Source organism: Miscanthus floridulus, chromosome 2, assembly GCF_019320115.1.
Source record: "Miscanthus floridulus cultivar M001 chromosome 2, ASM1932011v1, whole genome shotgun sequence".
Classification (NCBI taxonomy): Eukaryota; Viridiplantae; Streptophyta; class Magnoliopsida; order Poales; family Poaceae; genus Miscanthus; species Miscanthus floridulus.
In genome coordinates, this window is record NC_089581.1 from 15,030,847 (window position 1) to 15,102,766 (window position 71,920).

Below are 71,920 nucleotides of genomic sequence, written 5' to 3' on the forward strand. Positions count from 1 at the left end.
TGGCAAGCTCATCAGGTGATGCTCTAGCCAGCTAGGAGCCAAGCTCCAAGAGTAACAAACACAACCACCTGGCTAAAATATGAACCAAGTGCTCTTTAGAGTTTGGAATCAATGGATATGCTCTCTTATTAAGTTTTGGACCCTTATCCCTCAAGGATTGATGGGGAAATCAATAGATTTGCTTAGGGGCTTGAGGTCAACAATGGAGTGAGAGAGAGAGAGCTTCCTGCTCTATTTTGAGTGTGCTAAAGTGAGGAAGAAGGGAGCAGGATGGCTCGTTGCTATTGGGAAAGAAAGGGAGAGGTATATATACCCCAGGCCCCAACAGGTCACTTAAATTGTAGATAGCCATTGGGGAGAAAAATAAAAGGTATATATACCCCTAGCCCCAACGGACATTGCACCTAAGAGGTCGGGCGAGACGAAGATCTGTGGCCTTGAGGTCGGGCAAGACGAGGCTACCACCAATGGGTCGGGTGAGCTGGAGCCCACGACTAAAGGGTTAGGAGAGCTAGGAGCCCATGACCTTAGGGTCGGGCGAGACAAAGCTCGCGACCTAAAGGGTCGGGTGAGCTAGTGCCTGCGACCTTAGGGTCAGGCAAGACAGAGCCCGTGACCTTGGGGTCAAGCGAGACAGAGCCCATGACCAAAGGGTCAGGTGAGATGGAGCCCATGACCTTGGGGTCGGGCAAGATGGAGCCCGCGACCAAAGGGTCAGGCAAACCAGAACCCGTACCCAAGGGGTCAGACGAACCGAAGCCCGCATGTATTGGGTTGGGTGAGTCAGAGCTCGCACCCCGTAAGATAGTAAGGATAATAGTGAAGTGTAGACTATCTTGGCTATGAATATGAGGATACATATGGTTGTTTGAGCACTTGGTAGCACAGATTAGCTTAAGCATTGTGCCCTTTATAGTATGGCTTTTCCTATACTCAAATTCAATATATAAAAGAATTTAAACCTCCTTTGATTTTGAAGCCTATCTATATTTGTAGTTAGGGGCTCCTCCATTTTGTGTAGTATCCTTGAATATAAATTCCCTACTTGTCATTTTGATAAATCTTATTAGTTCTCTAATTGCGAGGTCATTATCACCAAAACCCACAACTAAGACATGACTGCACTTTTAATCTCCCCTTTTTGGTGATTGATGGCAACCCAATTAGAGCTTATAAAAGATATGAAATAAATACTAAGACTTTTTGAGCCATGGGTGTAGAGTCTCCCCCTAAATATGTGAATAGAGAATTGAATTCTCAAATTGACATAAGAAGCCAAGATTCACATTTTAGTGAAAGTGATGGGGCTCCCCCTACATCTAAGCTCCTATGGGGTGCTACATACTGTGTTAGGTATGTAAAACGTGATGCAAATGACAGTTTATGCACACATGTGCTTGCTGCTGTGCGGCAGAGCCGCACCTGACTGTACGAGCAAGACAGAGTCAAGCACCACACAGCTAGCTCAGACAAAAGGATATGCAACCTAGCACAATAAGATGACTTCTAATCTACACAACGATACATGTCCATATCTGATAAACAAAGAGTCAAATAGTAGCATTAATTCACAATTTAAAGTTTTGAGCAACTCTCAAACTTTCCACCTAGTGAAGACTAATGTAACACCCCAGGTGTTTAGCTTTCACATTTGCACTGCATTTCATGAATATGAGCATCATTCATTCATTCACAAGCTTATATCACATGAAACATGTCTTTGAAACATTGCAACGTATCGTTATGTTTCTTGTGTGTTGTTTCCTTTATGAAATGTAAAGTGTGCAACACTTAAGTGCAACATGTGCCACTCACTTAGTGAAACAAAGTTAGTTAGTACTATGCAACAAGATTAGGAAACAAGTGAAACATGACTATGAAACTAGTTGTAACATTTCATGTGTTTTTCATTGTTTCAGTACATACCTTGCTTGACTCTTGTATGACCAATGTATGGTGTGGCTAAAAACTCTTGTAAGTGACTTAGTTACACATAGAATGTCTTTTGGAACATTGTTCATGTTGATCACTTTGACTAATTAGGTTCCCAAGTCATGGTTTGACCAAATTTGACCCCTGAACCCTTTGGTTTGACTATTTAAAAAGTGTAGCTTAGGATGTTTGCATGTCTGAGCAACCTAAAACAAAGTTGTAGTAAATTTTATAAGGAACAAACTTTGTTTAGAAGACAAGTCATGAAAATGTGCAAAACATGTTCAAAAAGGACCCACAAGTCAGAATTGAAAGCTGATTCAACACTTGAAAATTTTGCTAAGTCCTAAATGCAATTTCAGTTTGAATGGGCCAACTTTGGCTTGATATAACTCTTGATCCATGGAGAACTGGCTGTTGATTTCTAAACCAAAGTTGTAGCCCTACTATAACTCTACAACTTTCATGTACATTGTTTCCACTGATTCGCCACAAATTGAGGAATCAAACGCTATCAATCTTCGCTGTCAGGTGTCGAATGTTAACTGAATCAGAGTTTTAGGCGTGCTACAGTGACTGTCTGATTTCAGAAAATCACTGCCACGTGGCGCCACCCATCGCCGGTCGCCTGAGCGCGCTGCCACGTGCCGCGGGCGTCCTGGCATGGCCGACCACGATGTGCACACCCCCGCACACCTGCCTGACCTGCTCACCATCCCATTTTTCATTTCTCTGCTCCCCACAGCAAGCGCAGCCAGCAAGCAGCCGCTTCGCCATTGCCGCTCCTGCTTTGCCGTCGCCTAGCTCACGCACCACCGCAAAAACGTGTCGGCCAGCTCGTTTGTGGCTCCGCCGTGTTCGCCTCTCCATTCTCCACCACTTAGCCGAGCTGTTTGAGCGTTGGTAAGAGCGCATTCACCATTCCAGCCACCACCACCATGAGTGTGCCCTCGTCGGAGTTGAGGCCACCGTGGTCTGGGTAGCTAGGAACCCTCCCCTCCTCTTCTCTTTGCTGGGATAGCACCATGGCGACCTCCTGTAGCTCATGTCGTGCTCGGTTGAGCCAGCCATGGCTTGTCGTCACCGGCAGCTCGCGCCGGAGCTTTGCCGTGCCGCCATCACCAGCGGCAAGCTCCCTTGCTAGGTCGTAGCTCTAGCTAGTAGCACCAATCGGTTCCTCTCCTCGCGTAGATCATGTAGGTAGTCGTGGTGTCGCCGGAGTCCTCGCCATCGGCGAGCAAGACCACCGCCGCGCCATCAAACGCCGCCTCCTCTGTTTCGTCTCGCTGACCGGTGGGTCCGGCTGACAACCGGGTCCCCCACGTCAGTGACTGAGTTCGAGAAGATAGTTCAAAAATTCTAGTTTTTAGTGCTGTTTTGTAAATTTTGTAACTCCAAATTGGTAGATCCAAATTGAGTACTTCCAATTTTGTTAGACTCACAGTTAGGTCTAGTATTTAAGAAAAATATGTCTTGAGCACTTTATGTAGAAGTTTTGGATGAATTAAATAGGAACTTAAAAAGTGTTTTTGAATGCATGCAAACTTGTTTAAATCATAACTTGAGTTTCTATGATCCAAAAATTGTGAAATTTTGTGGGTAAGCTAGTATTGCTTAGTAGAAGCTCTGGTTAAAATTTGAGAGAAATTGTGAAATTCAGTTTGGCACGATTATATTGTTCCTCTCCAATGTGCTGACATCATCAATAATTACTAGTTGCGCATTGTGCAGATGCCTCATACTCGTTCCACCGGTGCGTGTGATGATGATGATCTTCCACCGCCACCACCACCCACACCCACGGAATTGATAGCAATGCTTGTGGAAGGACAGCGCACTATGGCTGAGGCCCTCCGTATGATTGTGAATCGTGATGGCCGTGGTCCCCGCTAAGGGCCGGAACCAAATCAATACAGTGATTTCAAGGATTTCCTTGACACGAAACCCCCGCATCTTCAAGGAGGCTGAGGAGCCTCTACAAGCTGATGAGTGGTTGAATACTCTCGAGCAGAAGTTCCGTCTGCTCTGCTTGACTGAAGTGCTAAAAACTAAGTACGCATCACACCAACTGCATGGGCCAGCTGGCATTTGGTGGAGTCATCATCGGTGCACTATGCCCGCTAATGCCCAAATCACTTGGGATCAGTTCAAGTCTGCTTTCAGGGGAAATTACATTCCTCCTAGTCTCATGGCGATCAAGCATACCTAATTCATGAAGCTGACTCAGGGGAACAAGAGCCTGAATGAATACCTGCAAGCTTTCAACAACCTTGCAAGGTATGCTACCGAGTTTGTGGACACTGATGCCAAGAAGATTGCTAGCTTCAAGCGGGGACTTAGCCCCAAACTGATGAAGACCATGGGAAATTGCAAGTGTGCTCATTTTAATGAGTTTGTGAGTGACGCCTTATCGCAAGAGAACAACAATACTGCATATGCGGCTTTAAAAAGTCGTAAGAGGGCCTATGAGGCGGGCACCTCACAATCTAAGGCTCCCATCGCACAGAGGGCTCCATTCCGTCCTCCAGCGTTAGCTGCCAAGTTTCGCCCACCGTAGAAGAAGAATCCCGCCAAGACTGGGTTTCGCAAGGCATTTACAGTTGCTCTTCCCAAGGGCACTACTAGTTAAGGCAGTTCCAGTATGCCACCAAGCAACATGCCATGCTGGAATTGCAACAAGCTAGGCCACTGGTCGAGAAAGTGTCCTTACCCTAAGAAGAACAACTACCAAGGTGGCCGTCAGGGACAAGTGAACCACACTAACATTACTGAGATTCCTTCGGGGGAGGTAGTGACTACCGGTAAATTTTTGATTGACCAACACCCCGCAGTTGTACTATTTGATTAAGGTGCTTCGCATTCCTTCATTAGTCCAGCATTTGCATCCAAGTTTATGCAGAAAACATATACTATTGAGGGTGAGGGTTATTGTATTAGGGCTGCCAGTGGTATTATCCCAACTAAGCTAGTAGTTGGGGATGTACAATTTGAGATAGAGGGGCGAAGTTATCAGGTTGATCTGGTAATTTTACCGGGGCTAGGTATTGATGTGATATTGGGAATGAACTGGATGAGCCGTCATGGAGTGCTTATCGATACATCGACTAGGGTAGTTATGCTCAGAGATCCTAGCAATCAGGAGGGTTTTCTAGTACAATTACCCAGGGATATCAATCTTTCTTACACGACCAATGCGGTGCAAGCAAAGTCTCTGGTAGATATCCTTGTCGTGTGTGACTTTCCAGATGTTTTCCCCGATGATTTGCCTAGATTGCCCCTGGATTGAGAAGTAGAATTCAAGATAGAGTTGCTTCCTGGTACAGCTCCCATCTCTAGAAGGCTGTATAGAATGCCTCCTAATGAACTAGCCAAACTTAAGACCCAGTTGAATGAACTGCTAAAGAAAGGCCTTATCCACCCTAGTTCATCTCCGTGGGGGTGCCTAGCTATCTTTGTGAAGAAGAAGGATCAATCTCTATGCATGTGTGTAGATTATAGATCCTTGAATGCAGTTACAATCAAGAATAAGTACCCTCTGCCACGCATAGATATCGTGTTTGATCAGTTGTCTAAAGCAAAAGTCTTTTCCAAGATTGATTTGAGATCTAGGTATCATCAAATCAAAATTCAGCCTAAGGATGTCCCAAAAACCGCATTCTCTATAAGATATGGTCTATATGAGTACCTGGTTATGTCTTTTGGATTGACCAATGCCTCCGCACATTTTATGTATCTGATGAATTCAATGTTTATGCCCGAGTTGGACAAATTTGTGGTGGTATTTATAAATGATATCCTGGTCTATTCTGAGAATGAAGAAGATCATGTGGAACATTTATGGGTGGTTCTAACTAGATTGCAGGAGCACCAGCTGTATGCAAAGTTCAGCAAATGTGAATTTTGGCTTCGTGAGGTACCTTTTCTTGGACACGTGTTGTCCGATGGTGGAATTATGGTCGATCCCACCAAGGTGCAAGAAGTATTGAACTGGAAAGCTCCAATCTCGGTGCATGAGGTTTGGAGTTTTCTGGGGTTGGCTGGCTATTATCGTCGCTTCATCCTGGATTTCTCTAAAATAGCCAAGCCTATGACTCGGTTGCTGGAAAAAGACATGAAGTTTGTCGGGACTCCTGAGTGTGATGTGGCTTTCCATACCCTGCGAACTCTTCTAACATCGGCTCCGGTTTTGGCACAACCGGATATCGAGAAACCTTTTGATGTGTTTTGTGATGCATCAGGTATTGGGTTAGGAGGTGTTCTTATCCAAGAGGGTAGAGTCATTGCTTATACCTCTCACCAACTTTAGAAGCATGAAGTGAATTATCCAACGCATGACTTGGAACTCGCTGCAGTTGTTCATGCTTTGAAGGCCTGGAGACATTATCTACTTGGCAATGTGTGCAACATCTACACTGATCATAAAAGTCTCAAGTACATCTTCACTCAACCAGAGTTAAATATGCGTCAGAGAAGATGGCTTGAGTTGATCAAGGATTATAACCTCTAAGTGCACTATCACCCTGGCAAGGCAAACATCGTCGCGGATGCCTTAAGCAGAAAGTCTCATTGCCACTCATTGATTGAGAGTGATGTCCATTTGTCAAAGCTCCTTCATCCTGCAGTCCTTCACAACATCACTGTTAGTTGTACTCTACAGAGTTGAATTATCAAGCTACAGAAGACAGATGCTGGTGTGTTTCACATCAAGCGCAAGATGAAAGAGCAAGAAACCAAACATTTTCAAGTAGATGAGGAAGGCGTGTTATGGTTCAAGGATAGGCTAGTAGTTCCGAAGGATAGAGAGCTTAGAAATCAAATCATATCCGAAGCTCATTCCTCTAAACTATCTATTCATCTTGGTAGTAGTAAAATGTATCATGATTTAAAGCCTCATTTTGGTGGACCAAAATGAAGAAAGAGATAGCCGCTTATGTGGCTAGGTGTGACACTTGTTGTCGGGTCAAGGCTGTGCACATGAAAGCTGGATTACTTCAGCCACTCTCTATTCTAGGTTGGAAATGGGAAGAGATAAGTATGGATTTTATAGTTGGACTCCCTACTACTCAGAGGAATTTTAACTCCATTTGGGTGATTGTGGACCGACTGACCAAGTTAGCACACTTTATTCATGTCCGCATAGACTTTCGTCCAACCGACTATGCGGAGTTGTACTTCAATCAGATAGTTCGACTACATGGGATCCCTCGTACTATTGTCTCGGATAGAGGACCACAGTTCAGTACTCACTTTTGGGAGCATTTGCACGGATTATTAGGAACTAAGCTAGTAAGAAGTTCTGCCTATCATCCGCAAACCAATGGGCAAACTGAACGAGTAAATCAGATCTTAGAAGATATGTTGAGAGTATGTGTCATCTCGGCTAAGGGCTCATGGGAAAAATGGTTACCCCTAGCTGAATTCTCGTACAATAATAGTTATCAAGAGAGCATAAAGATGGCACCGTTTGAAGCTTTGTATGGCCGGAAGTGTAGATCCTCGTTGAACTGGGTAGAAGCCGGTGAAAGGAGATATTATGGAATTGATTTTGTTCAAGAAGCCGAGGAACAAGTCCGTACTATCCAAACCCACATGGCCGTAGCTCAAGCTAGGTAGAAAAGTTATGCTGATCGACATAGAAAACCTATTGAGTTCAAAGTTGGAGACTTCATTTATCTAAAAGTCTCACCTATGAAAAGTGTCCAACGCTTTGGTGTGAAGCGAAAGCTTGCGCCGAGATATGTTGGTCCGTTTGAAATCATTTGACAAAGTGGTAAAGTGGCGTACAAGGTTCAATTACCTCCTGAGATGAGTGCTATCTTCAATGTCTTTCATGTATCCCAATTGAAGAAATATCTTCGCGTCCCTGAAGAGAGAGTTCCATTGGGGGATATCGAGTTAAAATCTTATTTGACCTTTGAAGAAAAGCCAGTTCGAGTGATTGACACTCGTGAGCGAGTGACTCGGAGTCGGGTGGTCAAGTTCTACAAAGTCATATGGAGTAATCAGGGTAGTGAACGCGATGCAACGTGGGAAAGGGAAGATTATTTGAGGGATGGTTATAAGGAATTCTATCAACAATGGTACGCTTTTCAAATCTCAGGACGAGATTTTTATAAGGGGGAGGGTTGTAACACCCCAGGTGTTTAGCTTTCACATTTGCACTGCATTTCATGAACATGAGCATCATTCATTCATTCACAAGCTTATATCACATGAAACATGTCTTTGAAACATTGCAACGTATCGTTATGTTTCTTGTGTGTTGTTTCCTTTATGAAATGTAAAGTGTGCAACACTTAAGTGCAACATGTGCCACTCACTTAGTGAAACAAAGTTAGTTAGTACTATGCAACAAGATTAGGAAACAAGTGAAACATGACTATGAAACAGTTGTAACATTTCATGTGTTTTTCATTGTTTCAGTACATACCTTGCTTGACTCTTGTATGACTAATGTATGGTGTGGCTAAAAACTCTTGTAAGTGACTTAGTTACACATAGAATGTCTTTTGGAACATTGTTCATGTTGATCACTTTGACTAATTAGGTTCCCAAGTCATGGTTTGACCAAATTTGACCCCTAAACCCTTTGGTTTGACTATTTAAAAAGTGTAGCTTAGGATGTTTGCATGTCTGAGCAACCTAAAACAAAGTTGTAGCAAATTTTATAAGGAACAAACTTTGTTTAGAAGCCAAGTCATGAAAATATGCACAACATGTTCAAAAAGGACCCACAAGTCAGAATTGAAAGCTGATTCAACACTTGAAAATTTTGCTAAGTCCTAAATGCAATTTCAGTTTAAATGGGCCAACTTTGGCTTGATATAACTCTTGATCCATGGAGAATTGGCTATTGATTTCTAAACCAAAGTTGTAGCCCTACTATAACTCTACAACTTTTATGTATATTATTTCCACTGATTCGCCACAAATTGAGAAATCAAACGCTACCAATCTTCGCTGTCAGGCGTCGAACATTAACTGAATCAGAGTTTCAGGTGTGCTACAGTGACTGTTCGATTTCAGAAAATCACTACCGTGTGGCGCCACCCATCGCCGGTCGCCTAAGCGCGCTGCCACGCGCTGCGGGCGTCCTGGCATGGCCGGCCACGATGTGCACACCCCCACGCGCCTGCCTGACCTACTCACCATCCCATTTTCATTTCTCCGCTCGCCACAGCAAGCGCAGCCAGCAAGCAGCCACTCCACCATTGCCGCTCCTGCTTCACCGTCGCCTAACTCACGCACCACCGCAAAAACGCGTCGGCCAGCTCGTTTGTGGCTCCGCCGTGTTCGCCTCTCCATTCTTCACCACTTAGCCGAGCTGTTTGAGCATTGGTAAGAGTGCATTCACCATTCCAGCCATCGCCGCCATGAGCGTGCCCTCGTCGGAGTTGAGGCCGCCGTGGTCGGGGTAGCTAGGAACCCTCCCCTCCTCTTCTCTTTGCTAGGATAGCACTGTGGTGACCTCCTGTAGCTCATGCCGTGCTCGGTTGAGCCAGCCGTGGCTTGTCGTCGCTGGTAGCTCGCGCTGGAGCTTTGCCATGCCGCCATCACCGGTGACAAGCTCCCTCCGCTAGGTCGTAGCTCTAGCTAGTAGCACCAATCGGTTCCTCTCCTCACGTAGATCATGTAGGTAGTCGTGGTGTCGCTGGAGTCCTCGCCGTCGACGAGCAAGACCACCGCCGTGCCATCAAACGCCACCTCCTATGTTTTGTCTCGTTGACCGGTGGGTCCGGCTGACAACCGGGTCCCCCACGTCAGTGACTGAGTTTGAGAAGATAGTTCAAAAATTCCAGTTTTTAGTGCTGTTTTGTAAATTTTGTAACTCCAAATTGGTAGATCCAAATTGAGTACTTCTAATTTTGTTAGACTCACAGTTAGGTCTAGTATTTAAGAAAAATATGTCTTGAGCACTTTATGTAGAAGTTTTGAATGAATTAAATAGGAACTTGAAAAGTGTTTTTGAATGCATGCAAACTTGTTTAAATCATAACTTGAGTTTCTATGATCCAAAAATTGTGAAATTTTGTGGGTAAGCTAGTATTGCTTAGTAGAAGCTCTGGTTAAAATTTGAGAGACATTGTATGTGTAGTTTTTGAGTTATAGATTTTCCTTTTATCATTGGTGGATACTTGTGTGAATTTTTGTAAATTATCTATGAATCCTATGGCCATGAAACTTGGTAGGTAGTATCTTGGTACCTTATGGATGCTAGGAAAAATATGAAATCTATTGCTTGACACTTTTCACTAAGGTTTCCTAATTATGCCATTTTAAGCCATTCTGCCTTACTAATTTTGTGTAGGCTGTTATACTTACTAAAATGGTGTGAAATTTTTATGGTAGTCTACTTAGGGCATGTAGTGTCTACTGTAATTTTTGTAGATTTAATGGTGTAGTTTTCATATATATTTACTATTTCCTCTAATTATTTAAATAAATTAAGAAAGGTATTAGAGGAAATGTTTTGGTGATGAACACCCTACTTTCTGGTGTCCTTGTGATATGGGAGACATATGAGTAGATTTAGTTTTGTCCAATTATATGTTTACATCTTAAGTTATTAATTATTCGTTTGTATTATGTCCCTCTGGATAGATCTGGGGACTTTAGAAAGTTTCCCATGATATTTTGGTTTTCTGTGAATAAGATGAATACAAGAGTTATAGATACTTTATGTATCTAGCTCCTGTCAAAATTTGAGGGCAATTGGCCTAATAGTTTAGAAACTACAGCTATTTAAAGTTAGGTTCCAGTTTTTGCTTACTCTCTGCCTTGTGAGAACAGAGTTCTGTTGATCGATGAATTCATCCTAATAAAGGTTTGAATCATGCTTTGAGGTCTAAAAATGAATCGTAGATAATTTCATAAGCTTTCCAGATTGTCTTGTTGCATGTCATTTGGAATTATAAATCTCTAGTTATGGCTAGTTTACTGTACCACTATATAGTCTCTATTTTGTTGAAATACAAATGCTTGAGTGCATGCTTGTGCTATGTTCTCGTTGATTGTTTAGGGGTTAGCCTAACTTGAGAATATGCTTAGGTGCAGGTGCTAGGTCATTAACTGAAGATGAGCAATTATACATTAGGTTGTATAAACTTGGTAAGTAAAGTGATTTGAATAGGGCTTAAATTGGAATATGCAAACTACAGCGAATATGCGCATTCCCCGAGCATCCCTGACATTCGTTCATGTGCATCCATGATATTTATCTTGCGCATTCATGCAATAGGTGTGCCGGAGGGAGTGACATTGCTAGAGTTTGAGGGAGCCAACCAGGAGAAGGAGCCCGAGGTGTAGGAAGCCGACGAAGCAGTCGCCACGGAGGAATTGCCCGAGTGCCCTGACCACCAGTCTTCCTCATTCCTGAAAGACAAGCCCCGGAGCATATTAAGCCTCCCATGTTTTTACGAATACATTGAGTATCTTTTATTGTTGATGATGCATTAAGTATAGGAATTGGTTGGAACCAGTTGCTGCATTATATATCCTTCCTTGTCCAGATATCGCACTGGAATCCTATTTAAGTTTAGGACGGGTTAAATGCTTAGCCATGCTTAGTGCGGTAGAAGTCAGGTGATTTCCTGTCACCTACGAGCTTTAGGAAGAGGTGGATCATGGTTGGCTATATTTGCTATCATGGAAAAGAACCATGTGAATAATGAATTAAGACCGGGCAGGGTCTTGTGTAGGTTTGGACATAGTGACTCTGTCTGAGTCATTTAAGGACCGATACACTGTATGTCCTCATGTCATGTTGAACGCAGCCTAACACTTAGTTGGCCAGATAAGTCGTTCTAACCACAAAGCCTAGTAGCTCGATTCAGGCTAGGGACGCGAGCAGGGGTCTGCAATCTAGATGGAAGTAAGGATGTGCAGGGAACCATTGACGTAAGCCCAAGGGCGGGTTAAGTCACCGAGCACTCATGGTAGAGTGGTTCTCTGATTTTGCGGCACTGTTTAGACTTGCAACTTCTGAATTGTACCAACGGTGACTTGTTGCAACCCTAACGGGGGAAGTAGGGTTTGTGTTTAGGAATACCCCTCCAGCTGGATAGGAATCGATTCAAATCGCCGTCTCTCCCGGATAGTGAGAACTTGACTAAGCAGCGGCAACGTAGATTCAATTAATTTAACGATATGGTTAAATGGATGATGATGATAAGATTTCCACAATGAATACCTGATATGGTTATTAATGTTTGCACCCTAATAAAATGATTGCTTAGTATAGGTGCTAATGTAGATGACAGGTTAATGGCTAAAAAGTCACTGCTAGTCAGGATAAGAGTTGATCATACTACTTATGCTTTTCTGCAAAAAGAAAGTGTTAGCCAGCTCCACTACATTAAGCTATGCATAATCCTTGGTGTCATTTGTTTGGTTTTCGACGGGTAAGTCTAGCTGAGTATATTCCCGTACTCAGGGTTTATTCCCTCTTGTTGCAGATGACCTTCTATATCAGGGATTCTGTAAGTATTGTCTCCACCCGGCGGGTGACGAAGACTAGATCATGGGCATGATCTCTGTTCTCTTATTTGAATGCTTTTGCAGGCCGTGATCAGTGAACCAGTATGTGTATTTAAACTCGGGTGTGTGAGTTAAACTATTTGCTTCCGCATGATTACAAGACCTGTTTTGTAATAACGATGACTCTGTGATGATGTAACCTATTTGCAAGCATCTGTGAAATGTTGTAACATACGATATGTTATGTTGAATTACTATGATCTTGGTTGTATGCAAGTTGGTTTGAAATCCTTTGAGATTTTAGTTGACTGCCGAGTTTATATGGGCTCAAGTTCAAGAATTTGATCATTTCGGCGATTGTTTTTATACTTGTGCTCTTATAAATTGGTCGGTTCTATGACAACTAACACTCATCGAATAGGACATGAAGCGCAGCTGTTGCGAAAAGTTGTTACCCCTCTAATTTTCTCCCCCTTTGACATAAAGCACCAAAAAGAGAGGAAAAGAAGAAAGATCAACACCTACTCATCATCTCCCTAGATGTTAGTCCAATCAATATCATTACCTCCTGTAGCAGTCCTGGCACCACCATCACAATCATCATCGTCGAAGTCAATACATGCACGGCCCAGATGATGAGTGGTGGCGGTGTAGCAAGTGGAATGAGTGGAACACCATGGCTCCTGTCTCTCATGGTATACCTCTAGGGTCTCATCCTAATCTGCTACTCGTCCCTGCTACTTCTCCTCATCATCTGAATCTATGTCGGAGAGACTCGAAAGGTCATACTATGGAGGAGGTGGAATAGGAGGAAATGGTGGAAGGTCTTGTCCATGCTATTGATGTTGCTCAAGCTATGTCTCATATGCTCTATCAGCTGTATAGGTGCACTTTCTAAAGATTGCCTTCAACCAGTTGCCAAACTTCTTCATCTTGCCTCCATTGTGAGACCTAGAGCGGGGAGATTTAGGGATATCTACATGAGTATGAGAGCTCCCCGCTCCCTGAGTAGCTGTAGTAGACTGAGTCTTCTCAATTTTGTAGACATTGTGCATCCCACCCTTTAGAAAATAAAATCCAGTGACTCTCTCAATCATGAACATGAGATAGGGGCATAGGGCAGACCCCTCCTCCTATCCTCCATGGTAAATCTCAATTTAGTCCACATGAATCTAGGGACATTGAACCTGTCCCCACCTAGAGCGAATGTAGCCAACACATTTCTCACATAGCCATTGATATCTGAGGCTGCTCCATCCTTTGGGTTGATGGTGTTCCGATGAGGTTGTTGAGGATGTAATAGAAGCTATGTAGACCACTCCTCTTGCCATCTGCAATCCTTCTATCTCTCCACATTAACTGATGTCATAGATCTCAGCTCGAGGCCCATCATGAATGTAAGTGTAACCTCTGTGCTCCTCCCCAAAGCTAAGAATTTGGCTGAAAGTGATAAAGTCGACTCGATAGTGCCGACCATCACTCATCTAGTGAATCTCATTAGAGGTCTGGTCATAGAAGTATGTGGCATGAAACTATGCAAGGACTTCCTCATTCTAGTTATACTAGAAACCCATAATGTCTAAAAGCTAGAACCTATCACAAATTTTGATCATGTTGTCAAACTTAGGCTCCTTCTCCTGCATCTCATCCTAATCAATATACTGCATCTTAATGATCTTGGTTTTCTTGGATGTAAGAATGGCAGTGGCATAAAAGTTAGAATGAAACTCATTCCAGAATCTATAATCAATGCCCAAATCTTTGTGCACTGCATAGGGATTGATCTCCCTTGACTCTTCCACCAGCTTCCAACTCTTGGAATAGTTGACAACTATATGTTGGTGAGAGTCATCTGGAGGTCTCATGATGATCTCACCCTTAAAATCTCTCATGTATCTGCCATCAAACTCAGAAAGATGTTGTGGGGTGTCAGGAATGGCATCAGTGGTACAACCTATCATCTCTAGCCTCTCCTCATCTTCAATGTTTTGCTCACGCCTTCGCTTGTCACCAAGTCCCCTTGGAGCTGCACTACTGCCTGCTGCTGTTGGCGAGGTGGATCCTTGCTCTTTGCTCATTCATCTTCATTTTTCCCCTTTGGTCATTATCTCAATGCTCCATCTTCTTAACCAAGGATAGGAGAGGAGAGGGAAGAAACTGCTTGGGCTAGGGGTAGTAGCAGCCGTTAGCATCATTGAGGGAGAGCTGGCAGCAACCGTGGCAGTGCTAGAGATTGGCAACACGTGGCCAAGCGACGGCAACGGCATGGGCATGAGAGGAGAGAGAGGCGTGGGCATCGGTGTTGAGGGAAAGAGAGAGAGAGGGAAGGAAGTTATTGTGGTCCTGAGGATAAGAGGAAGAATAAATGGGCCCTACAGTAAAACTATTTGGGCCAAATCTCAATTTAGATTCAAAGTGTGGCACTGCCACATGGCAGGCGCGGCACTACCGCACTCCCCAAAATAGTGGGAGTTAGCTATAATCTATATGACTCTCTCTGTATTATATATGAACACATGTCACCTATATACCATGACCAGAAACAAATAATCAGTACAGACCATGATCATGATACATAAGTTGTCTTTTATAAATCATTTTTATGCACAATATGAAAATTTTCAACTCTTTTGCCTAGATACTAGTTTATCAAATAGAGGCATGCTAAACTATAAACCATGTTATGAGAATCAAGTATATTTAGCTCACTACGTAAAGCACAAAACCTTGACTCATCGAGGGGCTTTGTGAAGATATCGGCTAGTTCCTTTTTGGTGCTTACATGGTGAATTTTGATATCTCCTTTGGTTTTGTGATCTCTCAAGAAATGATGACGGATGTCTATGCGTTTGGTTCTAGAGTGACTTACGGGATTGTTTGCAAGCTTAGTGGAACTCTCATTGTCACATAATAATGGGATTTTGGTAAAATAACATCTGAAATCTTGAAGGGTTTGCCTCATCCAAAGTAGTTGAGCACAACATGCACTGGCTACAACATACTCAGCCTTGGCAGTGGAAAGGGCTACACAATTTTGCTTTTTAGAACTCTAAGATACTAGGGATTGTCTAAGAAATTAACATGTCCCCGAAGTGCTTTTTTGATCTACTTTGCAACTAGCGTAATCGGAATCCGAATACCCAAGTAGATCAAACTTAGAGCCCTTAGGATACCACAAGCCAAGGTTAGGAGTGTGTACTAGATATCTCAAGATTCTCTTAATGGCCACTAAGTGACACTCTTTAGGGTTAGCTTGAAATCTAGCACACATGCACACACTAAGCATAATATCGGGCCTAGATGCGCACAAATAAAGTAGAGAGCCGATCATAGAACGATATACCTTGGTATCCATGGCTTTCCCATCAATGTTAAGATCAAAATGTCCATTGATTGGCATGGAAGTTTTGATAGGCTTGGCATTCACCATGTCAAACTTCTTGAGCATATCATGGGTGTACTTCATTTGGCTAATGAAAGTTCCATCTTTCACTTGCTTGATTTGAAATCTAAGGAAGAACTTCAATTCACCCATCATGGACATCTTAAATCTCTTGGTCATGATCCTACTAAATTCCTCACAAAAAGAATGATTAGTACTACCAAATATTATGTCATCGATATATATTTGGCACACAAATATATCTTTCCTAACTTTGTGAGTGAAAAGGATAGGGTCAGCTTTGCCTATTTCAAAGCCTTGTTTAAGCAAGAATTCCTTAAGACATTCATACTAAGCTCTTGGTGCTTGCCTAAGCCCATAGAGCGCCTTTTGGAGTTTATAGACATGGTTGGGGAACTTAGGATCTTCAAAACCTGATGGTTGCTCAACATAGACAAGTTCTTGAATGGGGCCGTTGAGGAATGCACTCTTCACATCCATTTGATATAGCTTGAAATTGTGATGAGCGACATAGGCTAAAAGCATTCAGATTGCTTCAAGTCTTTCCACCGGTGCATATGTTTCCTCAAAGTCCAAGCCCTCTACTTGAGTGAAACCTTGAGCAGCCAATCTTGCCTTGTTTCTTGTCACCACGCCATTCTCATCTTACTTGTTGCGGAAGACCCACTTGGTGCCAATAATATTGGTGTTGGGTCTCTCCACTAAAGTCCACACTTGGTTTCTTTCGAAGTTATTGAGCTCTTCTTGCATGGCCATCACCCAATCTAGGTCTCCAAGTGATTGCTCAAACTTAAGAGGTTCCAAAGAGGAAACAAACGAGTAATATTGGCAAAAGTTTGTTAAATGTGAATGAGTTGTTATCCCCTTTCAAAGACTCCCAAGGATGTTGTCAACAGGATGATCACATTGTATTGTTTGCCTTAGCCTTGGATAATCAATGGTCTCTTGTCCATTTTCTAGATCTTCATTATCTTCTTGCTCGAATATAGGTCATAGGTTCTATCCTTGAATCGAAGTTGGACTTGCTACTGTTGTTAGAGGGAGTGTGGCACTGCCGCTCTACTGATTTGCAGCAGGGGGTGGCTCCCCCTCAGCATCAGGTATGTCAGCAGAATAGCAGGGGGTGGCTCCCCCTCAGCATCAGGTATGTCAGTAGAAATTTGTTCATCGACAGCTTGAGGAACCACAACTTTGGTGAATTCATCTTCTTGTGGTCTAATATCACCAATAGCCAATTGCTTGATTTCTTCACATGGTGGATCCTCAACTTGGGTGTTCTTGAATTCGGTCCTATTATCGCTTCTCATTTTCTTGATGGGGAGACCGAACTCCTTTTAAGCTCTTCTAACAAAAGTCTTCACTTTGTCTCTAACTTAACACTTATCAAACAAGAAAAATACCCAAGTGAAACGGGAATAATCATCAACAATAACAAGACCATATTTGTTATCCCCAATACTTAGGTAGGCAACCGGTCTAAAGAGATCCATGTGTATGAGCTCCAATGGTTGCGTCGTGGTCATGATGCTCTTTGGTGGATGAGGTACGCCTACTTGCTTTCCAGCTTGACAAGCGCTACATATCCTATCTTTCTTAAAGTGAACATTTGTTAGCCTAAGTATGTGTTCATCTTTTAGAAGTTTAGCCAAGTTCCTCATCACAACATGGGCTAGTCGATGATGCCAAAGCCAACCCATGCTCAATTTGCCACTAAAGAAGTCTCAAGCTTACTTTACTTTTGTTGAAATTAACTAAGTAAAGCTTGTTCTTTAATTGACCCATAAAGACAATAGAGGAATCCTCCCTTCTAAAAATTTTCACACCCTTATCCGAAAAGAGATAATTGTTTCCCATCTCACATAATTGAGAAACAGACAACAAATTGTAACTCAACGAATAAACATATAATACATTTATAATTGAATGCTCAAGGGTTATAGCAACTTTACCGAGACTAATTACATCCCCTTTGAATTGTCTCTAAAGACAATATTTCCATTTGAATGCATCATCGGGAATACGATAAGAACATACTCCTTTCTTTGGTCATATGATTTGTACATCCACTATCAAGCACTCAACTTGATCCACCAGAGGAGTATGCCTGCAAAACATATTTAGTTGCTTGATTTAGGTCCCCAATTTGACTTGGGGCCTTACATGTTAGTCACAAGAAATTTAGGAACTCAAATAGAAGTGTTCCTATATGTGTTGGCTTTCTTTCCAACATATTTGGCAACCACTTTTCCACTGCTGTTGTTCCTCAAAATAAAACATGAAGTCAAGCTTTGTCGAGGTGCATAAGTCTTTGGTTGATAGGCATACTTATTCATAGTGCCCCACACTAATTCCTTTGGCTTCTGCTGAACCTATTTCTACTAGAACACCTTCTTCTTAGGCTTAGTTTAATCAGGGGCAGAGTTGGTAGCCTTTCCATTTTGCGAGGAGTGGCACAACTAGCCTTCACTACGGCACTACCGCTGTCTGTACAGGTTGATCTATACCAACTCTTTCCTTCCTCTCAAACTTGACACATTCATAGTCATTTATGATCTTTCTTCCATTTGTCTTGGCTCCTGCAGTGTGCCCAAGCCCATGCTTGATTGAGGGGTATCTCCCTTGCTTGAATTGAGGCACTTTTGAATTATTTGCCTTCTTGTCACTTACTTGAGCCTTACCACTCAAGCAACCCTTGCCAATGATCTCATTGAGTCTAGCAATTTTTTTCTTGTTGCCTCCATGTTTTCAAGATTAGTGGAATAAGCATTCAAATCAATATTATAATATTTTTCACTACCTTGACTAGTGGAGGTAGTAGAGGCATCCTTTGCTTTAGAGGGATGTGAGTTGCTATCCTAAAGAATGTTATATTGCAGCTCAAGTTCTTTGTGCTTTTCATCTAAGTAATAATACTTTTTCTTGAGAGAAATATTTTCTTTCTTTGTGATAACATGGTCCCCTTGTTCTTTGGCCAAGGTCTTCCGCAAGGATTCCACCTTACTTCTCTCTAATACAAGAGCTTCCTTGCTAGCAATGTAGAGATCCTCTTGTTGGATAAGAGTTTCCTCTCTAGATTCTAGCTTGGCTTGGACACTCTCTAAGTCCTCCATTAGCTTAGTGATGAATAATTTAGTCTTTCTATCCAAACTTTTAGTTATCATGATTATTTCTTCATCACTAGAGTCATCATCACTAGAGCTATCACTAAGATCACTACTAAAGATATCACTAGGAGGTGGAGGCGGAGGAGCTTTGGCCTTGTATTTAGATTTTATCTTCTCACCCTTTGCCATGAGACAAATGTGAGGAGAGTAGTAATCATCATCGGACATGTTGGTGAAGAGTCTTGGTGAAGAAGATGGCTCATGGATAGCAATAGTTGCAACTTTCTCATCTTTTTCACATGAGCTTTCTTTAGTTGAGTCCCATTCATGCCCAATGTGAGCCTCTCCCATGTACTTCTTGCTCTTTCTATGGTCGGCCTTCTCCTCTTTCTTGTCCTTCTTGTGTTTGTTGTCCTTGATCTCATATGGACACTTGGCAATAAAGTGATCGGTGCTTCCACAATTGTTGCATGTCCTCTTTTTCTTGTTTGGGAAGATTCTCTTCACTATCTTGTAGCCTTACTTGTTTAGCCCCTTGTGATACCTCCTCATAAAGAGAGCATCATCATCCACTTTCTCGTATTGGTCATCATCATGTTCACTCTCACTAGAGGATGAGGTAGTCTCTACTCTTTCTTGAACTTGATTGCTTGCTTTGGACTTGCTAGTTGAAGCTTGCTTGTTGGTCTTGGACCAATCCCGGCTCTAGGGGGGGCAGCCTGTGCGACCGCCGAGGGCCCATAAAGATAGGGGGCCCAAGAGCATATAGATAATTAGTAGATATAATTTCCTATTTCTGCTCACAAAAAAAATATAATTTCCTATTGTTTGGCATAAGCCTTCCAAATCCTAACAAACATCAGGCCATGCCATACCCTACCTATCCTATTCTACCGCGTAGGCCACGGATCAAGCGAGGAGATAGCATTTCATTTTCCACCGGTGCCGGAGCTTCCTATTCTAGCTCATCAACGTGAACGCGCTATTCTCGTGAGGAGACACCGACTCACCCGAGACTAGTCACCGACTCGTTGGCGCACCGCATACCGGTGGTGTGGTGCCACGATGGCGTTAGCTGCAACTGCATGCAAGGACGACGAACAGCAGATGCGATCATAGTAAGCAACCCCAACACGCCAACCCATGACCGATTAGTATTTTTCAATTTCTAATTTTTTACTTGGATCGTTGAAAGCTAGCGCTAGGGTCATCACCGTATTGAAGCCTATTTTTTCTTATTCCTTTAATTGATTTGTGTATGCACTTTACCCGTATAGATGTAGGGTTATAAAGTTCTAATTTAATCTATTTATTTAGATACATTATATGTTGCCTACGAAGCATTTGTCGGACGCTCAGAAAAGTAAAATATTGAGAAGAATGTTTTGGACCACATCGATCTCTATGTTGTTCTTGAAGATTTTGCATCAAGAAATACCTAAAGACGGCTTTTTACAAGGCAGTGAAGCATTATATTTTTATCTGAAGTAATCATAATAGTTATTGTTCTTTTAATTTTGTTGTTGTACTATCATCATCTTTTACAAACTAAATGCTACAAATTAACTTTTATTATTTGAACTATATATAATAATCTTTATATTAAGAAAATAGATCGATGGACCCTTATCACCTTGCTTGCCCAAGAGCCCTTAAAATTGTAGAGCTAGCCCTGTCTTGGACTTGCTAGTAGAGCCTTGCATGCTTGATTTGTTGGCCTTGAGAGCTACATCCTTGTTGATCTTGATGTCTTCTAGCTTTGCTTGCAATTCTCCAAGCTTCTTCCTCTCATTTGCTTTTTCTCTTTGCATATCAAAGGTCAAGATCCTCTCAAGTACATCATTTGATGTGAAATACTCAAACTTCTTCTTGTCTCTAATTAGAGTGACTACGGTCTCATTTCTAAGTGAATAAGCTTCCAACATAATCTTGACAACTTTATGATCATCTAGCTCATCACAACCATAGCCTCTAATCTTGCCCACCATTGTCATCAACCGATCAAACATCTCTTGTGACCCCTATCCATCCAAGATTACAAACCGGTTGAGTTTTGACATCAACAAGTCAATTCTTGCCTTTCTCACTTTGTCAACCCCTTCATGTGCTAGGTGCAAAGTGTCCTATACTTGCTTGGCAACATCAGCTCCAATCACTCTATTGTACTCATCACCATCCAATGCACTAAGCACCACACTTGTGGCTTGACCATTTAGGTGAATGATTCTCATCTCTTTTAGTGTTGGATTCTTAGGATCAATCGGTGGCTCAAATCCATTGTAAACAACCTCCCAAATGCCAGGATGAAGACCTATAAGATAGGCTCTTATTAAGTGCTTCCACTTGGCAAAGTTAGTCCCATTGAAATGAGGTAACTTGCCCACGGGCACATTGATGAAAGACTTACGATCATGGTTAGTCATAGACATAGAAGAATAGTTAAAGGATATGGTGGCATATTTGATGTCATCATTCTTCTTGCCCTTTCATTTCTTATTCTTCTTGCTATGCACTCGGTAGGACTCATCATCATCACCATCTTTGGAGCTGCTAGATAGCTCACTTGAAGATGCATTGGAGGCTTTTGCTTCTTGTTCCTTCTTCTTTCTTGCTTCTCTTCTTTTTCTTCTAGCTTCTCTCTTGATTCTTTTTTCTTCTTTTCTTGCTTTCTTCTCTTCTAACCGCTGTTGCTCCTTCTTCTTTTTCTCTCTTGCTTCTCTTTTCTCTTTTCTAGCTGCTCTTTTTCTTCTTCTTTCTTCTTCATTTTGAGCTTTTTCGGCATCGGTTGCCTCCAGCTGCGAGAGCATGGAGTTGCTCGCTGTAGAGGCGCTAAGCTCACTACTGTCAGTGAATTGTAGCCCAACATCCTCTGGATTGATGTTGATGGGCTTCACGACACCAAATCCTCCCTCGAGCTCCATACCTCATGCGGTGAAGCGCACATGAGGTAACATGGCTCTGATACCACTTATAGGATCTCTGGTACGCTTAGAGGAGTGGTGAATAGGCCTGTAACAATTCAACTCAAACCGAAGTCAAATTCACCAGCGGCACTGTCGCTGTTTGAGCACGGTACTGCCGTACTTGTAGAAGAGATTAGTTCACAGTTCAAAATCTACCCAACGAAATTTAGATCGAATAAATTTCTTAGCTTCCTGTAGGGTGGTAGATCACAGATCGATAGCTGAAGGTGGTGGGAACACCACACACAAGTAGATCGGCCTCAATCTTAGAAATCACCTCAACAACAATAAGAACACAAGTGTAGCAACACAAGCACAGGATGACATAAGGATTTATCCCGTGGTTCCACTCGCCACCAAGGCTTGCCTAAGTCCACGTTGTTGAGGTATACCACTAAGGCTTAGGGATTTACAACCCTACATCGTTCTCAAGTCAAGAGAGTGAACTCTTGAGATGAGGGGTGATTTTACTTGCTGCAAGAGGTGGTTACAAACCTCCCGAGGCTACCACATAAGTTGGCAAGCTCATCGGGCGACGCTCTAGCCGGCTAGGAGCCAAGCTCCAAGAGTAACAAACACAACTGCCAGCCAAAATGTGAGCCAAGTGCTCTTTACAGTTTGGAATTAATGGAGATGCTCTCTTATCAAGTTTTGAACCCTTATCGCTCAAGGATTAATGGAAAAATCAATGAATTTGCTTGGGGGCTTGAGGTCAACAATGGAGTGAGTGAGAGAGAGAGCTCCTGCTCTATTTTGAGTGTGTTGAAGTGAGGAAGAAGGGAGCAGGTTGGTTCGTTGTTGTTGGAAAAGAAAGGGAAAGGTATATATACCTCCAGGCCCCAATGGTCACTTAAATCGCAGATAGCCGTTAGGAAGAAAAAGAAAAGGTATATATACCCCCAGCCCCCAACAAACATTGCACCCAAGCGGTTGGACGGGACGAGGTCTGCGGCCTTGAGGTCGGGCGAGACGAGACCGCCACCAAAGGGCCGGACGAGCCGGAGCCCGCGACCAAAGGGTCAGGCGAGACAAGGTCCGTGGCCTTGAGGTCGGGCGAGACAAGGCCACCACCAAAGGGTCGGGCGAGCCAGAGCCTGCGACCAAAGGGTCAGGCGAACCAGAGCCCGCGACCTTAGGGTCGGGCGAGCCAGAGCCCGTGACCTTGGGGTTGGGCGATACGGAGCCTGCGACCTTGGGGTCGAGTGAGACAGAGCCTGCGACCAAAGGGTCGAGCGAGACGGAGCCCGCGACCTTAGGGTCAGGCGAGATGGAGCCCACGACCTTGGGGTCGGACGAGACGGAGCTCGCAACCAAAGAGTCGGACGAATCGAAGCCCGCACCCAAGGGGTCGAGCGAATCGGAGCCCGCACCCAAGGGGTCGGGCGAACCGGAGCCCGCACCCAAGGGGTTGGGTGAGTTGGAGCTCGCACCCCGCAAGACAGTAAGGATAATATTAAAGTGTAGACTGTCTTGGCTGTGAATCTGAGGATGTATGTGGTTGTTTGAGCACTTGGTAGCATAGATTAGCTTAAGCATTGTGCCCCCTTTATAGTACGGCTTTTTCTATACTTAAATTTAATATATAAAAGAATTTAAACCTCCTTTAAGTTTGAAGTCATCTATATTTGTAGTTGGGGGCTCCTCCGTTTCGTGTAGCATCCTCGAATATAAATTCTCATCCCATTAGTTCTCTAATTATGAGGTTATTATCAACAAACCCCGTAATTAAAGCTTAATTACACTTTTACAACTGGACCCAGGTCCGGATCCATTTCCATCTGGGTCCGGATGCTAACAGAGAGGCTCTAGGAAGGAAAATTCCTCCGGACTAGGTCTGGACCCGGCTTCTGGACCCTCCACCACGGTACTGTCTCGCCTGCGCCTTACGCGAATCGCCACGTCGCCCTTTGCTTCACGCGTCGCTACTTCGGACCCTCGACTCTGCGGTCCTGAGTCGCAACGCCCTGGGTCCAGAGCCTAGGCGTGCACAGTCGCTGCAGACCCGTGAGGAAGCGGACCCATGCCAGATGGTCCGAGGAGGCGACACCGCACGGTCTGTAGACACACACACGCGTGCCCCCGAACCACGGCTTCCGTCGTCCAACACTCGAACCCACGGAGGACTGAGTCCGGAGCGCACTCGCTTGAGTTTGAGCCACGCGTTCGCGGTCTCCCACACCAGCACCGTGCCGCTGTAATGCACTACTGGGCCAGACCGGCATGCCATAGTGGTCCAAAGCCCACAAACCTGCGTTCGACGTTGTCTAGCGCCGATCCGCTCAGCGCTATGCTTCACATCGTGCCAAAACCGGACCAAGCAAGGGGGGTCCGATGGCGCACCACGCCTGAGTCTGATGCCTCCAGGCCGTAGCTCATAAGACCGTGTAGCTCTGATTGGTTAGAGCTGGACTCACCCTCTTCAGGGTCTAGTCCACACCAATACAGGGTCTGGTCCACGACTTCCTTTTCTTTTTATTTTTCTAACAACTTAAACACTTCAACCTTGTTCCTAAATTGCCAACAACAAAGTGTCTCACCATAGTGCACGTGTGTTAGTATTTTTCTAAGCATTTTTCAAGGGTTAAATGTTAGCACACTAAGTCCTAATGCATATGCATGAATCACTTCAACTGGTGGCACTTGATAACCGTTTTAACTGAGATTCTCCTCTCTTGATAGTATGGCTATCTATCCTAAATCTACTCACACCCACTAAGTGTCTTGAGCGGTAAAATAAAATGCTCCTAACAAATATATCTTTGCCTTGAGCCCATTTTATTTTTCTCTTTCTTCTTTTCCGAGTTTGGAGCATGATCATCATCATCACATGTCCATCACCATCACTATAGACTTCATCTTGCTCCACCACTTGAATTGGACCATCCTATCTAGTCACACACTTAGATGTAAGGATTACTCCAAATAGGTTTCATCAATTAAAAAAAGAAAACTAGGGCTTTCATTCACTCATCAGGGTCTGGTCCACGGATGGATGCCACACGTCCCCCTTTAAATCCCTCGTGTTAGGATCTCAACGATCACCTCTCAGTCGCGCGAACACTTGAATTATGACCGGACTCGGCGCCACTCAGGGTCCAGTCATTTATAGTAAGCTCCCCGAGCGCTAAAACGTGACAGGACTCAGTCCGGTCCCGATGACTGGACTCAGCCAAGGGCTCGGTCCTCACAAACGTTCATAGACGTGCGCCACCGAGGCATGACCGGACGCACCAGCGTTAGGTCCGGTCCTAACAAGTCAAGCATGGTCCGATCGCGTCTAGAAACAAACAGAGAGCTCCCGAGTGCTTCGGACCGAGTCTGGTGTACCCTGACTGGACTCAGCACCTGGGTCCAGTCCTTGCCACGTCACCACCGCACACAGAGCAGCACAGCCGGACTCTGAGAACAGGGTCCGATCACAACTTCTCGTTGGGTCCGGTCATCACTTGGCCCCTTCAGCCTCTGCCCAGGGCATGACCGGACTTGGCCTATTAGGGTCCCGTCCTGGCAGAGCTAGGGTCTGGTCCTAGACAGTCTCCTTCTTTTTTTTCTATCTTCTCAAACATTCCACCCTTGCTTCCAAGTTGCTAACCACAATGTGTATAACCCATGTGCATGTGTGTTAGCATTTTCCCAAGTATTTTTCAAGGGTTAATTGTTAGCACACTAGGTCCCTAATGCATATGCAATTATAATTTCACCTAGCGGCACTTGATAACCACTTAACCAAAGATTCCCCCTCTTTATAGTATGGCTATCGATCATATATGTGATCACACTCTTTATAGTGTCTTGATCACCAAAATAAAAACATATTTGATACCTTTGCCTTGATCAACACTTGGTTTTTGTTTTTCTCTTTCTTCTTTTCCAAGTTAGAGAACTTGATTATCTCTTTTAGTCATCACCATCACCTTGACCATCATCTAGCTCCACCACTTGGCTTTGGACCATCCTCTCTTGTCTACACACTTGGCTCAAGGATTAGTCCATAGGTTTTATCAATTATCCAAAACAAAACTAGGGCTTTCACCGTGTTGTTTTAAGCGATGCATACCTTAACCCATCTAGTTACTTAAAGATTGGTACATGACATGAAGATTAAGTTTCATCTTAACATAGGCACCCTTGCCACCCAAATTTACAATGGATGTAGTGCAATCAAGTGGATTATTTTTGAAATCTAATGATGATACAATGTCATTAGCCCACTTGCAAGGCAATGGTTTACTCTTTCACTACCTGATTGAAGGGGGTAGTACCATTTAATGCTAGGTAAGTATGCAATAATATATATCAAGATTTAACCATGCCTGTCAAATCATAGCTAGAAAAAAACATCACATAGGACTACATCAGCTGCCACATCGTTAAGATAGAATAAGGGATGCACTACATCATTAAATCTATGACATGATTTCTAGACCTATCCTTCAATGTATCTAGAAAAACATAATAACTTATAATTTAAAATACAGGGATAGCAACTAATTCACTAGAAGGGACAAAGCCAATGAGTTGTTACGTAATGGAAACAATTCCATATAGGTTACCCTAACATGTCTGAATCAAAGCACTTCCTATCTAATCTGTTTACATATACTCTTGTCAATATTGAAATTCTAAGTAAATATATTGCTATCAAGTGAATTATTCATGAAACATGCTTTTTCCATTCCAAATTACGAGATGTTTTGGGTTTTCTAGTTTCATAGCTTTTTGCTACGCACCTATATTATGTCTAGATACGCAGTATAAGTTATGAATCTAGAAATGATAAAACGTCTTATAATTTGGGACGTGAAAATAACAGTAGCCATAGGTCACGTGCTACTAGACAGCAACGATCGCAGCATTTACGAATTACGACACATTGAGAGAGAGAAGGCAACAGACCCCTCTCTCACTCGAGGCACATGACGTGAGTGACGGTGTATTTGGGCGGCCCAACGCCCGCAAGCCGCCGCATTTCAGCCCACGCAAACCAAACCAGGCGAAACCCCGGCACCCGTGCGCCAGCCAGCCAGAGACTCCCAAACCGACCGGGCGGCGATGGTGTCGGACTCGGAGCTGGTGGAGCGGCTGCAGGAGGTGCTGCGGTCGTCGGACCTCAACACCACGACCACCGCTGCCCTGCGCCGCCGCCTCGAGGAGGACTTCGGCGCCGACCTCTCCCACAAGAAGGCCTTCATCCGGGAGCAGGTCGACCTCTTCCTCGCCGAGGTCGCCGCCAAGGCCGAGCCGGAGGAGCCCAAGGAGGAGGAGCCCGAGGAGGCGCCGGTGCCTAAGGAGGAGGAACCGCAGGCGGAGGCGGAGGAGGGAGAGGGGGTGGAGGAGGAGGGCGAGGGGGAGGATGAGGAAGAGGAGGATGAGGACGAAGACGAGGATGGGGATAGCAGCGGCGCCCGGAAGAAGCAGCGGTGAGGGGCTTTTGCTCTCCGTCTCTCTCCCTTTGCATTTGCTGCTTCGTTTAGGATTCTGTGATGCGTCGTTTGGGCGAATCGTGAGGGAATGGCACCGTGCGTTTGTGGTGTGATTGTCGATGCGAATAGTGATGGGGATTCGAGGGTTCAGCTCGGCATTCCTTCCTGAAGGATTCTGGATTGCACAGTAGGAAATGGTTGTTTGTTTAGCGTCGGTGGTGTGATTTTTGGCCCGGATATTGTAAGATGTCGCGTGCCTTTGGTATTGCTTGTTTACCGCATGAAGCTGGTTATTTTATTTTATTCGACTTTAGTGCAATCTAGCAGCTGATTTATGGTGTTTTCTGCTTTATGTGACTCAGTTTTTCTTACTTCCAGATTTGTCATGGAAATGCCAAAAGAAGCACCTGTCCTTGCATATTTTGTGGTTTATGGCTTGCATAGCCTAATTAGGATGGTCTAGAAATGATTGTTCTTGTGCGAGATTGGTGAATTTGTGTTCTTCTGTCTTGTTTCTCGCACCTCCCACCTTCCGGCTTCCGTAGATTTTTATGTTTCACGCAAGCTAGAATATTGCCACAACTATCTCCCAACCCATTTGGTGAATTTCTTGTGCTAAACTCCATGAATGTTGCTAATTTCTTCATGAAGCATAATATCCTTGTAAGGGCTTGTTTGGCTGCACATCAATCCACCCCAATCTACATGGGTTGGGAGGCATTAGGGTGAGAAATTAACTAATTTTCCACCCTAATATCGCCCAACCCATGTGGATTATGATGGATTGTTGTGCAGCCAAACAAGCCCTAAAGTAGACATGCTGTGACTATTTCACTCCTGCTTTTTGTACCCTCTGAGTAGTTTCATTTACATCCTAAAGGGACTCACTGCACTCTTGTGTGCGCCGGACTCACTACACTCTGTGTGCGCTGGATATTCTCCCTTATAAGGGCTGGAGATGTCATGTGGGGTACATAACCTCTGCTAGGCACAGTAGGTCTGACAAAGTCGCTGCATCTTCGGAAAACCAGTCCAGAGTTAAGTTAGCTAATTTTAGATTGAGATTGGTAACCATATCTTATCACTGGTGTGTTGGAAAGTTATTTCTTTATGGAGCCCAAGTCAGATTGGAAATTTATCCCTAAATGGCATTATGCAAGCCAGCCAAGCTTCAATTCATCATCTTAGTCTCCTCCTCAGCCCTGCCTAGGTGGTGCAGTAGTTGATCCCAGCACCTCAGCAGCGCTGACAAGGTTCAGGGAGATGCCCAGAATATTGCCACAACTATCTCTTGTTATCTCATCCACAAATAAATCCCAACACATGACATGAAGTGTGAAAACTTAGCTATTTGGATTTGCTTGGATATCTTCAAAGATGACATGAGTTATGGAATGTTGTATTCATGTCTGTTCCTTTTTACTATGGTACATTGAAAGGTTGCACTGGTGTTTGTTAATTCCACAAACTCAACGAACTGTTATTTCGATTTTGATTACGATGGAATATCGTACTCCTGGTACTAGTATCTTTAAAGTTCATTAACAGGATAGCCTATCAGTGGCTATCATCCATACTAGTTAGTTTTAATTCGATTCTCATTTTTCATTCCTTTTTTTCGCTATATTCTTTGATAACTCAGGATTCAGGATCACAATGGAGTATTTCTTAAATATGTGGGACATTTGTAGTTCTAATACCGTTGGCGTTGGGTTTATTATAGATATTTGTTCTCAGTTTTTACCCACCTGAATCTTTGTTTACCATTATTCCTGTGCTTATAGTTACTTTGGAACTTTAGTCTTACATGGCTTATAAGATTAGAAACCAACTTATCATGACAGCATGCATATTTGTGTCATATTTCTTGACAGTTTAAACTGTTAAACAGGTTTACTTTACGCATGTGCACAACTTTTCTTATTGGTAATTCTGGTTCTTTCTGTATAATCACATCGTGTTAAATAGGGGTAATGGTGGCAAGAAAAGGGGTGGTGGCTTTACAAAATTATGCAGTCTTTCCCCGGCACTTCAAGAGTTTGTCGGCGCCTCTGAGTTAGCCAGGACAGAGGTAAACACCGTTACCTGATTACTGTCCTATGTCTATCTTGCATTGGATGAGTGATACCAATTAATCATGAAGAGGATAATATCACTGACTTCTTTCTTGCTGTGCTTGTTTGCTTTCAGGTTGTCAAGAAGCTTTGGGCATATATTCGAGAAAATAATCTGCAAGACCAAAACAATAGGAGGAAGATTTTGCCCGATGAGAGATTGAAGAAGATCTTCAATGTCAATTCGATTGATATGTTCCAAATGAATAAAGCTTTGACCAAGCATATCTGGCCATTGAATTCTGAGGGTACTGATCCATTGTACACTAATTCTGTGTGTACCAGTCTCCATGTCTGGAGCTAGTAGAGTTGCTGTGGAATGTTAAAAAGGAAATGAACATAGAAAAAGTCCCAGAAGGAAAATAATGAACAAGGAAGGCTGTATTATCGACAAAGATGTTCATTTCCTTTTTAACATTTCATGTGAGCCATTAAAAAACTCTTTATGTGGACACTTATAAAAAACATTTCATGTGAGCTTAAATTCTTCCTGGTTTGTTTCCCAGCTTTGTTTATTGGTTTAGTTAAGCATAGTGCCATTTAACATGTTTGCACAAGAGTAAAATAATGAGCTCAATGTTCCATGCCCCATGATGATTAGATTATTTTTATCAACTGTTTTGGCTAACCTATCTCTATTTTATTAACACTCACCAGTTCTAGCTCCAAAGTACTAATTTGACTATGATTTGCCAGGTCCTGTCTCTCCTGACAGATCAACACCCAAAGAGAAGCCACAAAAGAGAGACAGGAATGAAGGTTAGACATATATATGTGTCTTCACACAATCATGAGTTTCTGTTCTCACTAGCCTGTTGATGAAATATCCTTTGCAGGAAAGAAGCAAAAGGGTGGCTCTTCAGGAGCTGGATCTGGTCTTCTTGTGCCCCTTCAACTTTCGGACGATTTAGTGAAATTTATCGGCACTGGTGAGAGCATGTTATCACGATCTGATGTTGTGAAGAAAATGTGGGATTACATAAAAGAGAACAACCTACAGGTAAATTCCTTCCCCTGGATACCGCGTTGCTGTTTTTACCATCAATGTGAAATGCTTAGCCTTATCAATACATATTGATAGAGTGGTTCAGTTGTTCAAGCTGGAGACTCTTTTTTGTGAACCTTAAGGTTTCTTTTCATGATTGAATATGCATACCATATGATATGCTGTTTTTTTATTGTACTCTTGCATTATGTAATTATTATATGTGGGGTTGTATTTGGAATTCGAGCTATATGAGGGCAGAGAAACTAGAACTTTTGGATCCACTGTTATCATGAAATAGTATAGAGCATATGAACTCATGAAATTGTTACGCAGTGAATGATACTGCCCTGCTAAGGGCTAAGGCTAACAACTTCCTAGTATATAGTTTATTACCCTGGTCTAGATCATCTGCAAGTACTGTATAATCTACTACTATATTCTTATTCATTATTCACTAGGCAATGCGTAGAAGCCACCTCAGCAGATGCTCTAGAGTAGCTAATACTCGAGTTCTATTTTCTTTCAGGCCCTTTTTTTATTTCAGTCGCCTTCCAGAAATAGGCTGTATGCCTATCCACTATGGCCAATAGCCAGAGTTCTAAATTGCAGCAGCAACCAGCCCATTACTGTCAGTAACTGGAAAAATCCCTGTGGGTAGCAGGGATGGAAAATTCTAGGGCACTTTTGACATGTTATGTTGGACTTCTTGAAAACTGTTGTGAAAGAAAATAAGAGAACAGAATGCAGTGAGATGTCTCCTGGCTCCCAGCAAAGGTCTGGGAAATTATTGAAAACAGACTTTCAAAACCCTTATTACAGTACTGGCGTTATAGCCTTGTAGGTTTGAGCTTTCATGGGCCACAACCCAACCAAATTGTATTTGCAAGTGTTAGTTTACCATTAACCATTCTATGGTTCTTCTGCAGCCTCATGCCTAGTGTCACTTGTTGGACATTCAAATAAGTGGCGCATAACTCAGCAGACTGATGTATGATTGGTCTAGGTAGAGGAATTCACCCTTTTTAGGCCCCGTTCGCTTCGCTGAAAAAACAAGCCGAAACACTGTTCTGGCTGATTTGTTGTGAGAGAAAACACTGTTCCGGCTGAAAAAACAAGCTGAAAAGTACGGATTATAAGAGATATGCTGTGAGCTTGTCTTCTCAAATAATCACTGAATAGCCAAACCCAAGTACCCTTGTGTGCCATTATAAGTTTGTTGCAAGAATTAGCATGCCTCATGATTGAATATGTAGGCATTTGTTGCCATATACTCCCTCCGTCCTTGAATAAATCAACTTCTGGAGTTGTCCTAAGTCAAACATTTTTACGTTTGACTGAATTTATAGAAAAAAACTTATATTTATGACACAAAATTAGTATAGTTAGATATGACATGAAATATATTTTCATACTATACTTCTTTTGCTGTCATAGATGTTAGTACTCTTTTGTATAAAATTGGTCAAACTTAAGAAAGTTTGACTTAGGACAACTCTAGAAGTTGATTTATCAAGGGACTTAGGGAGTATATTGCAACAGTCAAGGAACGTCAGCTCAGTAGCAACACAAAGATCAAATCTTAGGAAGTAATGTTGCAATCGGTGATGTTCTCGTAAATAATATCAGGGGTGTTTCTGCAGATGCATTGTCATTAGGGTGTCAGCCACAAGGTAGGATTGCATCCCTTGTCTCAACCTATATATAGGCTGGTAGGATATGCACTTCTCCATTTTTGTTTTATCTTCTAACTCATTCTTTTGTGTGTGTGGGAAAGGGACTACTTGATTAGTTCAGGAAAACTACATTCGCTTCGAGTAACTTTGTAATACAGACTGGTGCTTATGGCCGCCACACTGCACGATGCATCGTACATCTAGCTAATTGAACTAATTCATGAGCTACTCCATTGCACTCCCTTAATATCTCTCTGGAAGGTGATTTGTTGAAAATGCCACACCACTGTGATCTGACTCTCCATCGATGTCAAACAATATGTCGATACCACACTTGCACAATCCAACAAAAGTTTAGTCAGTTTCTACACCCACTCCGCAGCAAGCTGCAATGTTTCTTAAGAAGCTATTTCTACTTCTTCAGCACAAGCACACTCACTAACTGGCCAGGTTGAAAGAGCTATCTGTCGATCATGATAAAGGATTATAAAACCAACACTTGCATCTCCTGATGAAGCGATGAGCTCCATGTCCATTCACCTTAATCCATTCCAACTATTCAGATGCCTAATTCAAGATGAAATTTTCTGTTTGCAGTGCACCACAGACAATTTTGTCATGTCTATTCTTGTGTTAAACTGTTAACTAGTTGATCTGTTAAAAAGAAAAAGGTGGTCTCGATGGCGAATATTTTATATTATTTGTATTTTCCGTCTTTTGGATGCTAGTTTCCAGTCCAACCAATTTTCAATGTTGTTTTCCTAAATTTCAATCTCAGTGATGCACTGGTGCTGCTGAGCTGCATTCTTCTTTGCATTCCAATTAACAAAGCCCTGGGGAAAAGTCTTTTACTAAACATTTCAAATCGAATAAATCTGGGCTAGAAAATCAAGGCACTGATTGAGTTGAACAAATCTGGCCCTGGAGTTTACCTGTTTCTCTGTTTGTTTAGCTCACCATTTCATGTATTTGCACGTGCCCCAGAATTATTTGGAGTTCATAGTCATTGAGATTGATCCTGTGGAAATAGTAGTAAGGAAGACTGAACTAATCCTATCATTATGTTTCCTATGTCTTGTGCTTATTCCTTTGAATAATATCAATCCTGTTTTTAATTGCTTTCCTCCTTTCTATGGTGGTAGGATCCATCTGATCGGAGGAAAATAATCTGCGATGAGAAACTGAAGGACCTATTAGGAGTTGAAACGTTCACCGGCTTTACTGTTTCGAAGCTGCTTGCCCCTCATTTTACCAAGACGAAGTAGCAACCTGCCATCCAGATCTTCTAAAACCCAAAAGGCTGGGTGATTTTGTTTTGCAGAATGTGTAATCATGGAACAGTTAGGAGCTGTGTGAGTGGTGTGAAAATTTTAACTTGTGGGAGTCGATGGCACTTTACGAACATTACCAGTAAAGTAGGTTCCTCAATGTCTAATGAAGTTATCAACTGTTTACTAGCCGCTCTGCGCTCTCTGAAAATGTAGGGACATAAAATTATCTGTGTGGCTTCTAGTGCGTTCTTTCTGAGTTTATGGGCCACCATGTTTATGCTCAGGGTTGGGGATGATATTGTTTGGTCTCCTCAAATGACGCACTAGTGGTCATGGAGCCGTAAAGGCAAAGGAGAGCACTAGCGCTTGTCTCTTAGGATTTCAGGGTTTCCCACTTTTGAGTGAATCTTTCATCCTTTTAGCTTCTGATATGGATGAAGTTTGTAGCAGTAGTGCAACCACTTTTTTCTGTTTCTTCCCACTGACTTGGTACTGGTTGCTTTGCTCCTCCATTTGTTTAGAGGACATCAGGTTATTTTGTATGGGTCACCTAAACTGCAGCTGTTTTCGTCATGTGGATGGCATGTCAAAGTGGGTCAACGTTGCAACGTTTCTGTAACGCTATTTGCACTGTTTTCACCTACTGACACCATCTACCGGGTAGTTCAGTTTCTTCGTTCGATTGTGGTCAGATTCCGGGATTTTTCGGTTCCGAGGGGTACACACTGCACGGGCAGAATGTGAATCTGTAAGGTCGGAGTCTGTTCTGTTTTAGCTGTTTGGTTGTGCGGCGTGGTCTCCTGTCATTGTCGTAGTCAGGTGGCGGTTGCCGGGATCCGTCCATTTGAGGTGGGGTCACTGGACTCTTGGATAGACTCTGGACCGAACTCAAGCGTCCTCCTCATGCCCTTGTGCAATCGAATCTCCAATTCTTCTTGATTCATTTATATTTTCTTTTTTGTCTTGGTCGGATTTCTTCATAAATTGCTGCGAAGCTGACATAAACTGCCAAAAGTCTCGATGTGATGCTAACATGAACGGTAGGTTTCTTATCCTCGTGTTTGCTGGCGATTTGAGTGAAGCTGATGACCCAATTTTCTGGTTCTCATGTGAAAGCTGATGGCCCCTGAGACCGAGAGACGCGAGGAATAGAGGCAGCAGAGCAGAGCACAAAGACGTCCCCGTCGAGCTGCACGGGATTCTAGCGCGCGTGGCGTGGCGTGGCGTGGCGTCGCGTCGCGTCGGTGTCCATCGCTAAAGATTGGGCAAGATTCCAATCAACCGATCAGGCCCTGTTCGTTGGGTTAATAAGCTATGGCTGAAATACTGTTGGCTGATTTGTTGTAAAAAAAATATTGTTTGTTGGCTGAAAAAATATGACTTATAAATCAAGCGAACAGGACTAAAAAGAAAAAGAAAGAAAGAAAGAAAGATCTGAGGAGAGATCGGCGAAGGGATTGGTGCTGAGTACCGTGTGGCTCGTGCACCCGTCCCTGTCGCCCAGATGGCCTCCGGATTGGCTCACATCGTCTGCTTCCGGTAAAATTCACGCGACGACGGCCTAAAAAATGTTTCAGATTCTCAAGTCTCAGCTATCTGCTCCACTGGACTGACCAGAGTAGTCTCAAAATTGTTCGATGATATTACTCCGATTCTGAGAAGACTACAAAGCTGAAATTTTCTGTAGCAGAAATCCATGATTTCAGAAAGTGTCGAGTACTGTTGGATCGCCTGATCTTTCGACGTCGTGAAATTCGAGCGTTCCAAAGAAGAATTTATATATGGCGACGCGCAATTGTGAGTCTTCGAGTGACACAAGCACCACCAGCCAGTGGGTTTACATGCCTTTTGTTCAGTCTTCACAAGGTGACTCTGCACCAACTAGAATAGTTGGGCAAAAGAGAGGGTCAAAAATATCGGGGGACCAGGCATAGGCAGGAAGGAGGAGAGGTCAAAGCCAACAACACCTTTAGGGCCCGTTCGGTTAGGCTCGTTCCTGGCCGGAACGGTTCCCGGTTATGCTTAGCTGTATAAAATACAGCAGCGTTTTTGGTCGGATCGGTTCCATCACTCAATCCGGTGCGAACCGAACGTGCCCTTAGGCAGAAAGATAAGGATACAGCGCAGGTCGATGTGCTGGTGGCCTGGTGCTGGTGCGCCCCGTGGAGACTTGATGGCGTTCCCCCGGCCCTCTTGCTTCGATGGCAAAAGTCAAACACTTTCATTTTGAAAAAGAAGAAGAAGAAGAAATGAGTTAAATGGCTGGAAATTGGCAACTGGCCAAGCAGCCCTTTTTATCGCCACTTCTATCGGTCCTCATCCAATTGCAGTACAGGTCTACAGGATCTGTACTCTGCACTTGCTTCCTTCCTCTGTTCTCCATGTGAAGAAATATCAGAGGCCAGCCTTTTCTTTTATGCTCACTCAGTGATTGGGAAATGGTGTAATAATACATACATGTGACATTCAGAAGCTAGTCAGTGTAGAGCTAGGTCGGGTCAAAAGGGAAAAAAATGCATTTTTGTTGTTGTAATAGCAACATCTACGTACGCCTTTTCATAGCCATGAGATTTCAACTACTACGCTCCTATTTCTTGTGTTTTGTATACTAAGACATGAACAAAGATCAATAAACAATGTGTAGACACACCGCTCCTACTGCGTCAAAGGACCGGACTTTCTATATGTTATCAGGTCTTGCCACCCTCCATTGTGATTAGCTGGCGAATCTTGCGGATATGTTCACAAGATTCTGAACGCCTGTGATAATATAAACGCCAGTTGCTATACCAAAGAACGGCACGTTGGAAACTTTGCTGCTCCAGCCTCCACGTCAGACACTTTCTGCATCCGCCGAGCCAATCACGCTGGCCTGACCAAACGCAGCGACTAGTAGTGGTCCTAAAAATATGGTTTGAGAAATGCGTCCACGCAGCTCTCTCTCGGACACGTAGAGGAAGAGAGGAGGATTAGGAAGGGCCATAGGTTAGCCCCCGTTTAGGTACGGCCAAGAATGCGATTTGTCCTTTGCAACCTCCATCATCAGTTCTTGACTTCAGGAAGCTGGACCCTATCTGAATTGGGGTGACAAATTTCCACACGGCGTATGGATCCATGCTACTCCAGCCTCTCCAGCCTCGTTGACACGGTATAGCTAGTGTCATTTTTTTTTCTAAACTTGCATTGGACTGGTAAAAGGAATAGAGAGATCAAATCAATGGTCTACATTTCCGATTCTCCGAGAGAACTTCCCTATTAGAGAAACGAGGCCAAGTTTTTCCTAACAGAGATTTAAACAGGGAAAACTCATCTCCGATGGGATGTTTCTTTGTCCCCCTCCCGTTTTCTATTTATGCACCTATTTTTTTCTGAAACTTATGATGTCTTTATTATTATGTAGTGTGTATATTTTTGCTAGAGCAGTAATGCTGGAAACTATAATCTTTGCATTGTAGTTCATTAGTTGTGTACTTGTACTAAAATTGTTAAGCTCAAACTATTGGCTCTCTAGTAAGGATCGGATAATAAGCAATACGTTTCACCTATGATGTCACAAGAATTTTGCTGCTTATCACAGGTAGTCAGGGAGTAAATTAGAAGGTTATGAAATGTCTGAGCGTGGTGTTTTTTTTTTTTGTGTGTGTGGGTGTCTCTGACCAAATCCCCTAGCCCCTTGCTCATCTGTCATCTCAGGTCGGCACAGGGAACCGCAGGGATCTAGATCGGTAGATCTCTACTACTACCACTTGTTAACGTTGGCAGTTGGCACTAGTTCTCAAACATACACGGATAAAAAGCCAATTTGTAGTAGGAAAAAACTGCCTGAACTTCTCCTAGGGATAAAAAGCCTCTGCGCAATCAGCAGGGAAAGGACGAGGTAGCCTAGCCACTAGCCGGGTAGCAATCACAGAAAAGGCACGAAACAATGCCATTCTCATGCAATTGGAGAGACATTTTAACCAATCAAGGAATCCAATTCAGCACTGATGATAATGCTATTCTTTAAAATTTGGCCAGAGTCCAGAGCAGTCCACATTCTGCATTTCTGGGGGGCATCCCTTTGTCGTATCATCTGCCTTTCCTCCTTTTAGGTGCATCATCAGTGCGTGGTGGCTAAAAGAGAGATTCCTCAGCCTGCTCGTCCAAAGTGCGCGCCTTTTGCTTTGCTTCAGAACCCTGCCCAGCGTTGTCAAGATGAGGGCAGATAGGTTCTCCTGGATTCTCGTTTCGTATGGTTGGAGGCGGGCACTGGAAATCAGTTCTTGACGAAAAGTTGTTTTCAGTGGGGGCATCTCTTTCTCTTTGGTGACCAGCTTCTGGATCAAGTTTTATACTAAAATGAAACTGTCGTCGTGTGGTATCTAAGAACAATCCTTAATTGAAAATTTGCAGCTGTTCAGTTGCCTGTCTATGGCACACCAAAAAAAGAAGCTAGTAGCTAAGCCCCATCCACAGTGCAGGAAAAAAATACATATATTTCTGTAAAAACTGTATTGCTTCATCATGTGAAACTTTCATGTCCGAAGCATGCCCTAGTATATTTATGGCTCGTTCGGCCGCTCTGGATTGAGTCCCTAGAATGATTCTAGTTGAAAATGGTTCACTAATTTGTATAGTTTTGAAAAGCTAGAATAATTTCTGGTTCAAATCCAAGGTAATCGAAACGCAGCCTTATGGACTCGATGAGTTTAAGAACTCTACCTAGCTAGTAATATATTAATAATATATAGGTCACGTAAACTATTTGGCCATGTTCGCTTATCTTATCATCCGTTTTTTTCAGCTTGTTTTTTTCAGCCGAAACACTATTTTTCTCTCACAACAACTCAACCGGAACAGTGTTTCGGCTTGTTTTTTCAGCGAAGCGAACGAGCCTTTAGGTACAAACATACTATTGATATTCCTATTCTAGAGCATAACAGTGGTGTGTAAAAATGTCAAAAAAAATGTTTTTTTAGGACTAGGGGGGGAGGATCCCCACCATTTTCATTCATGCACAGTTCTTGCAAGCTCATAAACACCAGAAGTTCAGCAGTTTTTTGGTACAGAAGCAGGGTGGTTTACAAGGACTGTGACTACAAAATGAATGATTGACACAGGGCTAGGAACAGCCACTTTACACGCTAATGTTCACGAATGCTTTCAAGTGGCCACACAACTCAGACGAGACACCGTAACTTTCAACCGGGTTGGAGATAACAAGCAATCCATTGTCCACATTCTACGGTTTGGATAAGAGAGGGCAGGTACAATGGATTCTTGTGTCTGTTTCCATCTTCTCTCGAGGTCTCAAAGAGTGACATGGACTTTTCTATCCTTTGCCAGCACATGATTCTGTCTTCTTGCATTGGTAAAGTGCTAGAAGATTAGCTACACAGTGGAGTGGATCGAGATGCGATTATCAGTTGCCCAACCATATATACTTTCTGTGTTGTGGATATATGGCATTTTCGGTACTAAAGGTCTCTAAATGGCTTTGATTAGTGCCTCTTAGTGAAAAAGTACGTAAGATTAGCATTTCCTCCTTCAGTCACAGATATAAGTCGTTTGGCCGTTTGGGACATCAAACGGTTTATAAGGTGAAACTTTGCAAAAAAAAAAGGTATTATTCAAGTATTATTTTATGATGAATCTATATTACAAAAAAATATGCTAGAAAGTACTACATATTTATGCATGTAAAAAATAAGTATTCTAGCAAATAATATTTTGGGGAAGAAAACTAAATCTCACTCCACTTCATATATTTACGATGTTAATTATATAGGCGCCAATGTGGTGGTTGTAATTCTCTTGTAGACTAAATGATGAATTAAAAGATTGTTTAACCTATTTAATCATGTTTAACTCCATTCTGTTTGGACCATTTAGATTATCGTTACCAGTTTAAGCGGATTTGAACGGTCCAACTATTAGGAACTAAACGACACGGACAACCTTCGTTTACCATTTAAACATTCGGCCTGTTCGCTGGTTGGTTTCTGGGCTGGTTTGAGCTGGCTGGTGCTGGTTTGCTGTGAGAGGAAAACACTGTTGGCTGGCTGGTTTGGCTGGCTGAAACCAACAAGCGAACAGGCTAATTGTTTTTAACAGTTTAGGTGAACAGTAGACCTAACCAAAGGATCGGTTCACTTGCTTTATTTCTATTTGCAAAGATGGAAACATACTTTTTTTTGCGAGGAAAGATGGAAACATACATTAAACTAATGGTGGGGATCATAACAAATTCTCACCGTAACTCTCCAAGTCTAACATGAATCATAGCTCTCTCTCCGGTCATGGGTGTACCACACAGTGGGACAAGTAAGGAAGTGACATAGGTCCGTTTGGATTGGATCCTGTGATAGCTCTGACCTGTCTGGCCTAAGTAGCAATCAGGATTCTATTAATGGGCAATGTTATGGTACCCTCTTTACTTACTAGGAGGTAATACCTCAAATATATTTGAGCCCTTCACTTTTTTAGATTTGCAAATTTATTAATTACTTTATTAATGTGGGAAAAGAAAAAACAAATATTGCTGAATCTCCTAGGAGAAAGATTTTTATATTAAAACCTTACTTATTTATCTTATTTTATAAAAACAAAAAATTAAATAAATGTATATTTTATAAATTACCTCTTAGGAGGTAATAGTTGATCGTAATCGTACCATCGAAACAAATGAACAGCTCATAGCTAGTATTTAGGACTACCGCAGTAAAACCCATTTTTAATAGCCACCTAACCCAGACAAGTTAGCTAGACCACCAACTAAACATATCCTAATAAACGATAGTAGAGTCATAGTAGAGCCTAAGAGTTTTTTTTTGGCTTTGCACCCAGACAAAGTTGCCTAGCGCAAGCATGGCTCCTAGGCATCCGATTTCGGGCGCCTGGGTAGGATCACTGCCTGGCCGGGAGCTCGCCCGAGAGACCGCGAAGCAAACACACCCCGATTGCCTAGCTCGTAATTCCACGTAGCTATGGAAATGTTGTTGTTATCCTCTGAATATTCTTCAGGAATTCTAACGAAGGGGTTCGTCTTTGCGTTTAGTCAGTGGCGGATCCAAAGGGGGGGCTGGGGGGGCTCCAGCCCCCCCTAATTTCTTGATTTCAATGCTAATTACTGTAGCAAAAACTTGATTTCACCGTTAAATCTTCGTGCAAATCAACATCTCTGTTGTTTTAGCCCCCCTTATCCCGCATTCCACATCCGCCACTGCGTTTAGTGGAATATATACGTCCCTGAAATAATGGCCTGGTTGGGTTGAGATTCCCTGTCTCAAACAGTGAAGCCCAGTGGACAAAAAAAAAAGAGTTTAGCTAGCTACTAGTGAAAGAGTTGGGTCCGTCCTGTCCCGAGGCGGAAGATACGTGGTAGTGGAAAAGCAAGGCATCCATTAACACACAGGGCGCAAATTAGCCCATCCCTCTCCCAAAAAGATCGACGCAGAAACGAGCCAACCGTACGTGAACCATCAGGCATCATGTGAGCTGAGACCGAAACGGAGGGATACAAATTTTCCAAAATCCGAAGAAGAAACGGGCGGAGAGAGATAAGGTGCGGCTGCGGCGGAGTGCGTACGTAACGTGTCGCGCGGGGACTCGGCGGGCGGGCGGAGACCGTACGCTAGCCATCAGATGCGGCGGGCCGATCCCGCGCGCGCGAGCGAGGCACTTCCCACTTGGGTCGGGTGAGTGTGAGCCGCGTCACCGCGCACGTCCGAGCGCCCCGACAGCGTCGCGCGTGGGCGCGGGCCCGGCGGCCGGCCCCGCGGCAGCGGACGGTCCCCGTTGTTCCGCTGCCCAGACGGCCAGAGGAGTACGACTCGTATCTCCCTGCCCAATCCATATCCATATCCACTCCAGATGCGTCCACTCGCGAGGCGCGACCCTCTCATCGCCGAGAAAGGGAAACCACGGCGGCCGTGCCGTGTCGCGTCGGTTGGCCGGTTGCGCACGTCTGCTGGTCATGGGTGGATCATTTCTGCTGGGCGGGGCGTTTTTACCCTGTACTGCTGCTGCTATCGATGATTGGTTTACATCGTTTATAATATACAGGGGACTTAGCAGGGAGTATATATATACTCACATAGTACGTGCATGTTTCATCTACAGAAAAATCTCTGAGACTGATCAGATAACCGATATGCTTATACTCGAATAATTGAACAAGATACAAATATCCGTGATAAATCTAGAATTTAAACCTAAGTAGACGGCATGTTCCTCCCTAAAAAACAACCTATTTAAAGTTTTAGACACGCTCGCACCTAGAAGTATTTTTGTTTGTCTATAATAATTGGCTCTTTTTTTATAGCTGTTAGTTGACCCTTATTACCTCGGTGATAACGTTTCTCTAGCCAAGCGCAAGCACCTCCTTAATAACTTCTTATCCTCGACCGAATGGCGGCAAGTCACGTCTAAGAAAAGGCGTCATGCATGCTCTCTTCGTCCCATAAAAGATGACACTATGCTATAGGATTTGTACAGGTCAAATTTAACTATATTTGTAGAAAATATTAGCAGCATTTGTATCTCCAAATAAGTTTGTTATAAAAATAAATTGAACGATCGACACTAATTATGTATCATACATATTAATATTTTCTTATATATATTTAGACAAAATTAAAAATATTTGATTTATCGGTAAGTGAGAATGAGGGGAGTAAGTTGGTCCTGTAGACATCATCCTCGATGATTTTTTTTCTTAGATATGTGTTTTAACTATAAGGGCCTGTTTAGATCTTTTTATTCTAAAGAAATTAGAATAATCCACTTTAAGCACTATACTATTTGGCTTGAAATTTGACATTCCACATCTTTTCCAAAATTTAGATATAAGCATGTCTTAAATTTATGAGGTGAGATATAGAAATTGATTCCATCGATCTTCTCATGCTCTATGCAACTTATACCATGCTCTTTGACTCGCTCGCGTGTAGCAGCAATGCGGTACATAAATATCTTCCCCATGTGTCCAGCAAAAATATATAAATAGATTATGCAGATTGTCATGTTAACTCAATTGATTTGTGCCTTAATTATGATTATTGAAATGGATTTTAATCAAGGATCTAGACGGGCCAAATGCATGAGATGTGGCGCTCTTGCCTACTAGTACTAGTACTTTTTGTTTGCAAAAATAAGTGTATATTGATGAAGTAGTTTAGCAATGGGAATTCCCGATATTTGACGAGTGTGGAGATAACTTTGATTTGAGATGGAGGGCAACGTTGGTGGTTGGCGGTCCGACGACTATGACACTAGCAGAGTGTTGTGCCTTAGCCATTGGTGCACCAACTTTAGATGATCTCAAGATACATTTTCCCCTAGCTAGAGTGAGATATGCACCGTGTTTTTTTTTAAAAAAAAAATTGGCACGCCACTTTGCTACTCGAGTCTTACCAAATAAAACAACTGTGTCGAAGAAGTTAACCTTTTCCCCAGATTCCCAGGGAAAAGATCTCCATATAGAGCCAGGGAAGGAACCATCCTGAACGTACGGCGTTGTGTATCACCGACTTGGGCTTCCATCGTGCGAGTGCGCGAGCGCGAGGACAACCAGAGAAAACAAATGGCGGGAGTAGGACCACCGTACTTTGTAGCGTTGCTCGTGCTACCGTACAAGGGATCCCATCCATCTCGCCCCACGCCCTCCAGACGTTCCGAAACGCCAATCCGCCACGGCGGCGCCCGAAACCGATGGGCCTCCTTGGCCCGCCCGTGCCGTGACCGTGAGATCAGGGGTGGACGGGGGGACAAGGAGACGAGAAGAATCATCACGGACGATTCACGTCTAAAAAAAGGCATCGTCATCCAGCCCAGCCAGGCAGGATCTCACCTGGGCACGCACGCAAAGCTGTCAAGGCGCCCGATACGCTTGAACACGCATGTTACTTGCACGGAACGTAAGCTAAAGCAAAAACGGAAGGGACCCGACCGTAATCCTCGGACGGACGCGAGGGGTGTAGGCGCAAAAACACGCACACGCAGACGGGCTAGGGTGCGAAATCGGGGAAGCGCGGGGGCCGTGTCGGGAGCGCGCGTGAGAAGCGGTAACTCGAGGCCGCGCCGCACCGATCGAGGGATCCCTGATTCACCGAGGAGTGTTGTGAGAGACGTCCGGCCGCGAGCTTCTCGCGCTGGACGCGACGTGAGGAATCGGCAACGCAGCGCGCCCACCCACCCCACGCGCCGCGTGGTTGCCGGATTGGGGTTGGGGGGCGTGGTGTCTCTCTCTCTCTCTGCCCATCCTGCGGTCCAGCTCGCAGATTCCATTCGCCCCGCTCACCGCCGCCTGTCTATATATGCCAGGGCGGGCGCACCTCCGGAATCCAGATCCCCTCGCACGCAGTCACCCACCCCCACCCACCGCCTCCGCCTATTTTGCTCTCTTGCTGTTTCTTCTTCTCGGCTTCCGGTCGCCGATTCTTCTGCGCAGAAAGATTCCTCGTGGTGGTGCTCGCCCTCGTCCGTTGTTTCTCGTCTCGTTCGCGTGCTGCATGGGGCTGGACGTCGGGGAGATCGGGATGGGCCTGGATCTGGGGCTGGACCTCAGGCTGTTCGCCGCGCGGAGCGCCGGAGGGATGGCGGCGGCCGCGGCCAAGGGTGCGCCGGCGGGGATCGAGTCCTGCATCAGGAGCCTCGAGGAGGAGCGCAAGAAGATCGAGGTGTTCAGGCGCGAGCTCCCGCTCTGCGCGCGCCTCCTCGCCGACGGTGAGAACTAGAGGCCTCTCTCGCTCTCCTCGTCTCGTACAGTTTACGCGTCGTGGTCTCTTGTTCTGTTTCTTCTCTCCGCCCCGGTTCTCTGACGCGGTGGTGCGTGTGCCCTGGCCTGCAGTTATCGACGAGTTGAAGGAGGAGGCCGCCAAGAGAGGCGGAGACGCGGAGGCGAAGGCGGACGACGGCGACAAGCGGAAATGGATGAGCACTGCTCAGTTATGGGTGGACAGCGACGCCAAATCCGACGAGGTAGAGCATGCAACTCTGCTACGCCATGCTTGTTTTCATCAGATTTCTGTCGTAGTTTTAGTTTTTATCCGTGATGATTTCGAGCTTTGGTGTCCTCACGATCAATATTTTTTTCAGACTTAATGAATAAGACTTGTTATTTGTGCTTACAGTCTGACAAAGAGCTACGGAGTGAAATCACCTCGCCGGAGCCCAAGTTGCTCGGTGGCGCACCCATGCCGATAAGGGCCGTTGCGGCGGTGCCTCCCCTGCCGCCTCCGTTCTTCAGGAGAGAAGACAGCTCTGCCGGCACTGGTCTGTCGTTGGTGTCGCCGGCAACTAAGGCGCCGATTTCTCCCGTGTCTGCCAGCGACAACACCAGCGGCAGATTCTGTGCCACCATGCCACCGTCTGGCTCTGGGGCCAACTTGCACTCTCAGGCTCAGCAGCAGGCCAGCAGGAAGGCGAGGCGGTGCTGGTCGCCGGAGCTTCACCGGCAGTTCGTCGCCGTTTTGCTTCAACTCGGCGGCCCTCAAGGTACATATACACATGACCGGTCGTTTTATAATTTGTACCAGCTGTTAGGGAAAGTGTTAACAAATTCCATGTAATTGCAGTTGCTACTCCGAAACAGATCAGGGAGGTGATGCAAGTGGACGGGCTTACAAATGATGAAGTGAAAAGCCATCTCCAGGTGAGCAATGATCCGCTTTGTCCAGGCATTATTTCTTCTTAGTAGTGCCTATTTCTGGCGATATAGTGTCTTGTTTGGAAACTGATTCGATCGTGTCATGTTCGTATTCAGAAGTACCGGCTGCACAACAGAAGATCCCCCGGTGCGGCTCCGGTGAGCCAGCCGATCATGCTGGTGGGTGGCCTCTGGGCTCCTCAGGAGCAAAGCAGCTCCGGGTCTCCCCAGGGTCCGCTTCAGTTCTCCGGATCAGGCGTGGCCATCTCTGCGGCCACCGTCGGTGGCGGCGACAGCATCAGCAGCGACGAAGACGACAAGTCCGAAGGCTACACGCACCGTTCGATTGGTTTATAAGCCGTACTTTTTCAGTCAACGAATAATATTTTTCTCTCACAACAAATCGGTCAACAGTACTTTCAGTCATGGCTTATCAGCCAAGCGAACGTGGCAACAGCCGGAAATGCGTGTAAGGCTGCGTTTAATTTGCGGAAGATCGTCGGATGAGAGTGTAGAGATAGCGTTGCGGCTTTTGCTTGCCCATCGGTGTCGGTGGCAATAACAGATTCATCAGTCTGGAAGAGAGGTTGTAGTGCAGCCAGGCCATGCATACAGGGAGATTGGGCGGTGTCCGTGTGCGTGCGCCCAAGAGATGAACTGACCATGAGTTGGGTTGCTGTGTCATGTGTACGTACATGGAAAGCTGATAGCGGTTTTCTTGAGGCTTCCTGACTTTTAATTTCCGGGCAGATCCCAAAATTTTCGCCCTGAGAATCACATATTATTATTATTATATATACATACAATATTCGTTGCCTGCGTGTTGTCTTTCAATCAAGTAGTAATTACATGTTATTATGGATTGAATTATGAATGGTTGCAGTTTTGTTGAATGAAATAAATAAGGTCGTTTTCAGTGCCCCTGAAGATTGAACTTCGTTTCATTTGGTTCAGCGAATCTCTAGCAGGTTTGCAGCAGAGATCAGAACTCCCTGACGAAACCATATACCGCAGTAGATCAAGGGCCATGATCCAGCTAACTAGAAAAAACTACTGCTAATATTTGTACTAACCAGCATGCTAATCTCTTTGACCAACATGCATGTTTTCTGAACTACTGCGCGTTTCTTCGTTGAGGCAGAACCGCTTGTCGTAGCCTGGTTTGTTGCATGTTTGCTTGGGCCTTTCACGTCAAGTCGGATACATGCCCTCTTGCAGAAGTTTGGAGTCAACAATGGTTAACAACTCTATCTCTGTCCGTCCATGCTTATCCGGCGCTACGCATTCAGAAATCAGAAGCACGCACGTTGACGGCTGGCTTTGAACATTTTTCTGGCGTTCGACCGCATCAACGGGCACATGAGTGAACGAACGAGAAAAAAGAAAAGATAATAAATAAAAAATAGAATATCACAGGGAAGAGGGAGGGATTATTCCGATTCCGATCGGCTCAGCATCGCTTGGTTCGCAAGGCGCTTTCAGCGTGCGAATATTCTTGCGGTTGCTTGCAGCATCTGCCGCGCGCGTCCGTCCATTACCTCCGCGGCCAGATGGGGGTGCTGTGCTGTGCGCCTGTAGTGCCCCCGACGATAAGCTAGTTAATTCAGCGCGTGGGTTAGGCTTTGGTTTTCACAAGTCAGGTGGAAAATCAATGATTTATAAGTCATACATGTTTGGTTGTAGATGACTTATAAGCTCATACCTGTTAAGTGAAAGGTGTGGACCCTACGCGGAAAAAGGGTAGCTTATAAGCTTTAAGCAGGAGTGAACCAACTTATTTCTTAGAAGCAGGGGTGACTTATAAGTTGGTGGTGTTTGATAAAATCAGTCATCTATTTTACTTTTTAACTTATAAGTAGGTGATTTATTTGGAACCAAACATACCCTTAGTTGCCATTGGTGATTGGTCAGCTGTTTTCTGACAGCAAAACGCATGGCCGCCGGCGCGGCCGCTCAATGCGGGCGACTGGATATTCGGTAGTGCGCGTTCTGGTCTTTTGTTGTTGCTGGCTGCAGCCTGCGGTCTGCAGAGCGAGAGACAGCTAACGATCGGCCAATCAACGCATCAAGCAGTCGGGAGCTAGCGAATTGGAAATTGGAATTGGGTGAGCTAGCATTTTTCTGCTGGTGCTGACTCTGATACATATAACAGGCCCCAAGAAAATCTCTCTCTAAAAAAAAGGCCCCAAGAGCTCAAGAAACTGGGTCTTTCAAAAAGGAGATGTATCTCTCTCACTCTGTTCCTGGGTGTATAAGCGAGAATCTGAAGGAGCATTTGAGCGGTAAATCAAGCCTGGTGAAAGCAGCCGCTTCCCTAAGTGGACGTGCGTACGATTTCGTGTGTTCCGTTTTCGCCGCCTTTCGCATAAGATAAGTTACTAGAATTAGCTTTTGATGAAGATATACATCGATTGGAAGTAGAAAAGGTGTGTCTTTGATCGTGAAGAGTGAGAAACGATCGATTGCGGGCTTCTTCCTTTTTTTCCCTTTGCCCATTTCTGGAGAAATATGTACCGATAAAAAGAATCGAGGAAATATTAGGTGCAATTCCACTTGTAGGTTAGTGAGACGTGAACATGGCCTAACCCCAAATCGTTTGCCTCCTCCCCATTATTTACTGGGGTCAGCTGTAAAATTCAAGCGCCGTTGATAAGTTTATTGAGTGGTATGGGCCGAATTAGGCGGGAATGTGAGATGGGCTGTGAGCTTTCTGACAACGTCTTACACAAAGTTGGGCTAGGAAAAGCCTTGGACCACAGAAACGACGAGCCTTGGAAGTTGGAGCATCCTTATCACTGGTTTCGACTTTGCCAACCACAGCGCAAAACTATTTAGTACTACGTCCATTTCAAATTATAAGATATTTTAACTGTACATAGTTTTTCTATACACTTATCAAATATACACTGTGTTTAGATATATAGTAAAACAATATATCTATAAAAATCAAAACGTCTTAGATATAATTCAGGAAAAGTAAAACCTTTTCAAAGAGTAGCACGTAGTGTATAGGTATTTGATTGATTAATTAAACAGTTTTATTAGCGCTAGAGCCCTACCTGCCTCAGCCCAACCCAGCCCATGTCGAACTTCATCTCATGTGGGAAGGCCGGAAGGGCCTGATTTGAATTGAAAAGCACTTCTGCCGGCAGACCCCACCGTAGTATGGGCGAATGGCAGACACGGAGCTACACTTTGGAGCTTGTTTGATATACTTGATTTACGTGTATGTTGGAGACTTGGAGTGAATTAAGCTAAAAATTATTTATTTATTAATCTAATCCACTTTACATAGGAAGTGAGGTGAATACGCGTGCAACAAAATGCAAGGATGACAAAACCTCTCGTGATCAAGAACAAAGGCTAGCAAATAATGTAATGCACGAAATAATAGTCGCTTTGCAGTGCTGATGTTTTCTATTATTCTATTGAGTAATTCGACAAATCCATCGGCGATAAATTCAAAAACCTCTGTTTTTCCGGAGGAAAGTTCAGCAGTTCACTGTTCTAGTGAGTTTTAAATCTTAGTGAATTTCTGTGAACATGAATATATTTCAGTTGCTAGCAAGAAAGAGAAGTATGGTTCAGCTAAATATTTTAGTTCGTAACGCATTCTTAGGTCCATGTATGTTCACATGAACTTCGTCAAACGTCGCCTACCATTTAGGGTACCTTTATGAAATTTTAGATTCACTGAATGCATACTTAATAATAGCAATTTGGTATACTCATCAATACTTTATTGTCCGCGAACTTATTAAGTAACATTATTATTGTATGCTATATAACTTTGTTTGGTTGGATAAATAGAGGTACCAGCGTCATTTTCCTGTACACTAATACGTTTGAAAGATCCTAGAAAATAAATATATTTTGAGATAGGAGTATCATCATAATTCATAACACATCAAGATTACGTACGCCGCAAGGCATCAAACAAAAGAAGTTGACATGAAAACCATGAATCCAATTTTATCTATTTTCACTTAAAAATGTGACATTTCTCTATTCATTTTCAAGCATGGACTTGCTTATAGGTCATTACCAACCATAATTATATGGAAAAAAGAAGAAGGCCAACTAATTAAGATAAAAAAACCTCTTCCATGACAATTAGATCGACTCATATTACCCATCAGGTCAACCCTTACACACAAAGAGAGAGAGGGGAAGATTACAAATGTTATACCTGTTCCTATCTAGTTCTTCATCAACATTGTGCAAATTAGAGTTCAAAAAACCAAATAGTGCAAAATATATTGCAAAACTTCCATTTTTATTGGTTAGTTTATCAGAGCATGGAACCAAAGGCAGCAGGGGCCAACTAACTGATTATATGGAAATTTGATGGTTATTTTATGGTATAGCAAAGAAATACATAGTGTATATATAGTGGTAATCACAAAAGGACAGGTGTGGCCATGGCCCATGGTGGCCTCAACAAAGCTCCGTCCTATGCGCAGTGACTATGGGTAGTACATGTATTTGGTCGGGCCCGGCCCATCACGTGGCCTGACACCCGAGAAACAAAATCTCTTGATGTGGAAGGACGCGCGGATGCATGCCGCGTGAGAGCAAGAGTTGTGGGTGGCGGACAACCAAACATTAGCCCTCAGTGGCTTGGCTGCATGAGTACGCGGACCAAACGAGCTGACATTGTAGCTGTAAAGCCTGGCCAGTGGCAGCCTGCTTTGCCCGTACGAGCCAGACCATACGTGGACCAAACGAGCTGGCATTGCAGTTGTAAAGCGTGGCTATTGGCAGCTTGCTTCACTAGTGCGAGCCAGACCATACGCGGACCAAACAAGCTAGCATTGCAGCTATAAAAAAGCCTAGCTAGTGGCAGTCTGCTTCGCCAGTGCCAAGCCAAAGGGGAAAGAGGAAGTGCTCCACTATCATAGTGTGGTTGACTTATCTTATAGCTATACTAAAAGGGTGTTTGGTTTCAAGCACTAAATTTTAGTCAATATCTTCGGATGCTATTTAGAAGGATTAAACATGAGTTAATTATAAAACTAATTACATAGATGGAGACTAATTTACGAGACGAATTTATTAAGTCTAATTAATCCATCATTAGCACATATTTACTGTAGCACCACATTGTCAAATCGTGGACTAATTAGGCTTAAAAAATTCGTCTCGCAAATTAGTCGCAATCTGTGCAATTAGTTATTTTTTTCGTCTATATTTAATACTCCATACATGTGTCCAAACATCCGATAGGACAGGGACTAAAATTTAGTCGTGGGAACCAAACACCCCCTAAGACCTGTTTGATGAAGCTTATTATGGCTTTGATTTTTTCCTTTGTTGTTGTAGTGTCAATATCTATGAAGTCATTTTCAATTTTTTTTTCTCAAAAACAATTGGAAGTTAGTAAAGTCACTTTTTTTTTGCTTCACCGGTTGTGGCTTCCATGGCTATACATGGTAGAAAGAAGTTGGACTCAAGTAAAGCTACCATTCTATTCCCTAGTTCTACCTTGAGAATGAGGCACACCAAGTAATAAGTTACAAAAAAAGTTTACATCGAATACAATTTTTCTTATTGTACTATTCAGTACATTCCAATTGAAATCCTGATGTGACTTTTGTCCAAACGAATTCTAACGTTTGAGCCATGCATACTCTTATCTTTCAAACAAGGACTATCAAAATTACTACCTTGTCAGGGGAATGTGTTTCTCATTTTATATTGCTGCCATATATCGGTATCAACATGTTTTGCTCTTCTTTTTCCATAGGATCTAGTAATTTTTTTTTGTACTCCCTTCATCCTAAAGACTTGATGTTTTAATTTTGTTCTAAGTCAAACTATTTTAGGTTTGACTAAATCTATAGAAAGATTCGCTAACATTTATGACACCAAATAGGTGTACCATAAAAATATGTTGCATGATAAATCTAATGATACTTATTTGGTAATACAAAATTATTATTCTAGTATAAATTTGGTTAAACTTGAGATTATTTGACTTTGCACAAAACTAAAACATCTAGGTTTTTAGAACAGAGGGTGTAATTATTTAATTCTCTTAAGATCACCATTTTGGGCAGTGCATAAATGCACAGACTTATTTACATTTACAGTTTTACAAAAAAAAAGTGGAGTTATTATACTCAAGCCTTGTTTAGTTGCACCTCAAATTCTCAAAAAAGTGCTACAGTACCTGTCACATCAAATGTTTGCGGCCGTACATGGAGCATTAAATGTAGACGAAAAAAAAACTAATTGTACGGTTTGGTGGGAAATTACGAGACGAACGTTTTAAGCCTAATTAGTCCATGATTAAACACTAATTACTAAATAAAAACGAAAGTGCTACAATAGCCCCAAATTCCAACTTCCTGAAACTAAACACCCGCTCAGAGCACATATCACAGAGATTCCAAAAGACGACACACCCGATAAAACAACTTCAGCAGAACTCGCCAAGCCCCAAGCGGTTAGCAAGGTGATAAAAGCCTTTCTCTCTCTTGGTCGGCTAGTGACATCACCAACTCGTCGTCGACGGTAGAGAGAGCAGGCTCTTCGGCGATTTGAGAAGAAAAGAGGAGCGAGACTACTGCGAGAGAGCGTGGGCGTGTGTGAGAGAGAGCGCGAGGAGCAGCTGGGACTTGGAGCCTGCGCCGGGGGCCACGGGTCACGGAATCCTACCACTACCAACCCTAGCCTCCGTTGATCGCCGTCTCAGGCCATGGCAGGGCCGGCGCCGGATCGGGCCTCCCTGACTGTGGGGCCGGGCATGGACATGCCGATCATGCACGACAGCGACCGGTACGAGCTCGTGCGCGACATCGGCTCCGGCAACTTCGGCGTTGCCCGCCTCATGCGCGACCGCCGCACCAGCGAACTCGTCGCCGTCAAGTACATCGAGCGCGGCGAGAAGGTATCGTGCTGATCCCCTTCTCCCTCCCCTGTGGATTCGATTCCGTGCTGGCTGTAGTTAATCAATAACCCATCGATTCCACCGCACGGCGTTTGCGTTCCGAGGGGGCTATTCGATTTGGGATGTGAATCCTTTGGGTCCTGCCGTGGGGGTAGGGTCGTAGGGACCGTATTTCAGCCCGAGGATGACATTTGTGTGCATTTAGGTTATTATTTGTTGTTCGAGTGAATATCAGCTGTGGCCTTTTGCTGTTTGTTCCATCTGATACGCAGGATATGCTGAGTACGCACGAATTATAGTTTTGTTCCTGTGAAATTTTGTTTGGGTGTGCTGTATTTGGGGCTAAGCATTTGCCACCACAATCATTAAACAAGCAAGCTTATGCTGATTTGGGTCCAGTCTGGACTGAATACAACAACAACAACAACAAAGCCTCTAAGTCCCAAACAAGTTGGGGTAGGCTAGAGTTGAAATCAGTGACGGACCTAGGTTTTTACCTCTGAGTATGCGCAGCAAAAAAATTTTCTTATGCAATTCGGTAAACCAAAAAAATTTCTTATGCAATTTTTTTTACATTAAAATTTTCTACCTATCTCTATGACTGGCGGACCCCAGGGTATGCGGTGGCCCACCGTGCATACCCTGCAGGTTCGTCCCTGGTTGAAATCCAGCAGAAGCAATCAAGGTTCAGGCACGTGAATAGCTGTTTTCCGAGCACTCCTATCTATGGCTAAGTCTTTGGGTATATTCCATCCTTTCAAGTCTCCTTTTATTGCCTCTACCCAAGTCAACTTCGGTCTTCCTCTGACTCTCTTGACGTTACTATCCTGGCTTAGGATTCCACTACGCACCGGTGCCTCTGGAGGTCTCTGTTGAACATGTCTAAACCATCTCAACCGGTGTTGGACAAGATTTTCTTCAATTGGTGCTACCCCTAATCTATCACGTATATCATCGTTCCGAACTCGATCCCTTCTTGTATGACCGTAAATCCAACGCAACATACGCATTTCCGCGACATTTATCTGTTAAACATGTCGTCTTTTCGTATGCCAACATTCTGCACCATACAACATAACAAGTCTAATCGCCGTCCTATAATACTTGCCTTTTAGCTTGTGTGGTACCCTTTTGTCATATAGGACACCAGATGCTTGGCGCCACTTCATCCACCCTGCTTTGATTCTATGGCTAACATCTTCATCAATATCCCCGTCTCTCTGTAGCATTGATCCTAAATATCGAAAGATATCCTTCCTAGGCACTACTTGACCTTCCAAACTAATATCTTCCCCCCCCCTCGAGTAGTAGTGCCGAAGTCACATCTCGTAAACTCAGTTTTAGTTCTACTGAGTCTAAAACTTTTGGACTCTAAAGTCTCCCGCCATAACTCTAGTTTCTGATTCACTCATGTCCGACTTTCATCAACTAGCACTACATCGTCCGCGAAAAGCATACACCAAGGGATGTTCCTTTGTATGTCCCTTGTGACCTCATCCATCACTAAGGCAAACAGATAAGGGCTCAAAGCTGACTCTTTATGTAGTTCTATCCTAATCGGGAAGTCATCCGTGTCTCCATCACTTGTTCGAACACTAGTCACAACATTGTTGTACATGTCCTTAATGAGCCCGACATACTTCGTTGGGACTTTATGTTTGTTCAAAGCCCACCACATAACATTCCTTGGTATTTTATCATAAGCCTTCTCCAAGTCAATAAAAACCATGTGTAGGTCCTTCTTCTTCTTCCTATACCGCTCCATAACTTGTCTTATTAAGAAAATGACATCCATGGTTGACCTTCCGGGCATGAAACCAAATTGGTTCATAGAGACCCGCGTTATTGCTCTCAAGCGATGCTTGATAACTCTCTCCCACAGCTTCATAGTATGGCTCATCAACTTAATTCCCCGATAATTAGTACAACTTTGAATATCCCTTTTATTCTTGTAGATCGGTACCAATATACTTCTCCGCCACTCGTTAGGCATCTTATTCGATCGAAAAATATGGTTGAACAGCTTGGTTAGTCATACTATAGCTATGTCTCCGAGGCATCTCCACATCTCGATTGGGATACCATCCGGTCCCATCGTCTTACCTCTTTTCATCCTTTTCAACGTCTCTCTGACCTCAGATTCTTGGATTCTCCGCACAAAGCGCCTATTGGTGTCATCAAAAAAGTCATCCAACTGAAAGGTTGTGTCCGTATTATCATAATTGAACAATTTGTCAAAATACTCTTGCCACCTGTGTCGGATTTCATCCTCCTTCACCAAGAGATGCTCCCTTTCATTCTTAATGCACTTAACTTGGTTGAAGTCCCTTGTCTTTCTCTCATGAACCCTAGCCGTCCTATAAATGTCCTTCTCTCATTCCTTCATACTCAAATGTTGGTAAAGATCCTCGTACGCTCTACCCTTTGCCACACTTACAGCTCGCTTTGCAGTCTTCTTTGCCACCTTGTACTTCTCTATGTTGTCCACACTCCTGTCATAGTACAAGCGTCTATAACATTCTTTCTTCTCCTTAATAGCCCTTTGGACTTCCTCGTTCCACCACCAAGTATCTTTAGCCTCGCCTTCACTTCCTTTCGTTACTCCACACACCTCTGAGGCCACCTTCCGAATGTTAGTTGCCATCTTCTCCCACATGTTGTTTATGTCCTCTTCTTCCTTCTAAGTACCCTCTTTGATAACCCTTTCCCTGAATACCTCTGACGTCTCCCCTTTCAGTTTCCACCACTTTGTTCTTTCAATCTTAGCTTGTTTTTCTCTACGGGCACGCACCTGAAAATGAAAGTCTGCCACCAAAAGCTTATGTTGAGAAACAACACACTCCCCTGGTATCACCTTGCAACCCAAGCATGCTCGTTTGTCCTTTCTTCTTGCGAGGACAAAGTCAATCTGGCTAGAGTGTTGTCCGCTACTGAAGGTCACTAGATGAGATTCTCTCTTTCTAAAGAAAGTGTTGGCTATCATCAGTTCAAAAGCTACCACGAAGTCTAGAACTTCCTCCCCCTCCTGATTCCTACTACCATACCCAAAACCTTCATGAACTGTCTCGAAACCTACGCTTGTAGTACCTACAGGCCCATTAAGATCTTCTCGTATAAAAAGCTTCTCACTACTAGGTACAGGTCTAATCAGGCCATCTAAGTCTTCCCAGAACTGTCTCTTAGCACTCTCGTCGAGGCCTACTTGGGGGGCATACACACTAATTACGTTCAAGACCATATCACCAACGACGCTTGACTAAGATAATCCTATCTTCTTGCCTTCTCACTCCCACCATACCATTTTTGAGGCTCTTATCAATCAAAACTCCTACTCCATTTCTATTCGTGACTGTCCCTGTGTACCAAAGCTTGAAACCTGTATTGTCCACCTCCTTCGTCTTCTGACCCTTCCATTTAGTCTCTTGAACGCATAATATATTTACACGCCTCCTAGTCGCGGTATCAACTAATTCTCTTAACTTACCTATAAGCGACCCTACATTCCAACTACCTAAACGGATCCTAGTTGGTTCGACTAGCTTTCTTACCCTTCGCACCCGTCGACTCAGATGTGAAGATCCTTGCTCATTTTTTACTACACCCGTCGCACCAGTCTGGACTGAATCGAAATAATAATTTAATCACCCTGTTTGCTCAAGCGAACATCATAATTTTGATATGCCGCTGGATGCTGGAAGGTGGTTGTGACTTGTGAGCTTGGAGTTACCAGTGAACAGCATCAAATAAACAATATCTAGATTGCTTGATTCTTTATCGAGTTTATCAAGAGATGTGGCCATGGCTGCTACCTATTTGTTTTTTATTTTCTTGAAAATAATATTTCGCCCATGTGACCTGTGCCACCCTGGGGATCGAACGCAGGTCACAAGCGCCACACTCACATGCTGCCACCACTACGATCTCACATGTTATTTGGTCTCAATATATATATAGTTGGATTTATTTTATGCAGATTTAGTAAAAATATGTTCTGTAGGATTAGAAATATTGAGTTATTTAATCCTGGAATATGTTTCCCTGTTTTGCATTGCATATAAAAGAAAAAAATTTCCTTATTTTGAAGTATCTCCTAGGCTCCTAATGTCCGACCCATTTTGTTTCAATCCAAACATAGCAGCAAATATTGATTACTAATAACACAGGTAGCTGACTTATTGGGACTATGCTTCTGTGCCAGCTGATTTTAGCCTAGACTTCACTCTTACTGCTTGGTGTTAGCCATCAGGCAGGGCTGTCCATAAAATATATGGGCCCTGTGCACTTCTTATTTAGGCCCCAAATATAAATACTAAATAAATAAATAGCAACAACATCAATAATTATTCATTGTATTACTACTTCGTATGACCTATTGATAGCCCCTTTCTACAATCAAATCGGCATCCATATTCTTTTTTCTTTATTTCTACGCTTTTCATAGGCATAGTCATGTTTTCAAATCCAACTTTTAGAAAAAAAAAACTTTTGGTGCAACAGAAAAGAACAAAATTAACACGGTTAGAAATTCAGGAAGAACAGTTCTAGGCAGGGGCGGATCTGCAGGGGGGGCTGCAGCCCCCCTCGTGGGCCAAGATTCTCATGAACAGATCTTCCAATCCAGTCCAATAGCCCCTTTCACAGCCTAGGTGTGCTCGGTGCTCCTGCTGCCCCCTTGGTCTGTACGTTTCTTAATTTCAATTAATGGCCTTTTGCCAGATGAGATTATTCTAGTTTCATTATTCCAGCTCATTACTTAGTTTCTTTGTTGCAAACATCTCCCCTGTCTATATAAAAAAAAAATCATCTCCCCTGTCAGATTGCTTCAAAATGCTGAATATTATTACTTTGAAAGAATCGCATCGATTTTAGCCTTCTATTAGTGTATGACTAGTATGATTTATACTCTTCAATTATTTAGCCCCCCTCTTGGTCCGTTTCTGGATCCGCCACTGGTTCTAGGCATATGCCGGTTGAAATAATATTGATCTGGTTAGTACTTAGTATTGTGGCTTCTATTTCTCTTGAGTCTTGATGCTCCGATCCAACAAGAAGTAGCTCCCATAGTCACAGTGCAAACATGTCTAGAATACAAATTGATCCCAATCAATCAATTGAAGCTGGACCTAGGTGAAAGAAAGCAAAATAGGATAGATAATAGAACTATGCCTATAAGCAAAGAGAGAAGGAAACCTGGGGGAGATTCATAGTGTAGTAGGATTTTTAGGCTGAAATCAGGATTAATTCATGCAAGAAAAAATAGATTCAGAGAATCAGTCCCCTTATGAAAGATAGTTTATGATTTGCATGTGGCAAGAGAAAAATACAAATATTTGCATATGGATAGTTAGTGCTACTCTTTTCTCTTGTATTATAGGCTAACATTACTAATGCTGATTAATATATAGACTAATCTTGAGGGGCCCTGTGCTAGCGCACAGGTTGCGCATGCGCCGGGATGGGCCTGCCATCAGGCATGAGCCATTGATCCTATATGTAAAAATCTGTCCATCCATCTGGTTTCAACATTTGTGGATACTGCATCGAATTTTAATCGAGCTGCAGTAATGGTGTATGATTTGGCCCAAAAAATCTGTTATCTAATTGGTAATGATGCTCCATAACTCTATGCCACAACTAACTTCTACTACTTGATGCATAGGAGTGTATGTCTTATAAAAAGAAATTGAAACAGTATGTGTCTAGGACACAACAAAATATTGCATGAATTTCACAAAACCACATTATACTGGGAAAAGGTTTTGCAAGCCTTTTCTGTTCCCTTAGCTAATATTGAGGTAGTTGCATACTTGTGATATTCTACAAGAGCTGACACGTTTGATAGCGTAGTGAGGTGGGGGCAAAGTGGAATCCTTTTGATACACATGTTTTATCCATGTGTATTTCTAACTGGGGGTACCTGTGCATTGTTTTTAATACCATCGATTTACTGTTGTTGTGGCCATCCAGTCTGGTAGTTTTTGATAGAATAAATAATCATTAGTCAATAAAATTTTGAACTTCTGAAACCAAGGATAGCTGAACAGATTCTTGTTACATTCCTTTGATTTTGGCTTCCACCCCAGAGAGACCAACATCAATTCATACTAAAGGCCCAATATTATTTATGATCTCTATCAATAGTAAGACATTAGGTCTAATTTTATGGAATTTTCTCTCTCATTCATTTGGTGATTTGATTTACAATGTCCATGGTCCCTTAAATCTGTTTTCTTTTGTGCATTTTCTTTTTTCTACCATAAATGCTAGGTTCTCATTTCTTACTGCACTCAATTGTTTTATCTTGGTTTTCTTTAATATGTATTTCATTATCATGTGCAGATAGATGAGAATGTCCAGCGTGAGATAATTAACCATAGATCATTGAAACACCCTAACATTATTAGGTTTAAAGAGGTGAGTCTGGATTGTGATGCTGCTTCTCCCCCAGAATTCCATTGTTAAACATTTTTGAAATTTCTTTGTATGTCTAGGTTATTTTAACACCGACCCACCTTGCTATTGTCATGGAATATGCCTCTGCTGGTGAGCTTTTTGAGAGAATATGTAAGAACGTGCGATTCAGTGAAGATGAGGTTTGTGCTTGCCACTTAGTTCATCTTTCTTCTTGACACACCTCTTTCTTGATCCTACTAAGTGTTCATATATATCTTTCCAGGCTCGCTACTTCTTCCAGCAGCTCATTTCAGGAGTAAGCTACTGCCATTCAATGGTATTAGTTATTATATAATGGCATATCTTCCATCCTATTGTTACTGTTTACTCATGCCATGCATTGAGCTGAGCTGCCTATTTTTTATTCTTATTTTCAAGCAAGTATGCCACCGTGATCTGAAGCTGGAGAACACACTTCTAGATGGGAGTGATGCTCCTCGCTTGAAGATATGTGACTTCGGTTATTCCAAGGTTCTTACACATGCCAACTTCATCTTATTCTAGCTCATATTTATGTGTTACGTTCAAGCTTAGTTGCATGGATATGTCAGGTCACCCCTGTCGTATTGGATATGTATCCGATACGGATACACATGGGATACAGCATGGAGATGTCTCCATGGAGTATCGGGGAAAAACATAAATAAGAGCAATTCCGATACGTGAGCGAAGACGTATTGAGGGGTTTTGTGGATACGGTCCAGGCCAGTAGGCCTACTATAACCCTCGACTCACGCACTGATGCGCACCATGCAGCCAGGCACCCAGTGATGCAACACGCCCACTGCTGCCGCCGCCCGCCTGACTTCCTGCTCGTCCAGCTGTTCGCCTGGCCCCGCCACGAGATCCAGCACCGGTGGCATGCTTGAGCTGGCTGCGGCTGTGGCTGTGGTGATGCACACCACCTGCAAGGTGCACGCTGGAAATTTGTGGGCGGTGATAAATCAGCACACGGCACTGCGACAAGCTTCACCACACACCAGTGATAAATCAGCACCAAGCTGGTGATGAGTTAGCGGTGATTTCTTCCATGTTTCATCTTCTCTCCTGTAGCCTCTTTCCTGCCCTGTTCCCCATGTCAAATTAATCTAGACTCTTTGCTTAAAGCGGTGTCAAATTATTCTGAACTGGAACTGGAACTGGAAGGGGAAAGGAATTGTTTCAGTGATTTACTCATCTCCTCCAAGCCTGAATCCTCGCCCTCAAGTACAAAGTGATGTGCTTAGTTGAATCCTCCCTCTGTTTAACTAGTTCTACTTCTGCACTAGGCGCTTATGTTCTCATTTGGATTTTGCAAGTTTGGACTTTGAGAATTGGATGGAGATGCTGGGCAGGCTTGGCTGTTGGAGTGTTGGCTAAATGGAAGTATGAAAAAGATGAGCAGAACAGCACAATTGCAAAAATGCAAGGCAATTTAAAGTTCCTGCTAGTCTGTTACGGCTTTTAGAATTTTAATATGCCTTATTATTTATTTATTAAAAATACTAAAAATGTATCCGTGTATCGTTTTTAAGAAAAATGATGTATTTGTGTATCTGCCTGATACTGGTATGTGTATTGCCTGTGCTGCATAGCGTTCTAGTACATGTTTGTGTGGGTGTGTGGCTAGCAATCATTGAGGTTCCGTTGTTCTATGGCTTAATGTTTACACGATGGCAGTAGAATGATGAATATGATCATAGGGTTGTCAGATTCCTTTTAACGGACAATACCATGCATTCTTTATTCTCTGCAGTCATCTGTTCTTCATTCCCAGCCGAAGTCCACCGTTGGAACACCTGCTTATATTGCACCTGAAGTTCTGTTGAAAAAAGAATACGATGGCAAGGTACTTGTGCTATCACTTTCCTTATTTCTCTTGAGAAATGTGTCTCTGAGAGTTGCGTATACCTCTGCATCAGTGCACTGTAGTTCCATAAACATGTGTCACAGAAAACTTTCACTTATGATTTCTCTTTTAGTGGTAACTGTCTGGTTACCTCCTATATGAGGAAAGCTTCTCCTCACTGATGATTTGTTTATGACAAACAGATTGCTGATGTTTGGTCATGTGGTGTAACCCTCTATGTAATGGTTGTTGGTGCATATCCTTTTGAAGACCCAGAAGAGCCTAAGAACTTCCGCAAGACAATTCAGGTTATCTTTTTTTTTCCCATTCATGGATACAAGTTGAATGCACACGAGTGCACGCGCTTGTGTGTGTGTGTGTGTGTGTGTGAGAGAGAGAGAGAGAGAGAGAGAGAGAGAGAGTCATAGAGTGTGTGTGTGTCCTAGCACACAGCTAAACTCTAAACTAGATCGGCTACTTCTGAGTCTCTGCATGTTTCACTTAATGCATTCTCCTGTTTTAGCTAACGACTAAACTAATGGTAGTGTCATCTTGTTACAGCGCATCTTGAACGTTCAGTATGCAATTCCAGACAACGTGAACATATCTCCAGAGTGCAGGCATCTAATTTCGAGGATTTTTGTTGGAGATCCTGCTATGGTAAGTCCTTGTGTGTTGTAGTTGTAATCTTGCTTTGTTCCTGATACAGTAGGTTCAGAAGATATGCTGCTTCGAGTTTAGTCATATTTATCTGATTTTGTTGTCTTTATGTGTTATATAAAATATCCAGCGAATAACAATCCCTGAAATCCGGAATCATAGTTGGTTCCTGAAGAACCTTCCTGCTGATCTGATGGATGATGATAGCATGAGCAACCAATATGAGGAGCCTGATCAGCCAATGCAGACCATGGATCAGATCATGCAGATTTTGACAGAGGCCACCATACCGCCTGCCTGTTCTCGCAGTATAAATGTCCTAGCTGATGGATTGGACATGGACGATGACATGGATGACCTTGACTCCGACTCAGATCTTGATGTTGACAGCAGCGGTGAGATTGTGTACGCAATGTAAGTAACCATCTCACTAGTCAACCAAAGAACCAATCAGAATCAGGCATGGGATGCCCTGATGTTGTATACTCTGGCAAAGAGCTAGCATCATTTTGTGAAAAATCTCCTGTAGTTTTCTCAGTGAATCGCAACCTGTTCTGTGGAACACAGATAAAACTAGCCTCCCCTTGCTTCCTGGTTACTGAGGTTTGGATACTCGCAGGCTTCGACTTGTGTGTTACTGTTAAATATGTACAAGAAACTTCTACTCATGTTGATCTGTGAATTTGGACTCGGGTAGTGGTTTTGCTCAGTGTTGGGTGTATTCCCGATTTCTGCATTTCAAACTGTGCGATCATTAGGTCTTGTATTTCTGCACTTTTCTGGGTTTCAAATTTTGTGTTTTCGGTGCAATTCACATTTCCGTGCGCAGGGGCACACGAAAATATTATGTGCTTGGGTAAGTCGTGTCACACAAAAAAATGTGTATTACAGGCATTTTCACGTGTGTGTGTGTGTGTGTTAGAGGCACGGCACATTAACATACCTGATGAAATTGACAGTGGGATGGCAAAAAAAAAAAAAATCACCAGTTTTTTTTTAGAAGGAACCCTTTCACCAGTTTTTTTTTTAATACTGAGAAACACCCTTTCACCTTTACTTTCACCAGCTAGCATGACTCGAGGCATGAACAACCCAACCAGCACCCCACATTTCTCAGCTTATTTCGAGCCCAAATGGATTACACACAACACGGGAAAGCTTGCGCTTTTATTTATATTTGGATCCACCACATACCACGGACCCACCAGCAGAACATATACTACTATAATAACACAATATACGTTGACAATTGTCGCACACAAAAAAAACACGTTGACGCCCCCCTTCTCGAGCCTCGCTCTCCCTCGCTGTCTCACTCTCAAGTCTCAATCTAACACAAACAACATACCACGATGATCACATCAGCTATCTCATCGTCTAGATCGGCGGCCATGCCAATCGCCCCGCGCCCGTGACGTCGACGTTCCCAGCATCGTGGGCCCCAGACGCGGCAGTCTGCCTGGCGCGGGCGTGATGACTTAAGTATCCCATAGCCGACACCCACGGCAACTCCACCACCCACCACCGTAGCGACAACAATGGCGATAGGGTTTGTCGTATCGTGGTCCAGACGTGGGGCCGGTGTAGCCGGGACGGGCGGTGGCGGAATGTACGCCGGACGTGCCGGCACCGGAGGGCGACACCGGGGGTGCAGCCTCCTAGCTGGGAGTGGTGGCGGCGGAACGTATGCCGAACGTGCCGGCACAGGAGGTGGAACGGACGCCGATGCCGGGGGTGCACCCTCCTTGGCTGGGGGTGGCGGCAGTGCACATGCAGTGGTGGAACCAAAACTACTGATCAAGGGAGGCCGAACAATACAATGACACTCGTAAACATGATAAATATGTAAAACAAATGTATGTCTCAATAGCTTTTTAACGTTTTTACATATCTATTTAGTACTCATAACGAAAAAAGCACGTATTTGTCATCACAATAGAGTGAAATAATAATGTTTTAGCTACACAATTGAATTTTCTAGGGTATTTAACAAAAAATCACTGTGTGTGTGGGGGGGGGGGCATGGCCCCCCTGGTTCCGCCAGTGAATGCACGTCGGGTGTGCCGGCACGGGCGTCGGAATGAACGCAGGAGTTGTCACTTTGCGGCAAACACAGCTCCAATCAAATCGTTCGCCCTGCCCGATAAGGGCAACGCGCTTATAATGGCGACGAGTAATTGTTAAACGTACCACTTGCCAATACCTATCGTATAGTAGTCATGGGATCACAAAGCATGTCGACGTTGTGCTGCATGGGACACATATAAGGGTTTTGGCTACCCTAATACTATATACTCAGTAGTTGTTGCCCAAGTTAGGGTTTTGGATTGTACATAGATTAATCTGTCTTTGATGTTTTGGCATGCATTGGTTTGAAGAACCCCAACTCGTGAGCCCAATCAACCAGGAAGTGCATGGTTGATAACTAGATGAGATGTGGTGTTGCGATTGCAAGGTTTGGATATTTGTGATTGTTTACACCAAAATTTGGGAAGAAGAACGCGGGAACTCGAAGCTTTCAGGATTGTGTCATCAAGGAATCGATTAGATGAGAATCGATATCAGCTGATTTAGATATGATGTCAGAATCGACTATTTTATGGATGACGTCAGCAGACAACGTCAATGGGCTATACTTGAGTGGCACCAGGGAGATGTGTCGGACTCTACGAATAAGGAAAATTAGGGTCTAAGTTATTATTAAGTTAGGGAGTTTTCGTTTATTCCAAGAATTATAATGAGTCGTATTTGAGTAGGATTCATGTTTAGGTTTCAGGTATAAATATTAGACTCTGGTTATTGTAAAAAAGGACGAACACACAATCAATACAATCTTTTCGGCTTTCGCCATCGCATTAGGAGCAGGAGTACTGTAGATCTCAGCGAGTTCTTTAGCAAACAGGGCTGCATCGACTGATTGACCTCTAGCTTGCTTGTGAGTACCGTCACGGCTTGTATTGTGCTTGTAAAGCTGCATCAACCGATTGATCTTTATGAGCCATAATATAAGTTAGTTATTGATCTGTATCATAGTTTGTAAGGCCGCATCAGCTGATTGATCTCTTACGAATCATAATATAGATCAAAGTTATCGATCTTGTGTTAAATAACTTGTTGTTTAATACAATATCACCAGTTATCGAATCTGCTAAGATTAGTAAGATTTTCCTTATTGTACAAAAAGTAGACCTTTTCATACAAACGTCTATATCTAGAGTGGTATGATTTAGTGGCTCTTCCTACGAATTACAGGCTTCCAGAATTTGCTAAGTTCACTTGTCAAGATAACACAAGTACAATAGAACATGTCAGTCGATATCTTACTCAGTTGGATGAAGCCTCTATTGAGGAAGCGCATCGGTTTGTTTCTTTTCTTTGTCCCTGTCAGGATTAGCTTTCACTTGGTTTTCATCACTAGAGGTTAATTCTATTATCAATTGGAGTGATCTTGAAAAGAAATTTTATACATATTTCTACACTGGGATAGGGAAAAGAAAGATCATAGATTTGACAACTATAAAGCAAAGGGCTAATGAATCAGGTGCTGAGTTCTTTCAGAGGTTCCGAGAAACAAGAAACTTATGCTTTTTGTTAAATTTGATTGATGATCAGCTAGCTACATTGGCCATTCAAGGAATGTTGCTAACATGGAGAGAAAAGTTACTTGGGCAAGAATTTAACAATTTAGGTCAATTGGCTCAACTGGTGGCAACACTTAATAGCCAATTCCATAATATGCGCAGAGATACCTGATTCCAGAAGAATGTTGCAGTCGTTGAAGCTTATAATCCATATTTAATCGATAATGATGATGAAGAGGAAATTGCCGTAGCTAAATGGAATTGGGTAAAAAGATAGTAATGGTTCTAAATCCTTGGGGAAAAGAAGTTGAAGAAAGTTATAATTTTGATGTTACAAAAGCAAACAAACTTTTTGATTTCTTGCTTAACAAGGGACAGATTAAACTGCCTGCCAATCATGTTATATTACCTCCCGATTAGTTAAAGAATAAGAAGTTCTACAAGTACCATAACACTACTTCTCATACTACTAATGATTGTAGGTTTTTTGGCAGCATATTCAGAGGGCTATTCAACAAGGAAAGCTTAAATTTTATACAGCTCGAAAAATGATAGTTGATGATAATCCTTTCTCAAAGGATCAGAATATGGTTGATGCTAAGTTGTTCAAAGAGAAAGCTAAAATTTTAACATCAACCAGGGCAAGAGAAACTAGAATAGTTGATCCGAAGATACAAATATCGGCTGATGAATATAGAGAAATCAAAAGACGTCGTGACCAATAAAAGAGCCGATATAAGCAAGGAGAAACGTCGAGAGATGGTGCGATAAGACCATGTGTTACATCTCAAATTCTGTTGAATAAATGGCAACGACAAAAGAAGAAAGATTATCAACGCTGGTTGGAAGAGAAGGAATATCAACATCAACAAGAAGAAGAGAGATATGAAAGAGAACAAGCTGAATCACATTGGAATTGCTGTTTCTTCAGACATTGTTGGAACGAAGGTTTGAGACTAACTACTAGGAATAATTGCCTAGGATGTAACGAACAATATTGGAAGTTTAGGTAATCTCAAGTCAACCACCAGTCTATCCATGATCGAATTGAATATCAACATAATGATGTGGATCATTGCTTAAAAAATAGAAGTATTCATGATCGTCTTAGAAAGCGAGTTGTTGATCAAAACTAGGCTGATTATGAAGAAGAAGATGATAAAGAGTATGTTTGGCAGGAAGAACAGTGGTGTCCAGGAGGTTTACCAAGAAGTCAAAAGAGATGAGTATAACACCTAAGGAGCAGAGAATTAGAATAGGCTTAAAAATCTAGTAAACCGCAAGTATAGCGTGCTAAACAAACAACCGATAAGGGTCAACTATCAGCTAATATTCAAAGGACTTTTCTTTTACCATCTGAATTTAAAGCTCCAGCAGATCAAGGAGTTTATTCAAATTTTGATGAATCAGGGTATGAAGAGATGGCTGCCCAGTTGACATTGATACAACAAGCTATATTTGATAAACCAATTAAGCATCGGTATTTGAAGGCTTTATATGTGAAAGGTTTTGTCGATGGAAAGCCGATGAGTAAAATGTTTGTTGATGGATGTGCTTCTGTTAATCTGATGCCTTATACTACTATTTGCAAGCTTGGTAAAGGACCAGAAGATCTAATTGACACTGACATGATGCTTAAGGATTTTGGGGGTAATGCGTCCAAAACCAGGGGGTAATAAATGTTAAATTGAGAATTGAAAGCAAGACTTTGCTCACTACATTCTTTGCCATTGACGAAAAGGGTTCATACAGTTTACTCCTTAGTCATGATTGGATTCATGTCAATTGTTGTGTACCATCGACTATACATCAATATTTGATTTAGTGGCATGGAGACAATGTTGAACTAGTTCATGCTGATGATTCTGTGAGTATAGCAACAACTGATCCAATGTATTGGGAACTAGAAGATTTTGAGTATTTTTCTAGCAAGTGATGGGAAGGAGGCTTCATTAGAATCAATAACGAAGGCTAACAGTCGATCTGAGCAGTCGGCTCTAAAAGTTTGTTTTAATGGATAATCCAATAGATGGTATAGATGGTAAATTATGACATGGCTTTACATCGGTCGATGAGTTAGAAGAAATAGATATTGGTCCTAGAGATAGGCCTAGGCCGACGTATGTAACTGCTAAATTAGATCCTGAGTATAAACAAGAATTGATAGATTTGTTAAAGGAATTTAAAGATTATTTTGCTTGAGAATATTATGAAATGCCTAGATTAGATAGATCAATTGTTGAACATCGGTTGCCAATCAAACCTGGATATTGGCCATTTAAACAAGCTCCAAGGAGATTTAATCCAAATGTTTTTATGGCATCAAGAAGGAGACTGAGAGACTACTAGAAGCAAAATTTATCCGACCTTGCCAATATGCAGAGTAGATATCGAGTGTAGTTCCTATGTATAAGAAAAATGAGAAGTTGAGATTCTGTATTGATTTCAAAGATTTGAACAAGCCTACATTGATGGATGGATATCCGATGGCAATAGCTGATATATTGGTAGATGTAGCGGCCGGACACAAGGTACTTAGTTTTATGGATGGTAATGCAGGTTATAATTAAATTTTTATGGCTGAAGAAGACATAGCAAAAATAGCCTTTAGGTGCCCCGGTGCAATCAGCTTATTTGAATAGGTTGTGATGACTTTTGGATTGAAGAATGCTGGTGCAACTTATCAGAGGACAATGAATTATATTTTCCATAAGTTGATCGGCAAGATTGTTGAAATCTATATTGATGATGTGGTGGTGAAATCCAAAGGGTATAAAGAATATCTGGCTGATCTACGGGAGACTTTGGAGTGCACAAGAAAACATGGTTTAAAGATAAATCCTAATAAGTGTGCCTTTGGAGTGTCAGCTAGATAGTTTTTGGGTTTTATGGTCCACAAGAGAGGAATTGAGATTGGTCAGAAAAGTATGTGTCGGCCGATAGCCAAACAATTGGATCGGCCTTGATGCAAGAGTTTGAAGGAAAGGAACGGGTTGTTTTCTATTTAAGTAGAAGACTTTTGGATCTGGAAACAAGATATTCTCCTATTGAAAAGTTATGCTTATGCTTCTATTTCTCCTGCACTAAATTACAATATTATTTATTATCGACTGAGTGTATAGTTGTGTCTAAAGTGGATATGATCAAACACATGTTGTCAATGCCGATATTAAATGGGAGAATGGGTAAGTGGATTCTTGCATTATCAGAAATTGATTTGAGGTATGAATCGGATAAAATAGTCAAAGGGCAAGTGATGACTGATTTTATTACTCAACATCATAAACCAAGCATCGGCTATGTGGAACATATGCCTTGGACATTATTCTTTGATGGATCATCGTGTAAACAAGGAGGTGGTATTGGTATTATTATCATTTTGCCTCGGGGGGCAAGTTTTGAGTTTGCCTTTCAAACCAAACCAATGACCACCAATAATCAAGCAGAGTATGAAGCTATTCTTAAGGGACTTCAACTTCTTCAGAAAGTAAAGGTCGAGTCAATTGTAATATTTAGAGATTCATAGTTGGTTATTAATCAGTTGATCGGCCTGTATGAATGTAAAGATGATATTCTGAAGGGATATCATGATGAATGTCAAAAGTTGCTTAAGGGGTTTCCTCTTACTTCTCTTCAGCATATTCTAAGAGCACATAATCAAGAGGCCAATCGGTTAGCTCAGAATGCATTAGGCTATCGAGTGTTCTAGGAAATCTTAAGTAGTGAGACCGTGGCTAATGATTAGAGAGTTGAAATAGCCAATTACCTCAAGAATCCATCACAGAGAGTTACCAGAAAATTAAGGTATAAATCGACTAAGTACGTTTTGTTGGATGATCAGTTGTATTATAAAACAGTCGATGGAGTTTTACTTAAATGTTTAAGACAAGAAGAAGCAAGAGTATTGATAGGAGAAGTGCATGAAGGAATATGCGGTGCTCATCAATCAGCTTATAAAATGAAATGGGTTATTCGGAGGTCTAGATATTTTTGGCCAACAATATTAGAAGATTGTTTTGAATATTACAAGGGGTGTCAGGGTTGTCAGCATTTTGGTAATGTTCAGAAATCGCTTGCATCAGCTATGAACCCAATAATTAAGCCATGGCCATTCTGAGGCTGGGAAATTAATTTGATTGGCCAGATTTTTCCACCTTCAAGTAGAGGGCACAAGTTTCTATTGGTAGCAACAAATTATTTTACTAAGTGAGTTTAGGTGATTCCTTTGATAACATTAACTTCCAAGAATATGGTTGATTTTGTCAAGGAGCATATTGTTTATCATTTTGGGATTCCTCAAACCATTACTACTAATCAAGGGACAATGTTCACATCAGAGGAATTTAGAGATTTTGTTGCCAGTATGGGAATTAAATTACTAAATTCTTCTCCTTATTATGCTCAAGCTAATGGCTAGGTAGAGGCATCCAATTAAATTTTGATTAAGTTGATTAAGAAGAAATTTGAAGAGCGACCAAGGAAGTGGTACCTGACACTTAATGAAACATTATGGGCATATAGGATGGCTTGTCATGGATCGATTAAATCATCACCTTATGAGTTAGTGTATGGGCATAATGCAGTTCTTCCTTGGGAGATTCAGACTGGATCAAGACGTGTTACATTACAAAATAATTTGACAGCCGAAGTCTATAAAAACCTTATGATGGATGATTTGGAGGACTTAAGTTGTCATCGGCTACGCGCTCTTGAAAATAATGAGGCCAATAAATTTAGGGTTGCAAGGCATTATAATAAAAAGGTCAAGAACAAACAGTTTTACGAAGGAGAGTTAGTTTGGAAGGTAAGATTGTCGATTAGGTCTAAAGATAGCAGGTTTGACAAATGGTCGTTGTGGTAGAACCGCCTAATTCAATGCCTTGTAGGAGTGCTTGTCTTCCATTAGACACTAAGCTCTCAAAGGAGAACACTAAATTACTCGGTTCTATCGGGCACACCCCAAGGGAGAACCTGAAAATCCACATTTTTTCCATCCGGATCACAAATGAGAGAATAAAGCTTACAACATTCTTAACCATTTCTTACATCACTTTTAATACAACATCAGAGTATAATATTTATTATTATAACTGCGGAAATGCAATCATATTATCAGAGTTATGAATAATTTAATTTAACAGCAGAATATAAACATGTTATCAGAATTACAGCGGAAATAAATATCTATTCATGACATGATGAAGCATTGATAAATAATTAGGACAACATATTATAATAATTTCATTTATAACAACATTTAGTAAGAGTTATAAATAAAAACTACGATCGCAGCGTAAAGGAAATCCTCTCTGAGCCTACCAGGAGGAATCCACATATAAGAGTCAGCTTTAGCATCCACCTGTCACCTGTAATAGGGGGAAATAAAACCTAGAGTACTCAATTGTACTCAGCAAGACTTATCCGACTGGAGAAAAGAAAAGACTCTAAGGATATGCAAGGCTATCTGGCTTATGGGTTCATTACATCTGCAGGAAGCATTACTAAGCGTGCGTCCTTATATTTGATTTTTATTAATAGCCACATTGGCTCATTAACTAACCATTTTATGTATGTACCTGTGCTACTTTCAAACAGGTGGTAAGGAATCAGATTTCCTTTTTCCATCTTCTATCTTTCATCTTTTAGTTCTTACTACGATGCTAGAGTTAAGACAAGTCGTACCGACTTGGCAGCGACTTAGTGCGGTGCAAGGACCTCCTAACCCAAAAACCACCCTAACAGTCGATCCAAAAAGAGATGGATCCACGACAAGAGAGCAACAAGCCTTCCAAGCGCCCATACACAAGTATGTGCCCGGGATAATAAATCTATGACTTGCCTAGTGTCTTATGCAACGACCGGTCCTTAATCGACACAAACAGGGAAAGTAGTGTAACCAAGCTATGCCCCGCGTCTGCGGTGACACAACCTCTTACACCCACCAATACCCAAATCATATCCCTGCCCGGTCACTATTTTTCCTTTCCACCATTTATATTTTCCAAGTGATAATAATACAGTAATATATTTTCCATCTCTCATGAGTGACAGGCAATCACTCGACTTCTACCAGAGTCCTGTAGCATAGCAATCTACACGATCCTATCATACTAGTAAGACTCATAGGATAAAGATATATATGTGCAAGTGGGTTTCATTCAACTCCTTAAAACTTAATGCACAAATATAATTTAAACTGTAGAAAAGTAGAGGTTATGCATCGGGGCTTGCCTGCGTAAGATATATATTAAAAAGTTAGTATCTGCATCTTTAGATCATCCACCATCAACTGAATAGAAAATCCCTTGCATCATCTCCTAGAGAGAATACCATTACACTATCTTTGTATTCCCAATCATCCTTCAATTGATCCCTTGATCCATCATCGTACCTATATGATATGCAATGCGATGCAATACAAAGATATAATTAATCGACTACAACCGTGACTCGTAAAATATGGTTTATGCCTCTCACATTAACGAGCTAGTTCGAACGATGACCGTACTTAGGCTACATATCCATGTCGTCGAATAAGACGTTATTTTCCAACAATTATTTTAGTTGTATAAACCCAAGTTGTTTCTTTATTTTAGTCTATCAATTTAATCTTTATTCACAATAGGACATCATTATCTTTTTAGCAAACTAATTCTTCTGGAGCTACAAAAATTACAGTGAGTACCTAATATTGCTAGGAGCCTACTATAAAAATTTTAGATCCAACACTATTACCAATTTATCACAACAATTCCTACATGTTTATATTTTTATAATATTAAGTACCTTAAATTAATTATATAGCTTCCCAGAATATTATCAAACTATATGAACAAAATATACTAATAGGTAGATCATGATTTTAAAAGACTGACAAAATTGGTTTTACCATTTTTGGACAACTGCACAATTTTATATTGATGTTACAAGTTTTACCCATTTAAACACAAACTAGAAAAAGAGATGCACACTCGGGCCGGCCTCAGCTAGCGTGGCCCATGTGGGTGGCCAAGAGGCCTAGGCACCCATGGCCCAGCCAGCTAGGCAGGCGGCCCATCGGTGCGCATGCGGTAGCGGCCCAAGGCCAGCTGCAGCCCACGCAACCAAGGCCGCTGTCGGGGGGCGCAGGGCGAGCGGCCCAATAGGTCCACGCCAGCCACACCCAGGCGAGCATGTGGCGTGGCACATTTGCAAAGCAGCCCCTATACTTTCCTCAAATTAACGAAGCCCTTATTTGCAAACCTATGAGTCTAGCATTTTTGCGAAATCAAGCCAGTAAAGAGTTCTATTTGCGTTTCCTCACCTTCTCACCTTCTTCTCTTCACAAAAGCAGAGCACCATAGGGGAATTCGATCGGCGGCCAAATCCAGTCGTGAGGTCATCGACGGCGGTGAGGAGGCGGTGTCGCGGCTTGACCGCTGCCGGGCGCACCCGCTAGTGGACATGGCTCGTCCGGAGCTAGAGCATGGAGCTCCGGCAGCGAGGTGGTGGTGCAGGCAACGCGGGATGGCCACTGCTATGGCACGGCCATGG

The 71,920-nt window shown here is 42.8% G+C and overlaps 3 protein-coding genes across 3 annotated transcripts; all 3 read left to right on the plus strand.

Annotated features, from left to right (window-relative positions):
- Nucleotides 1-26,843: 26,843 nt before the first annotated feature.
- Nucleotides 26,844-33,536, plus strand: LOC136538016 (upstream activation factor subunit spp27-like). Its single transcript, XM_066530000.1, has 6 exons — nucleotides 26,844-27,298; nucleotides 29,270-29,372; nucleotides 29,492-29,663; nucleotides 30,112-30,174; nucleotides 30,252-30,415; nucleotides 33,219-33,536. Exons 1-6 carry the CDS (start codon nucleotides 26,931-26,933, stop codon nucleotides 33,339-33,341), a joined length of 993 nt encoding a protein of 330 aa, XP_066386097.1. The 5' UTR covers nucleotides 26,844-26,930; the 3' UTR covers nucleotides 33,342-33,536.
- A 9,862-nt stretch (nucleotides 33,537-43,398) lies between these two features.
- LOC136517823 (transcription factor HHO3-like) lies at nucleotides 43,399-45,790 on the plus strand. The gene is made up of 5 exons (XM_066511472.1): nucleotides 43,399-44,051; nucleotides 44,176-44,306; nucleotides 44,459-44,822; nucleotides 44,903-44,979; nucleotides 45,091-45,790. The coding sequence occupies exons 1-5, from the start codon at nucleotides 43,643-43,645 to the stop codon at nucleotides 45,328-45,330; spliced, it is 1,221 nt and encodes a 406-aa protein (XP_066367569.1). The 5' UTR covers nucleotides 43,399-43,642; the 3' UTR covers nucleotides 45,331-45,790.
- Nucleotides 45,791-51,411: 5,621 nt separating this feature from the next.
- On the plus strand, nucleotides 51,412-61,513 carry LOC136517834 (serine/threonine-protein kinase SAPK8-like). The gene is made up of 9 exons (XM_066511482.1): nucleotides 51,412-51,865; nucleotides 58,205-58,279; nucleotides 58,357-58,458; nucleotides 58,542-58,595; nucleotides 58,697-58,789; nucleotides 60,054-60,146; nucleotides 60,350-60,454; nucleotides 60,708-60,806; nucleotides 60,937-61,513. The coding sequence occupies exons 1-9, from the start codon at nucleotides 51,674-51,676 to the stop codon at nucleotides 61,222-61,224; spliced, it is 1,101 nt and encodes a 366-aa protein (XP_066367579.1). The 5' UTR covers nucleotides 51,412-51,673; the 3' UTR covers nucleotides 61,225-61,513.
- The last annotated feature ends 10,407 nt before the right edge of the window (nucleotides 61,514-71,920 follow it).

Excerpts from the sequence above, each read along its gene's own strand:
- LOC136538016 (XM_066530000.1), top strand. The coding sequence starts at position 26,931 with ATGGTGTCGGACTCGGAGCTGGTGGAGCGGCTGCAGGAGGTGCTGCGG. Across the intron at positions 29,373-29,491 it reads CTGAGTTAGCCAGGACAGAG|GTTGTCAAGAAGCTTTGGGC; the intron begins GTAAACACCGTT and ends GTTTGCTTTCAG. Across the intron at positions 29,664-30,111 it reads CTGGCCATTGAATTCTGAGG|GTCCTGTCTCTCCTGACAGA; the intron begins GTACTGATCCAT and ends ATGATTTGCCAG.
- LOC136517823 (XM_066511472.1), top strand. The coding sequence starts at position 43,643 with ATGCCAGGGCGGGCGCACCTCCGGAATCCAGATCCCCTCGCACGCAGT. Across the intron at positions 44,052-44,175 it reads CGCGCGCCTCCTCGCCGACG|TTATCGACGAGTTGAAGGAG; the intron begins GTGAGAACTAGA and ends CCTGGCCTGCAG. Across the intron at positions 44,823-44,902 it reads TCAACTCGGCGGCCCTCAAG|TTGCTACTCCGAAACAGATC; the intron begins GTACATATACAC and ends ATGTAATTGCAG.
- LOC136517834 (XM_066511482.1), top strand. The coding sequence starts at position 51,674 with ATGGCAGGGCCGGCGCCGGATCGGGCCTCCCTGACTGTGGGGCCGGGC. Across the intron at positions 51,866-58,204 it reads ACATCGAGCGCGGCGAGAAG|ATAGATGAGAATGTCCAGCG; the intron begins GTATCGTGCTGA and ends TATCATGTGCAG. Across the intron at positions 60,455-60,707 it reads ACTTCCGCAAGACAATTCAG|CGCATCTTGAACGTTCAGTA; the intron begins GTTATCTTTTTT and ends ATCTTGTTACAG.